The 60,948-nt window shown below is 40.7% G+C and overlaps 1 protein-coding gene across 3 annotated transcripts; it reads right to left on the reverse strand.

The window, feature by feature from the left end:
* Nucleotides 1-1,487: 1,487 nt before the first annotated feature.
* Nucleotides 1,488-58,640, reverse strand: LOC141106072 (hexokinase HKDC1-like). 3 transcript variants are annotated; one of them, XM_073596464.1, is made up of 18 exons: nt 57,966-58,640; nt 56,205-56,367; nt 55,686-55,834; nt 43,913-44,029; nt 42,042-42,137; nt 37,418-37,517; nt 34,802-34,985; nt 31,596-31,751; nt 30,831-31,064; nt 28,948-29,252; nt 26,265-26,413; nt 18,558-18,677; nt 14,935-15,030; nt 14,710-14,809; nt 13,796-13,979; nt 5,470-5,625; nt 3,960-4,193; nt 1,488-2,471 (listed from the first exon to the last, which is right to left on the reverse strand). In XM_073596464.1, exons 1-18 carry the CDS (start codon nt 58,026-58,028, stop codon nt 2,300-2,302), a joined length of 2,778 nt encoding a protein of 925 aa, XP_073452565.1. In that variant the 5' UTR covers nt 58,029-58,640; the 3' UTR covers nt 1,488-2,299. The 3 variants fall into 3 exon arrangements, with proteins under 3 accessions (XP_073452565.1, XP_073452566.1, XP_073452568.1); XM_073596465.1 differs by lacking the exons at nt 55,686-55,834; nt 56,205-56,367; nt 57,966-58,640 and adding an exon at nt 51,283-51,399; XM_073596467.1 differs by lacking the exons at nt 42,042-42,137; nt 43,913-44,029; nt 55,686-55,834; nt 56,205-56,367; nt 57,966-58,640 and having other exon boundaries at nt 37,422-37,512.
* Nucleotides 58,641-60,948: the final 2,308 nt, after the last annotated feature.

Below are 60,948 nucleotides of genomic sequence, written 5' to 3' on the forward strand. Positions count from 1 at the left end.
TAGTTGTATATAAAATGCACTACCTATTAAAAAGGGTTTTACATTGCTAAACCTTTCATCCTATTTCTAAATGGCTGCATTTGTAAATTTCACAAGCCAAAATAAAGGAATAGTAGAGATAAAACAAAGCACTTGTGGGTTTAACTTTTTTTTTTTTTACAATTCTCCTTTAAGGGGGGCATGGTAGGGGGTGTGTCCTATGCCTACATATTTTTGCTAATAGGTGTTTCCTCATTCCTATCTCAAAAAGTTGGGAGGTATGCATTGGTCTTTTTCCTGTATCCTTCCTCCAGCACCACACATTGGTCTTTTTTCCTGTATCTCTCCTGCAGCACACATCCTTCATTTTCTCCTCCTGACTCCTCAGTCTGCAGTCACACGCTCCCCCCACACAGATTGCATAATTAAGACTGCATATGTCCTCCCAAAAGACATTGCACACTTAGCAGTGAACGCAGATACAGTGTGGAGGTTCAGCACTCAGAACGAAGCCCACTTCAGCAGCAGTCTCTGCCTCCTCTGCAAACAAAATTTTTCATTACTTCTCAGTGTTATTCCAGGATTGTGTTTGTGTGTGCTATAGTCTATTAAATATGCTATTTCACCTATATTCTGTACTCAGCACACAAACATCACTCCCTAATATAGTATAGATTCTCCCTCTCTATGCTACAACTCTCAATGTCTCAGGGTGTCTTGGTAATTCCAGATTTGCAAAGATATTACTTTGCCTCTCAACTGGTGTATATGCTATGGTGGCATTGAACCTCTCTCAAATCTTATTCATAGACAAACCATGCACACCACTTCTACCTTGACTATGCCTCTTAAAAGTTTGAAAAAATATCACCAGTTACTTCCACAAAAACCAAAGCTTTATCTCCTAAAAACCCGATCTGGTATAAACCAAGGGTTCAATACTTTTTGACAGTTGTACAGATCTCAGTGGGTTAAAATAGGGCTCAGATATGTCCATCAGACTTATAGATCTTCTTGCCCACAGCAGTGACCAGTACGGATATCAATGTCCCATATGGTGATTCACTGTAACGGTGAATCCAAACTTCTGACTATCAAATTCAGACCATTGTATCGCCTCTGCCACTCATCTCCAGCAGGATGGTAAGTCTGAAATGCTCACAGCAGCCAATACGGGAAGACAGACTGTCCACTAACAGTGAGTGGAGCCTCCAAAACATTCACACACAGTTAATGGACAGGGCAAGGGAAAACAGTGTGTCCTACTTTGGGACTGCTGAACAATGCGCTGGTAGTGGCTGCTGTGCTTCAACTGGGCTGGGTTTCAGTGCTCTGTTATAGGGATGGCCCTGCAAACACCACTGGTTCTGGGGGGATGAGACTTAAATCTGGGGTGTGCAGCCTACCTCAGCACCACCCTAGATTTGGCGCTGAATAAAATACATTAAAATAGCATAAAATATACCATAAGACAGTAAACTACAGTAAATAAATGAAATGGATAAAAGTACTGTTTAATCTCATGTTTTATTATTTTCTATACTGTAAGTAAACTATATGTACAGAAAGTTACATGGCCATAACAAGAATATACTATTGGTATCTTCCCAAACAATTCCATATGCAAAAGGTAGTTTTGCCACCTTACATGTACAATACTTGATGGAAAAGAAACCAAGGCCCCATTCACACCTGCACATTCCAGCAATGAGTGACATGCTTGTGGTGCCATTAATTCTTACAGGCACCCCAATTCTTACTAATTGTACTTACTGCCACCCCAATCATGGCTAGCAAGCACTCATTTTCTTGAGCATCAGAACGCACTAAAACAAGCGAGGCTCGCAAAAAAACGTGCTGGAGCTACTTTGGCGTGTTTGTCACATAAAGGGAAGCACATTCAAATGAACGGGCTGCCCTATGCTGTTATGCAAAAAAAAAAAAGCACATAAGCTTGATGCACAGGTGTGAATGGGTCCTAAGGCAGTAGACAGTGGCATGTTCTTATTGCTATACTGCCGAAAAGAGCAAAAAGAAGTCTTGTTAGGCAGTTCCAGCAACCAATGACTGGAAAGAATAGAAAAAAGGGGGGGGGGTGGCGAGAGGGTGTTGATAAAGTTTGTGTATCTTCTTGTGTCATACTTGCAACTTCTATGTCTCGTTGGTACGCACTTATACCTTTCTCCAATAGTTGTAGAGCCACAGAAATTTGAAGGCAATTCTTGGGGATGGATGTAAAAGCCAACAAGTTCCCCAGACTGCTGTCATGTTCTGGCTTACAATAAATATCAGGGGCTTTTTTTTGGTTTTCAGTTATGTTTTACAAGTTTAGGCCAATAGAATTCTTATTCTCTTCTCCTTGACTGTGAAAACGTTTGGCCACCGCAGTAATCAGCGCTGCTCCCTTCCCACTCCCATCTTCAGATAGCAAGATGGTCACATCACATTCTGGTGACAATTTCTTCACGGTTTCCTGCAAAATCCTGGAAAAACTAAGAAGAGACAAGCATTTGTTAATACCTCCAGTATATAGACATATTCAATGCCTGTTTCTTAAATGATTTAGATGGCTTCTTATATATTAGACATGTGCAATTCGTTCAGTTCCGAATTCGTTTAACAAATTTCCAAGTTTTTCCATTTCCAAAAATTTCCGAAATCCGGAAATTGGAAAATTCGAAATCCGAAAATTTGAATTTTCGAATTTCCGAATTTCTGAAAAAAGCAAAAGAAGAACGAAAACTAAGGAAAACTAAGGAAAACGAACTTTGAAATTTCGCAAATTCGAAATTTCGCAAATTCAGAAATTTGAAGATGCGAAAATAAGAATGAAAATCTCAAAATTCAAAAGAATGAAAATCCGAAAACCTGAAAATCTGAAATAACTACTATTAAATTATAGGTATTGGAATTTCCTTTCAAATTTGGCTGTTAGTGAACGCAACGAGTACGAATTTATCCGAAGTTAAGAATTATCCGAAATAACAACTGCCACGAATGGAACGTAACGATCTAATAAAAATAAATAACAATAATAATAATAAAACCTTTTTTATTGTTATTATGTTCCATTCCATTTGTTTAGATGCGGCATCTGTTATTTTGGATAATTCGCAACTTCAGATAAATTTGTATTAGTTACATTCACAAACAGCCAAAGTTAAAAGGAAATTCCAACACTTATAATTTAATAGTTAGTTATCATTAGTTAGTTATTTCGAATTTTACTGATTTTCTTTCCTTTTTTAGATTTTCGAATTTCCGAAAATTCGGAAATTTGAAGATTCGGAAATATGAATTTTAGAAAATTAGAAAATTCGTAAATCCGAAATTCGGAAATGCGAATTTTCGGATTTCCAAATTTCTGAAAAAAGCAAAAAAACTAATGAAACCAAAACAAAAATTTTTGTCAGTGCACACCTATTAATTATCTGCTAGGCTGTAGTGAGATTACTGATGTACAAAAAACTTTGGAAATGTCAGCTTGCAGTGGTGGCAGTATGATGTGTCTTGCCATCAAGTCATGATATATTTAAAATCATCACTGACCAATACAATGAAACAGTCAGATTATCATTCTAACTGAAGATTTGGTGGTATTTTGGAGCCTTTGTTGGCTAACTATGCTGCATCATCTGTGGGAAGTAGAAGTAAAAATATTACACAAGGAAGTCGTATAAAAATTCTAAATTAGTCTTTTAAGGGATACCCATATATTTTATATAGTAATGGCTACCACTTTATGATTCATGTCATTTACTTTCTGATTAAAGGTAAATATACTGGAAATTCTCTGAAGTGCCATAAACCCCAACGGTGGCATAAAGTAGGCTATAATATGTTATATAGTACAGAACACAGAAAAATGTCAAACTTCATACATACCAATAATGCTTGCAACGCCTAACTTATACATTTTTTTATGAACATTTGTTTGCTGTTCTTTGCATATGCAATTGATTAAAATAATAATAACTTACTGTGGATGTAATTTGTATAAGGTCCCATCAACACCAACAGTAATTTTGAGATGGTCTAGGCCCCGGTTTTCTCTTATTTTATCTACAACAGCCGCCAACCCAGCCCCACATAACTTTGCTGCTCTTGTTGATACAGCTCCACAAACTTCCTTTACAATGATACTGTCATCACATGTACTGTCCAAACCCAGCTGCTGCAGGATCTTCCTGACTTGAAGGAGGGCTAGACGATCACTGGGTAAAAAAAATACATATAGGGTTTTGGTAAACTATACATACAAGGAGATGTAAACAGTATAGTCAAAGTATACAACTGAACAAAGCACAGACATGCCACCACAAACATATAACTTAAGCCCAATAGCTTAATTTGCCCACTATTACATTTTGTAACAGCATGTCTACTGGCTTGCGAAGAGAAGCAAAAAAGGAAACTTGACTTAGTTTCCTGATGCTTGATATGTGTTCTGAAGTGGTCAGGGTACAAAAACAGTGTTCAGCAAAAAGGCTTAATATATTAGTTGTTTAATTTTTTTCCACTGGGGCCACACATCCTCAGTAAACCATAACCAACCTCAATCCTCATGTCTTAAAAATTAATACTGGAAGTAAACATTCTGTGACTGAGAATAAACTGATCTTCTACAGTATGTACATTTATACTGGTTTATATCAACGAATCTGATTCCACATCCTGCTGTCCAATACATATAAAATTTTACATGGAGTACCGCAGTTCAGAGCACACAAAAATAATGTTAAATACCACAGTATAAATGCATATTCAGGTTTCAACTGTTGTTCTCCACCCGCTACACAGTCCTTACATATCTCCCTGTGCTGTGATGCATCTTCCTGCATTGTGAAGGACAGAAACTGAAGGAGATTTACCATTTTACAGCTTTAGGGAAACCTCCTAATGGAGATCTATCAATTTTCTCTGGGACTGGAAAACAAAGACACTAGGGATGAAAATATGGGCCAACTTTTAAACAAACACTGTCCATTGCTTTATATAAGGGGGGCCCAGAGAGAAGAAGATGACAAAAAAGATGGAATGGAACAAGAGGCCAGATAGAAGTATAGATGAAAAGGGACAAAAGGGTACACAAGTTAACACATCTGATAATTTGTTTTCTTCAGACCTCCCGCTTGACTCCTGTCCTAAGGATCCCAGACTTCCCATCAGGAATTTTTATGGTCTATGGGGACACGAGTGGATACAAAAAAATAAAAAAAAAAACAGGCCAGAAAAAGATAGGGACTTCACTACCTGTAGTGTGCTAGTTAGGAGCTGTAATAATACAACTGCACTGCTAAGATACAAAGTCAAAAGAATTCTTTATTTTTATTAGGGAAACATAAAACCTTAACAGGAGTTCTAATGCTTCCCCACTCTATTTTAAACCAGAAAAAAAAGATGTTTTGCCTGAATGTACATGTTATACCGTATGTTTAATCAATTAAGCATTTGAAAATTAGTAAAAAGATACTTGATAATGATAATAACCTTTCAATTTGAGACAAAAATTTTGTTTCAAATATGCCTTTTGTCCTTAGCCTTTCAGATATCTGACCACGAAATAAGAGACCTTTTTTAGTTAGGTCAATTAAAATTTGTCTCACAATTTCTCCGAGGTACATGCCACTGGTCATCTTTTCATATCTGTATAGAGCGGAAACATATATATTAAATTAAATGTCTGTATGGCAAATATAACAGTTTTATAAGAGAATAAACCTGACTACAGGTACTCTTCAATTAACGACCAGGTTCCGTTCCAATGACCAGGTCATTAAACGAATTGGTTGTTAAACGAGGAGCCACAAGTAATCAATATTTTAAGCATTCTTAACTACTCTATTGTATTGTGAAAAGAGGTCTAAATACAAATCTCCAGCTCAATAACTTTGTTTTAATTTGCATAAGTACAGAATACAAATGAAAATTTGGTACTGTACTGTACAATACAATGATGTACAGCCTGTCGTTCGTGTAGGGAGAGCTGGTCGTAAGTCCGAGTGGTCGTTAAACAGGTAAGTCGTTAAACGAGGAGTAATCTGTACATGGAACTTGTATACTTATCTTCATTAACACTAATGTTTTTCACATTTGTATAACTGTTACAGCCTCCATAATATATTGAAGTAATAATATATTGAAGATCAACCAGCGCTAATCATATATGATTTAACAATAAGCAGCTATGGTACTGAGGGTAAAATTTATCAAATCTCTAAACAAAAATATTCACAAAAAAGCAGTACAGCGCATAAACACTACTTAAGGGGGCAGGAGGCGGAGCCTAGCGGAGCAGACATGCATTGTTAGAGCTCCACACCGCTGAGGAGAGAAGAGAAGGACAAAGCGGAGCCTGCAGGCTCAAAAGGTATCCATTTGAACCTTTTTGCCCCAGGGAACAAACTGTGAAAGTTTGGGCAGGAAATATGGTACTGGGAGGAAACCGTGGCAGAAATAAAAATCACCTCACAAAGAGCTCACAGGCACTCACTGCAGCTGAAGCAGCTCCAGTCACCTCACAAGATACAGCATCAGGGCGCTCTCACAGACAGAAAATGTCACAGCAAGACTCTCCATTTGAGTCAGATACAGAACAAATCCTCTCACAAACTTCTCCACAAGCCTCCTCAGTATCCCCAGTAATATTATTACAATTTGAAAAGATGCTTCATAAGGCTTTAAAACAAACCTCAGACCAAATAACAAACAGCCTAACCAAAGAAATAAGAGATCTGGGAAACCGCACCGCAGCCTTAGAAATAAAAATGGATGAAATTGAAATTACAACCCAAGAAAATATAACAGAATTGGAACAATTAAAAAAAGAGAATTTAATACTTCAAACTAAGCTCGAAGATTACGAAAATAGAGCCAGACGTTCAAACTTGCGCATAAGGGTAATACCTGAAACTGTGACAGACCTGCAATCTACTATTACTGCTCTATTACAAGAACTAAAGCCAGATATCCCTATTGAACGTTTAGAACTGGACAGAGTACACAGAGCCCTCACAGCCAAAAAGAAAGATGGACCCACACGTGATATAATCACAAAATTTCATTATTACAGAACGAAAGAACAAATACTAATTGCTGCAAGAGAAAAAAAGGAACTTAATTTTCAAGGACACAATTATCAAATTTTTGCTGACCTATCCCAACTTACTATTACTAAAAGACGATCCATGAAACCCCAACTAATGGAACTGCAACGCCACAACATTATGTATCAATGGGGCTTCCCCTTTTCAGTCAGATTTAACTACCAAGGTACAATTTACAGAAGCAGATGAGCAGATGAACTACAACAAACCCTTTTAAAATTTAATCTGACAGAACCCACAAGCAGCAACACTCCCACATGCAGAAGAATGGCATCATCTTCACCTTCAGGCAGCACCCAGAAAATTCCAGAACAAAATGGGAATCATCATTCTCACAAAAGAGGCCGTTATGCCACATCATCCATGGACCAAGAAGATTCAATGGACTGACATCCTAATTCCTGATATCTCTTCATTTTTTATACTAAGAGATGGTTCTCTATAAAAAACCTATATTTATAACTGAATGTAACTGCATTCTGATAGTCACACACTGTGTGGGATCATGTTACATTCCAGTTATATTTCTTATTACTTCTGATTCATATAGCCTTAGAATATATAAGTGAAATAAGGAAATTCTTGTTCAGTTATATATTATCAGGTAATAACAATAGATTTATTACTTTTTAGGACAAATATGTTCAATAATCCAGAAGTAATGGAAGCTTTTTTTTTTTTTTTCTTTCTTTTCTTAAAACAAATATATTATTACCCAACTAGTTCCTAGAATTATGTTTTTGTTTATTCTAATCTGAAGCAATACAACCTCAATTTTATGAATTAACATATCTAAACAGTTACATATGAATAAAATATGTAATTGTTTACTCTAAAAGGGTTAAAATCCCAAAATAATTCAAACTATCTTCATCAATACCAAAGTTATTAACAGTACCTTTCTAACTGAATTATTTAGCCTAGGGCAAGACTAACCATATACAACCACCCTGGAATAAATAATTTCAACAAAAACTATATTCTGCACTCCAACTAATGAAACATCATTTTGATGTCTTTTGACATAGCACTTCTCTCCTGTAAGCGGAAGATCCGTGTACCCCCATTAGCCCTCCTCATTCTCCCAACCATATTATGTGGGAGTGTGACGAAGGCACTTATTCCCCTGAGAGAGATATTTATTCTCTTTCACGGGTAAATTGTGATTACTTGCAAAAAATAATTTATACAATGTATCATCTAATCTCATATGTTTTTTGTTTACTCTTTACTCCAGAATTCACTGGTTTCTTTTCTATCTATTCATCTCTTCAGTCCACACAGGTTGATCTGCGCAGTCAGCTCTGCATAACAAAAAGTAAGTCAAAACTATTTGATCTATTGCCATGGCACCACTGAATATACTTTCCCTGAATGTTCAGGGAATAAATGTCCCTCAAAAAAGGACCAAAGCCTTCCGTACTTTCCATAACAAGAAGGCTCACATAGTATGCCTCCAAGAAACACACTTCACCAAAGATTCTACTCCAAAATATATTTCTCCTTTTTATCAACAAATTTACACGGCTTCTGCCTGTACCAAGCAAAGGGGAACTCTAATTGCATTTCACCGATCCACACCATTCACCTTATCATCAGAAATTAAAGACCCAGAAGGTAGATACCTGATACTCATGGGTTATATAATGGATACAGCAATCACGGTGATTTCCTACTACGCTCCTAACAAACAACCTACACCATTCCTCTCACATATATTACAAGTGATTAATACACACAAAATAGGAACAGTGATAATGTGTGGGGATTCGAACCAGGTCCTCCTCCCATTTCTAGATAAATCACCTTTTACACCATATAAAAATAACCTCTAGATTACCTTTTTCTCAACTTCTTTCCAAATACAATCTGGTAGATTCATGGAGAGAAAGTAACCCAATGAAAAAGAAATTCACTTATTTCTCGCACCCTCATCAAACCTTCACCAGAATAGATCATATTTTTCTAACAATAGGAATGATACCAGAAATTATTGTATCAGATATAATTCCGATTCCGTGGTCTGATCATAATGCAGTATACACTACTATAGCCTCAGCCATACCAAAAGCGCATGACCCAACGTGGTACTTACCGGACATAATGCTCAAACACCCACTACATCAGATGGCCATTGAACAAGCTTTAAAGGAATACATATCAATTAATAATACAACAGACATCTCCCCAATAACACTGTGGGAAGCTCATAAGCCTGTCTTGCGTGGTACAATACAAAGACAAATGGCACTATTTAAACGGGAACGCAAAAATCTAGCAAAAAAACTAGAACTCAATTTTAATGCAGCCTACATATCATTTCAAGATAATCCATCTCAGAGTACAAAATCTCATCTGGAAAAATCTAGATTGGAATACGATCTATTTCTCACTGAGTCAGTTGATAAATCCCTCAAATGCTCCAAACACAATTTCTACATGAATACAAACAAACCAGGTACATATTTGGCTCGGGCATTAAATTCAACTAACAAATCTTTCAAACCAATACGTTTGAAATTATCAAAAAATGTTTACACTTGTAATCCAGTTAAAATAGTCCATAAATTTCACTCACATCTCGCAACTTTATACAAGACAAACAATGAATTTAATCCTACAGAGGCTGAATCCTTCTTCTCAAAAATAACCTTACCTGAGTTATCTCAGAATCAAAAAAGCAGTTTGGATGAGCCTATAACTATAGATGAAGTTGCTAACGCCATAAAAGACCTAAAACTTAACAAAAGACCAGGCCCAGACGGCTACTCGGCTTTATACTATAAAACATTCTCAGAAATACTCTCCCCCATTCTCACTGAAACTTTTAACAAACTTCTAGATGGACATTCTTTTCGGCAAGAAACACTAATGGCAATTGTTTGTATGATCCCAAAACCCCTTTCTGATGATACTTCCTGTGTGAATTATCGGCCTATCTCTCTGTTAAACCTCGATATTAAATTATTAGCAAAAATAATAGCAAAACGCCTCAATAGCATTATAGGAAAATTAATACATAGAGATCAAGTAGGCTTCATGCCAAATAGACAGGCAGGCGATAATATACGCAGGGCAGTGTTATTGGCACATATTGCTAAAAAACGGAAAATCCCTTTATGTTTTCTATCTCTCGATATTAAGAGGGCATTTGACACAGTATCCTGGCAATATATGCAATATTCATTACAAAAATGGGGTTTTGGACCCCACTTTTTAACATGGATCAAAGCATTATATAATAAACCCAAAGCCTATATAAAATATGCTGGATACAAATCTGAAGCCTTTAATATCGAAAGAGGTACCCGACAGGGTTGCCCATTATCTCCCTTATTATTTGCCCTTATACTCGAACCCATGGCCCAATATATCAGAACAAACCAAACTATAACTGGCATTGAAGTAGGAGGTATTACACACAAATTATGTATATTTGCAGACGATATATTACTTTTTCTATCATCACCACAGGTCTCTGGTCCTAACTTAATACCAGCTCTTGATGGATTTGCAGCCCTATCCGGCCTTATGATTAATCCTAAGAAATGCCTAGTGCTTAATATTTCACTCACAAACATGGAATTGATCCCGGCTAGGGCTGCACTCCCATTCACATGGGCAGAAAAATCAATCCCATATCTTGGAATTCATTTAACAGCCTCTCATTCTGACTTATTCTCAACCAATTATCCTCCTGTATTAAGACAGATCACAAATCTAATAAAACAATGGTCGCAACTTCCTTTATCCTGGATGGGGAAGATTAATGCAATCAAAATGACTATTCTACCCAAATTGCTTTATCTATTCAGAGTCCTCCCTATTCCAATTCCTTCCTATTTTTTGAGAATAGTACAAAAAAGAGCAACTTCGTTTATATGGGGCTCTTCTAAACCACGTATACCTATACACACACTACATCTTCCCAAAAATAAAGGAGGCCTGGGATACCCTAATTTTACTAACTACTACAGAGCGGCACATTTGGCCAGTCTGTCCAAATACCATGCAAAACAGGAAATCCCATTATGGGTATTTATAGAGGCTTCAGAAAATGACCCTCTATTAATATCAAATTTATTATGGCTTGATCCTAAAGACCGCTTTAAAATTCATAATCCCATAACTAAACACTTCTTATCTCTCTGGGATAAACTAAAAACCAAATATCAGTTACAATCTCCACACAATCCTCTCCTTTCTTTTATCAGAAATCCGGCCTTTTATCCGGCATGGATCTACCCAAATTCTTTTAAAGCTTGGACAACATCAGGCATTCAGACACTAAATGACTTCATAGCATCTAAATCATTCCTTTCATTCCCATCGCTTAGAGAAAAATATGATCTACCAAACTCTGAGATATTTAGATATCTCCAAATCAAAAATTTCTATACACCATTCCTAAAGGGGGATACGCCATTATCCCAATTATCCATTTTTGAATCAATCTGTACAAAAGATCCATTTGCTAAAGGTACAATTTCATCACTTTATAATCAATTATATGGAGTACCAAATCTTAATAGACCCTCTTACGTTCAGAGGTGGGAGGAGGACCTGGGACGAACTTTAGAAGACACGGACTGGTCTAACATATGGCTCACATCTAAGTCATCTTCACCCAACATCTTAGCACTGGAGACAAATTATAAAGTCCTAACTCGCTGGTACCTTGTACCCGCTAGAGTGGCAAAATATTCACCTAATACCTCAGCTCTTTGTTTTCGAGGATGCCCAGAAATAGGCACATATTTACACATATGGTGGACGTGCCCAGTAATCCAAACCTTCTGGAAGGAAGTCTTCGTGATTGCATCTAAAATATTTAAAAAAATAATACAACCAGATCCATATTTAACTTTACTTAATCTAAAACCGGAATGGTTAACACTCTCTCAATTCAAACTTATGATCCAACTAATAACGGCTGCAAAACAAACAGTGGCCAAGGCATGGAAATCTCCTACATTGGTACTAGCAGAAACAATTCACAGAATGAATAATACAATGTCCCATGCTAAGATGGTAGCCATCGATCAAAATCAAATTCCAAAATTTGAAATACTTTGGCATCCTTGGATAAAACAACAGTTCCTGTCAAACTTCAATGACTCTGTCCTGTTGCCATGGTAACAGATTAAATGACTTACAGAGACACCCATTCTAAGGCTTCAAAGAGAACTAAAAAGAATAATAAACTGATGAGCGGGACAACCTTGTGGACCATACCTCTACCTTTCAACCCTTTTTCTTCTTTCTCTTTCCTTTTCTCCACCTTACGATTAAAGCTCATTATCAGAATTTATTTGACCTATATACACTCTACTTGTAAACAATATGTATAGTAGGTATAAATCATTTAAATACCTACAAAAGTAACTAAGGAAATTATATATATCTTTAATTTAGGTTTACGTGAACCCAATGTTTAATATTTGAAATTTCATGATATTTACCTATATAAACCCTACTGTAAAACAATGAGCTTACTTTATAGATCCTTGTAAACTTACTTTATGTATCTTTATAACATTGTATACTCAATAAACTTCTTTTGACAAGGAAAACACTACTTAAAAATCGACTAAAAAGTCCATAGTAAAGAATTTCCAACAAATGATCCAGTGGCACGAGTGACGTCCACACAAGATGAGTGACTGTTGTGAAACAAAACCTCCACCAACGGTGATACAAGCCGCTCACCTCAGCTGATGGACCCCTGAGTTAAATCAGTCAGGTCAAAGACAGCATTTCCCTCACAGGGATGTTAAACAGGAGCAGGTAGATTAGTTGCCGGTCAAATACCCAAAAGCTTGTAAAACTCGCAGTAGTCACATGGAATAAAAATAAAGAACATCTCTTCTAGGTGAGTTGTTTTTGGTTTTTTTCTACAATATGTTTATGTTCCAAAAGATTTTTAGGTCGACCCGAGCCTAGAGAAACTAGAAAAAAAATCTGCAACAAGTGAACACAATGACAGCAGAGGCTTTCTCCCGGGTGATGAAAATAAAGGCTTTTTAATCGTGCTCCCCCACTTCTCCGATTGAAATGCTGTCTTTGACCTGACTGATTTAACTCAGGGGTCCATCAGCTGAGGTGAGCGGCTTGTATCACCGTTGGTGGAGGTTTTGTTTCACAACAGTCACTCATCTTGTGTGGACGTCACTCGTGCCACTGGATCTTTTGTTGGAAATTCTTTACTGTGGACTTTTTAGTCGATTTTTAAGTAGTGTTTTCATGTGAATCTTAAAATGTAATTTTATGCGCTGTACTGCTTTTTGTGAATACATTTGTAAGTAATAGCACGTCTATTTGTGTTTTGTTTGTGAAATGCTATATGAACCATTTTGAGGGATCTGAAATAAAACCTTTGAATTTACAGTTGTATTTATTGCTTTTCACATGCATCCCATCAAAATAGCAGCTAAATCTCATACAGGACATAGAAAGCACAGTTTCTTAATATCATAAAGGACAGAGTATTTATGCAAAGAATTAATACATTTAATGTACCTTTTTGCTTCCCTCTAATGAGATAACATCCACTTGAACACAAGTATTTTTTTAATTACTTTTCTAAACTGGTTCCTCACTTTGATCAAACATCTGCAGTACATTAGTGTGGGCTTGCTTATTCATGACCTTTAATGTTGGTAACAGTATACCAATGCAATATTACAATGAGAACACCACATTCATGTTACCTTTGTTTTCCTGGATTCAGTGACTTCTCGTCCACATGTCTGTCATACTGGGTTTGGATGTCAGCCAGGCAATCATTGTCTCCAAAACCTCCCCATTCTGTGTTTATACACATTCTCCCTTCATCTCCTTCCAAAAACTCAATGTTCTTCATCTCTTCCATGTAACACAAATTGCTACCAGTACCTGAGGAAGACACATTACTTTTAGGTTAAACAGTACAACACAACATATTCCAGTGAATTACCAATGTACAGTAATTGGACAGTTCAACTCTGTTGGTATTGTTAGAGTGAAATGAGATGATGGCCACATGTTGGGCTGTCTCTGACATTTAAGCTAAACAGATATCCAATTGAATATCTAACTGTGTGGATGGAAGATGCAATAATTGGTGGGCTACATTAACATGTGTGTGAGTCTTTCAAACTATTACTACCAATGTCTCCAGGACTATATAAGCAGGCAACACCTGACCATACCTCCTATATATGCCAGATTTGACCATCAACACACCATGTTTGCAGATTGGACCACAGGAAGGAGACAGAAGTCTTAGTCTAGGCTGCATGATAACCTTACCATGTCCCTAGAAGGTTTGGATCTCTGATATAGCTTTCACATAGTATTCAGCACCTAAATTCCCTGTTTGTGTGGTATGCATGGTCACTGGACCTTCTCAACTATTGGATACTAAAATAAAAAGACACTTCTGAGGTATGTCTAATAGAAAAAAACAACCATAAACATTACTTCTGATATGGACCACCAGCTTTCTTAAGTACATTTTTAATGGTCAAAAAAAGTTAATAGTTTTATTTTAGCGATTTGTCCTGTATGATTAATAGCTATTTCCAGATAGATAATAACAGCACATTCTTAATTGTAGGAACTTATTGATGATCAGTGTAATTACCTGCAATGAGTCCAATCTCACAATTTGGGTCTTCATACCCACAGGTCATCATTGTCCCAACTGTGTCATTGACAATGGCCACAATGTCTAAGTCAAACTCCTTCAAAACAGAAAGGAACATGGGAGTGTGCTGCATGCTCCTTGTGCATTGTAAAATTACTGTCCAGTGATAAGCTTTTATCTTTATTTGTTATCAAATAGGTTTACAAAACTGAGATCACTTACATTTCTCCTCTTAATGGCTTCTCGCAACATATCTACTACGTCTTGCCCTTCACAATCTGTGGCCTTGAAACCTTTTGTCCATCCCACCAACGTTCCCTAAAGCAGATATAAATGGACTATCAGAATGGAACGATATTTTTAAAACAATTTAGTAGATTATTAGATAAGGAGGAGTTGGGCAGTCATAATTAGCAGGTATTTTGTATGAACTTGTTTCAGTTATGAGATGTGCTTCTTTATTCGGCTTGATTAATTTATTGCCAAATGAAAAAACTCAACTCATTTTCTAGGTTACTCAATAACATAAAAAAAAAAAAAAGACTAAACTCAGCTTGGCTGTCCGAACACCTGTCTGTGTCGGAGGTTAAATCTCAAATGCAATGGATACTGCTAAACGAGAAGTTAACAGCAAGACTTCAGGGCTACATGCCAACTTTTTATTGAGTCTGGAAACTGTGGATCTCCCACTACCTACTATGAAATGTTGATTGCCGTATACTGGAATTGTGATGGTTTCTACCCTCATATCTCATGGCAATTGTGGTCTGTGAATTCTCTCTGACCAAATCCCCTTCCACTCCTCCTACCACTGAGCCTCTATTTTCTATCTTTCTAATCTCCCTTCTTCGTTCCCTTCGCTCACTCTTCTGAACTATCTACTTCCCATCTTTTTCCTTCGTAATAATATTTGTAATGGTTGTTTCCAATAATTGAATATTACCACAAATCATTTATTATTTTTAATCTACAGTTTTTGTGTTCATGTTGGTTGCACGCATATACAATATATACTATATACTACTCCTAATAAAATAAAAAGCTTGAATAAGGAAAAAATACAAAATTCGTTAAGCAATAACTCATGTTATTTGCCACAATGATTATTTTTATCCATGTAATTGTAGCCAGGTGCTGGGCTACAGCAATATGGAGAAGGAAGCATTGCCTTATTCTTCTCCCCCTCAACTGAGATATTGATGTTATGCTGCACCACTCTCCTCTGGCCAGCAGGGGGAGAGCAAAAGCCAAGCAAGCCTATAGAATCCTAAGTGGAGCTCTGAAAATTTGAAACGGCAGCCATATAATGGCTACACTATAATGGTTGCACCAAGGACCCCATTATGCACTGTGCAGTAGGAGTCTTGGAGAGAGGATTTTTTTTTTAAACTGTTAGGGAAAGTTCTTCCTCTTAGCACCGAGGGAGTGCAGCTCTGTCTGGATATTTGTCTGTCAACTGGAGACCAAATTAGCAGAGATCTGAGCCTGAGACCGGGAGTGAGGATACCTGGGGACAGCACAGCACCGCCTACATCACAGCACCTGCACCACTTCAGCAGGGAGACTGGAGCATGCACTCAACAGAGAAAAATAGCATACACTAGCTCAACTGCTTAATCAGAGTTTAGAAGCTGGTGTGCAGGCTGGGAAATTCCATCCCCCAATATAGTATATTCACAATCAAGAAGCTGGCAGCTCAGTGAACTCTTTGTTGCTGAATCTTTACTGGCTACATATCACCCTCCGCTTTCCACCGCTGATTGCCAGAGGGTTTAAGGGAGAGACCGAGGGGCCCCCCTTCTATAGCAAGAGGTCACTGTAGCATCCTGGGGACTGGTTAGAGGGCTATTTGCCCATTGTTGATACTGCTAGCAGGTACAGAGCCACTGAGAGCAGGACACCAAGTGTACACAATCCTTACCAAACCCATACTGCACTCCATACTCTATTTCAAACCTAGACTGGACCTATACCAACCCTAAACTGTATTAAACCAAAACTTTACAGCATCTGAATCACATCTACCTTGCACCTATGCTGATACTTTACCATACCTTTATTGTACCTATACTGCTTGCAAGTTAACTGGGACTGTCGTTAAGTGCACCAACGATAGCCTTCAGAAGAACATTTCAAAAGACTGCCCCTCCCTTGATAATTATTCTGCAAGTCCCCTTTGCTACCATCTTCCTTTTTTTTTTTTGGACTGTGCATACCCAGTTGGTCTAGGACTAGCATCACCAACATAAATGCGCTCTAGCAGTATAGTTCCAGCACTCGGTAGATTAAGCTTTACTACTACTCACTGCTACACTTGTGGTGGCCTTGCTACTGTTTATGCTGATCTGGATGGCAAATGTTATTTTATGCCTAGACCATATTGTTATTCACTGTGTATGCTAAATTGTGTTATTATCCATTGTTAATCTATCTTATGTTTGCCTAGTTACCAACCTGGTTTGGTGTTTTCTTTGATGTATAACTACTATTGGGTATTAAAGTATTACTTTTGGTGATTATTGTATGTTTGTAGACTCAACCTGGTGTGTCAGAGGGGCTGAGGTTCTTGAAAAGGTTGAGAGAAAGAACAGAGGACCCACTCTATTCAGCGGCTCCTATGTGGGTAGCGCTTCAAAATTATTTTCAGCTCTCGTGGCTCAAAAACAGCAAATAGCGATTGTTATAGCTTAGTGTACTGAGATTTGTAAAATTCTGAGAGGAAGAATATAAAAAAATGCAGTCTTACATATTTAGAGCATATTTAAACCCAACAACAAAAAATAAATACACTGAGACTTGCCAGGCAGGCCTTAGATGTGGTGACTGTGAAAGTTTTTTTCACTTTATTTTCCCCTGGTGAATCTGCTAGTAACACACTTGCTAACCTAGGATGACAATACTCACTGTACAGAACAACAGAACCCCACCTCTTTGCTCTTTTCCATAACATGGAGAGGTGTGGTTCTGAAAGTTAAAGTGTAAGTCCAGGCAAAAATGAACTAACTCTAAACCTGCTCTCTGCCACATTCTAAAGCTAATCTATCTAACCCTGTAAAGCAAAAATCGCTGTACTTACCTATTCTGCAGCTGATCCAGTTTCCAGTGGCAGAAGCTGTGTGCAAGAGAGGATTGACAACAGCTGTGAAATGGATGAGAAGTGACGTCCCCCATAGACTTACTATGGGGCTTCTGTTGTCGGCTGCCTCTCCTGCACACGCCTACACACTGAAGCCACCGCTGACAGCTGATGCTGGGAGCAGATCGGCTCCAGAATAGGCAAGTATAGGGATTTTTGCTTTACAGGGTTAGATAGATTAGGTTTAAAATGTTGCAGAGATCTAGCAAGATCAATAGTTTTTTTTTCACTTTTCCAACAGATATAAAATATTTAACTCACTAAAAGGAATCAAAGCGAAGTTAATTGTGAAGTGTTTACATACTCTTTAATGTCATAATTATTCTTTATATATGCAGAAAACAGTCATCATACTTTCTTAGATATGCCATTTCTATAGTGAGGAAAGTTTGTATTTCTATTCTAGTGTGCTCATTAGGGAGATTTTCCCCATTTCATGTCCCAGGTGGCACCAGTTGCTAGGACAGAAAGTTACGAGAAACCTCTCCACAGGAGCAAAGACAGCGATAAAATCCTCCCATCCCTACTTAAAAAAAAGTGTTTTTGATTTATTTGCCTTTTTCCTGTTGATAACATTTACCCTTGCTTTCGATTCCAGGTAGAATCAGACACCAGGAGTAGAAGTGGAAGAGAAATCTTGTGCACTAGTAGCCCTTCCCCACTCTAAAATCGAAAAATGAAAAATTATGTTTTTTACAGTGAGACTCACCTTGTCAATCCGATCTTGTTTACATGGAAAGGAAAAAGTAAATCCCAATGGCAATGGAGCACCTTTAATTCCCATATAATCTAAGAATTCTGCAATGCATTCCACAATATGATCAAATAGCTAGAAAATAAATAATAAAAATGGATTACTACTAAATATATACAAGCCATTGTTATTAACATCCTGCCACCAAAGCATCCAGCTACTCATTGCTAGTTGTTACAAGCTTAAAATGGATTCATCAAGGTAGACAATGGGGTTGATTTGCTAAAGGTAAACAGGCTCTTCACTTTGCAAGGGTATTTCCCCCCTAGCTTAGTGTAGCACTGCCCCTTTGGGGGTTGCTTAGAATTGCATGTTCATGCGCCACCTTGACCCTGTGAACTTTCCTGCCCTCCTGACACTCTAGGTTCAGACATGTTGTGTATACCTTTAAATAACACACTGACACAATGCAGATTAATTAGCTCTCTCTGGTTTTACTTATTCAAGAGAAGAGTCTTGTAACAGGGTATTAATCAGCTAAAGTCCTGGATAAACATTCAAGACTCCGTTGAAAAGGACCCCTAAGGCAATTAAAAAAGGATTTTTTCAGCATACTTACCTGTAAAATCCTTTTCTTTGCATACATCATGACACAGAGAGTTAGGTTAATATTCATTACCTACTGGGTTATACGCCGTGTCTAGGTGAATGGACACTGGTAGACAAAGTCTTAGACAGGAAGTGATCTCCTATATAAACCCTCCCATACAGGAAGTACATCAGTTTTGTAGCAAGCACTGGATCCTCGAAAAAGAGGGGAGGCATCTCTGTGTCCCTAATGTACTCAAAGAAAAGTATTTTACAAGTAAGTATGACGAATAAATCCTATATTCATACATCATGGAAAACAGAGTTAGGCTAATATTCATTACCAACTGGGATGTCCCAGAGATATAGCCTTGAGGGGAGGGAGACACTCTGTCAAACAATAGCCATCAGACCTTATACGGCAACACGCAGTACACGGCAGCCGAAAGCCAAATCTTTGGCTGCTCGAACATCCACTTGATAAAATGTTGTGAACGTATGCACTGAAGACCAGGTGGCAGCCTTAAAAATCTGAGCCACGGATACCTGATGGCGAAAAGCCCAGGAGGTTCCTAGACCCCTGGTAGAATGAGCTCTCAGCATAAAGGGAGAAGCTTTATGTTTCAGACCATAGGCCTGAATAACCAATTGACGGACCCAATTGGCAATAAAAGCTTTGGAAGCTGTCTGCCTCTTCTTGGGTCCTTTTGGTAAAACAAAAAAGGAGTCTGATCCTCGTATCGCCGCAGATCTAGACAAATAAACCTTGACTGCCCGGACAACGTCCAAGGAATGCAGTCGTCTCTCTTCCCTTGAACGAGGCTGAGAGAAAAAAGGCAGCAAAATAATGTCCTGATTCAAATGAAAGGCTGACACCACTTTTGGCAAAAAAGGATGGAACAGGTCGTAACACGACCCTGTCATGGTGAATGATCAAGTATGGTTCCCTGCATAAAAGGGCCAACTCCGACACCCTTCTAGCCGAGGTGATGGCCATCAGGAAGGTTAGCCTGCATGACAGCATCTAATGGAATTTCCTTGATAGGCTCAAATAGTTGTTTCTGTAACACAGACAGCACCAAGTTCAAGTCCCAAGGACACATAGGTGACCTAATGGGGGGAAGCAAACGAGTTGCCCCCTGCATAAAAGGTTCGGACCAGTGAATGGGAGGCTAAAGGTCTTTGGAAGAATACTGACAGGGCCGAAATCTGAGCTCTGATTGTACTCAAAGCCAATTTGATTTCCACAGCTGACTGTAGAAAAGAGAAAATTCTCCCAATACTGTATTTCCAAGGATGCCAATTTCTGGCTTCACACCAAGCAATATAAGTCTTCCAGACATTATGATAGATTTTCCTAGTGACAGCTTTTCTAGCACTCACTAGGCTAGACACCACTGGTCCCGAGATGCCACGGCCCTTCAACACCCTGGCTTTAATAGCCATGCCGTCAAATTTAGAGACTGTAAATTGGGGTGGAATATAGGCCCTTGAGATAGTAGATCAGGGCGGCGTGGAAGCGTCCAAGGCCCGTTTATTGCCAATCTCACAATCATTGGGAACCAGGGCCTTCTAGGCCAGGCTGGTGCCACCAGAATGACTGGAACCCCCTCTCTCCGAATCCTGCACAACAAATGTGGAAGGAGAGGGACCGGGGGGGAAGCATAAACCAGGGAGTACTGGGCTCCATGGGACTACCAGAGCATCTGCTCTGATTGCCAGATGATCCGTTGTTCGGGACACAAACTGCTGTATCTTGTTGTTGAACCTGGATGCCAATTGGTCGATCTCTGGCCATCCCCAACGCTGGCAAATTTCCTGGAACACCCCTGGGTGTAGGGACCATTCCCCCGGGCAGATCTGCTGGCGGCTGAGATAATCTGCCTTCCAGTTCTCTACTCCTAGGATATGGACTGCCGATAGAATCGGTACATGTCCCTCTGCCCAGGCTAGTATGTGATTCACCTCCTTCAGAGCTGAACAACTCCTGGTACTGCCTTGGTGGTTTATATAGGCCACTGCAGTGGCATCGTCGGACTGAACCTTGATAGGGCAGTCCTGACACTCCACTGTCCAGGACCATAGGGCCAGACGTACTGCCCGTAACTCCAGGATGTTGATGGGCAGGTTCTGTTCTGTCCCTGACCATCTCCCCTGAGCTGTGAGCCCCTCTGGGGTCACTCCCCAGCCTGAGAGAATGGCATCTGTGGTCAGTACTCTCCATGTTACTGGGAGGAAAGATCTTCCCTTTCGCAGGTTCTGATCCTGCAACCACCAGCTTAGGCTTAAGCGCGCCTGAGGAGATAAGAACATTGGATAATCCAGGGCTTGTCTTCTCTTGTTCCAAACCAACAAGATGTCTTGTTGTATAGGCCTGGAATGGAACTGGGCATAGGGCACTGCCTCGAAGGAGGACATCCTTCCTGGAATACTCATACAGAGCCAATTGGAGGGTTGTCTGGTACCCCTTATCTGACGCACCTGATCCTTCAGGGCACAGATCCTTACAGGTGGCAAAAATACCCTTGCTTGGACCGCATCTAGGATCAGACCTAAATACTTCAGACTTTTAGCTGGTCTCAAGGCTGACTTTTTGGTATTTATGACCCAACCTATGCTTTCCAAATACCACACTGTGCGGGTTATGCCCTGTTCTAAAGCCTGTAGTGAGTGATCTCTGAGCAGGAGGTCGTCCAGATACCCAAGCACCAAGATCCCTTGGGACCTTAAAAGACCCAGAACTGGTGCTAGGACCTTTGTGAATACCTGGGGAGCTGTGGCAAGCCCAAAGGGTAGAGCCACAAACTGAAAATGACGTTCCTCTACTGCAAATTGCAGGAACCTCTGATGAGGCTGAAAGATAGGTACGTGTAAATATGCATCCTTTATATCAATAGAGGCTAGAAAGTCTCCCATCTGGAGCGAGGCTACAACTAAGCGGACAGACTCCATTCGAAAGGACTGGATTAATAGATACTGGTTCAGGGATCTTAGATCCAAAATGGGCCTTGTGTCCCTGTTTGGTTTTTGAACCGTAAACAGGTTCGAATAAAACCTTGCATCCCTTTCGGATACAGGAACCTGTACAATCACTCCTTGATGCACTAAATGATGTAGTGCCTGAAACAGTAGGTTTCTTTTTGGAGGATCCGAGGGAACACTGGATCTTAGAAATCTCTGGGGGGGAACCCCCCTTAACTTCAGCTTGTAACCGCGGGATATAGTTGAGGTGACCCACTTGTCCTGAACCACTGTTGTCCAAATGTCCGCAAAGTGCAGCAGCTTTCCCCCCACCCGATAGAGTGGGGGCGTCCCCTCAAAAGGAGGGCTTGGTGCCGGGTTTAGAATAGCTTTGGACCCACAGGTTTTTCTGGCCCTGGCCTTGCGGCTTGCCCCTGGCTCTAGCGCCCTATTGGTGGCAGAACTGCCTTGGCGCTGAGGCACCTGAGGAAGTAGTCCCTGAGGTTTTAAATGGGGGACGCCTGGTGCTTCTCTTTACAGGAAGTAGAGAGCTCTTTCCTCCGGAAATCATTTGGATATATTTGTCCAAATCATCACCAAACGTTCTCCATGAAAGAGGAAACTTGCCAATAACTTCTTACAAGGAAGCTCGGCTGACCAGTTCTTAAGCCACAAAAGTCTGCGCATATGTACAGACAAGAGGGACAAACGAGAACCCTACTGTATTGAATCCTTTAAGGCATCAACAGCAAAACACAGTGTTCGAGGAATATCTGTCTTATTTTCAGCAAGATCATTCTCCTGTCAGGCCGTCTGACCTGATCCTTTACGGACTGGCAGATACCAATTGCTGCAACAGCTGGCTGAATAGCTGAACTGGCCAAAGAAAAGGAAGCCTTTAATCATGACTCCAGTTTCTTGTCAACAAGCCCTGTGCATTATCTACTGGACAAGTTAAGTTCTTTTTTAAGGAAGAGACTGCTGAATCTACGGCTTGCATGCTCCACTTCTTAATGAACTTTTCATTCATGGGATATAAAAGGGAAAACCTCTTAGGAGGAACAAAAATTCTGTCAGGATGTTCCCAATCAGCATACACTGCCTATTCCAACAATGAGTGTAAGGGGAAAGCCTGCGCAGCCTGAAGAGGCCTCAGGGACCCCAAAGAGGACCAGGGGGGCTCAGTAACCTTTGCAAGTTAAAGGCAGAACGAACCATCTCAGTAAGAGTCTGAATCAAAAGCCTCTGTGACAGAGGCAGGCACCAACTGGATATCTTCTTGTCCAGATTGCTCAGAAGTAGACTCATCCGCCAGGCCCTCCACAGAATCCTGAGCTTTTAGCTCTTGCCCATCCTCAACCCATTCCTGCTCCAAACTAGGAGGCTCAGGGGAGGGGGATTCTTGCCACCCTGCGGGATGGAGGCAATCGTAGATAGATCGTAGATAGATATATATAGATAGATATATATACATAAATATATAATATGTTAAATTACAATGTTGCAACGCATTTTGTATGAATCAATGTGTATTGTAGTCATCCGTGTATTCGACAAGGATTTGGCACCAGTCTGTTATGGTTAAAAGGTGATGTTGTTTAATTCTGTAAATCTGTCAATCTCCATATATTTGGTTAGGTAGAGACTTCTTATAGCCAGCAAGGTACACAATATGGGAACAGAAAAACATGATTAAAACACATTTCATAATAACACTAGACATCATATTCTGATTACACCTTTACCATGATCACAGGTGGGCGGGTGAGAATGAGGACAGCCCAATCATGAGATGGTAAACATTAGGTGGGAAGGCACCAATTCAACAATTGGACTGCACCCAATAAAAAGAGAAACACATATGATTAAAAAGGGGAAGAGGACCACAGACCCACACGCCGGATACACTACCTAGACGAACAAGGAGCCTGCTGACAGATGACCACTCCGCATCTCGCTGGACTTTGCTACTGGAACTAATCGAAATACTTGTAATTTGTCGGATATCTTCCCCTTTTAAACTGTGGTAAGATACAGACCATACTGATATTAATTAAGCTTTTCCTCTCAAAATTGTAGGGATTGTATTTTACAGTTTATGTTTTAAACCTTATCATGTACAGTGTGCAGGGTAGTTTTATAACTAATCATTTTCCCACAATAATTGTATAGGCTGTGTGTGTTGAAGCCGTGCCTGGGTGAATTTAGGTATAGACTTGTATTACAACAAACTTGGCCACTGTGGTCCCAGGGAAAGTATTTATCGTTCCATTCAATCTAGCAGTTCTGTTAAATTAATATTTCCTTCAAATTGACAATATCTATCTGTTGACTCCACGAGACATACTTTGTATTCCTTCCGGCCGGAGAAATTCAGAGGACTGTTTCCCCGAGCGACAAGGGATACTGTGTTTTTGAACGTAAGGCACGATTACCACAAATTTTTTTTTAACATAGCCATTTGGGCTCCCCCTGAGTTATTTGTAAAATATTAGGAAAATAGTTGTATTGCCGTGTTGATGTTTTTGATAGGGTGTATGAAATATTAATCACCAGAAATCCCAGTTCTGTATGAAATTGAGTAATTATACTTGTAAATTAATAAAATCAAATTATTTACTTATTAATTTCATTGGGAGATATTTATACATCGGTAAGAATTCTTCATAGATTAACGAACTCAGGAAATTATTGTGGTATGTTACTGATTATCTGAACAAAGTTCACAATTTTACCGTGAGGTTGGAGGCACTGAAAAAAAACAACACTGAGATCTTAATTTAACCACTTGCCGCCCGCCGGCTGTCATATAGAGGGCGTCATATGACGCCCTCGCCTTCCCTACCCACCAGGGGGCGCACCGTCGAAGGAAATCGTGCGCGCCTGCCGTGTCACTGGGCACCCGATACGCGTGCCCGGCAGCCACGATGTCCGCCGGGCACACGCGATTGCCCGGTAACGCGGCAGGACGTGGATCTGTGTGTGTAAACACACAGATCCACATCCTGTCAGAGAGGAGAGGAGACCGATCTGTGTTCTCAGTACAGAGCAACACAGATCGGTCTCCTCCCCTTGTGAGTCCCCTCCCCCTTCAGTTAGAAACATTCCCTAGGAACACATTTAACCCCTCGATCACCCCCTAGTGGTAACCCCTTCCCTGCCAGTCACATTTATACAGTAATCGATGCAATTTTATAGCACTGATCGCTGTATAAATGTGAATGGTCCCAAAAATGTTTCAAAAGTGTCCGATGTGTCTGCCACAATATCGCAGTCACAATAAAAAAAATAAAAAAAAATCGCAGATCGCCGCCATGACTAGTAAAAAAAAATAAATAAAATAATAATAAAAATGCTATAAATCTATCCCCTATTTTGTAGACGCTATAACTTTTGCACAAACCAATCAATATGCGCTTATTGCGATTTTTTTACCATAAATATGTAGAAGAATAAGTATCGGCCTAAACTGAGGAAAACATTTGTTTAAAAAAAAAAAAAATGGATATTTATTATAACAAAAATTAAAAAATATTGTGTTTTTTTTCAAACTTGTCCCTCTTCTTTTGTTTATAGCGCAAAAAATAAAAACTGCAGATGTGATCAAATACCACCAAAATAATGCTCTATTTGTGGGTAAAAAATAATAAAAATGTCATTTGGGTACAGTGTTGTATGACCGCGCAATTGTCATTCAAAGTGTGACAGCGCTGAAAGCTGAAAAATGGCTTGGGCAGGAAGGGGGTTAAAATGCACTGTATTGAGATGGTTAAATTCCCCATATGTATTATTGAGATTCCATTCCACACTCACAACAAGTTCTCACAATGCCCTCTGCTTGGCTCAGGAAGATGATGCATGTAATCCAAGCCCAGCACTAGAGGAACACAGAGACAGTCCAAGAAAGGAGAGGGTAGGTCTGCAGTGCCAGATAACTGTAGTCCGCTGTCAGCTACAAAGGCGAATGTGGTAAAAATTAAATTTGCAAAGAATGCCCAACCACATGACTGGATGATGAAAGTCAACAGAGCCTCACCTCAAACTATGCTAAGGGAAAAATACCATGCAAAGTGAACAGCCTATTTGCCTTTAGTAAATCAACCTCGATGTGTCACTTATCTTGTAGCTTCACAATAAGACTGGTTGTAACATGCAGGCAGTTTTTACAATTACCTCTTCTCCAGTTCCTTGCATTATCTCTAGAGGAATGGCAAAGATCTTATTATACATTTTCACATAGCGCCTTCTTCCACTGCGGATCTTCACTAGCAATACTCGGAAGTTTGTTCCTCCAAGATCCAAAGCCAGAAAATTTCCTTTCTCTGTAATATATTTTGTACCCATTACTGACTTGTACAATAATGTTATTGTAATCAGATTCAGCAGTGCTAAATTAATTAAATCTGTTTATTATATTGATGTTCTGCAGGCTGGTTTGAGCATTTCTTACATTTTGGACTCCCAAAATTGTGCAAAATTGAATCTTTAGGTCCCAGAAAAATGGAACACCAATATTTTGGATGCTACCCTAAAATATTGAGAACAAAAAATGAGAATTTGAACAGAATTGTAATATTAAACTTATAAGAAGTGATGTCACCTCAACAAGCTCCCTCAATGGAGTTTTTAATTATACAGTAGTTTTTAACGTGGATTGATCATTCAGAGTAGAAGATATTCAGAACATCATGAATAAACTTATCCCCTTCCCGCCGACTGTACGCAGATATGAGTACTCGGCTTTCCGGGGTTATACCGGGATGATGCCCGCAGCTGCAGGCATCATCCCGGTACCGTTGTTTACAGCGGGCGATCGGCTACCCGAGTATAACAACCGATGCGGCTAAAAGCCGCTCAGTTGTTATACCGGAGGAGCGGGAGGGGACACCCCCCCTCCCGCCGCCTCCCGCCGCTGTTACCGGGCCTCCCGTGCGATCGGGAGGCCCGGTGTCTGATCGTGTGCCTTCGGCGGCTGGGGGCGGGCTGGAACGAAGCTGTGGGTGGCTTCGTTCCAGCCTTCTCATTGTAAATGCGGAAGCGACGTCATGACGTCACTTCCCGTTTACTCGGCTGCCAATGGCGGCGAATTTAAAAAAATACACAGTATTCAGAATCGCCGTTTTCGGTGATCTGAATACTTTGAGGTGCAGAGGAGGGATCGGGGGTCTTTTAGACCCCCGAACCCTCCATAAAGAGTACCTGTCACCAACTATTACTGTCACAAGGGATGTTTACATTCCTTGTGACAGCAATAAAAGTAAAAAAAAAAAATTTTTTTTAAAACACAATTTATAAAGTAAAAAAAAAATAAAATAAATAAAAAAAAAAATTTTTTTAAAGTGCCCCTGTCCCCGCGAGCTCGCGCAGCAAAGAAAACGCATACGGAAATCGCGCCCGCATAAGTAAACGGTGTTCAAATCACACATGTGAGGTATCGCCGCGATCGTCAGAGCGAGAGCAATAATTCTAGCCCTAAACCTCCTCTGTAACTCAAACCTGGTAACCGTAAAAAATTTTTAAAGCGTCGCTTATGGAAATTCATAGGTACCGTAGTTTGTCGCCATTCCACGAGTGCGTGCAATTATAAAGGGTGACATGTTTGGTATCTATTTACTTGGCGTAACATCATCTTTCACATTATACAAAAAAATTGGGGTAACTTTACTGTTTGGATTTTTTAAAATTCATGAAAGTGTCCCTTTTCCAAAAATTTGCGTTTAAAACACCGCTGCACAAATACCGTGTGATAAAAAATATTGCAACAATCGCCATTTTATTCTCTAGATTCTCTGCTAAAAAAATATATATAATGTTTGGGAACTCTAAGTAATTTTCTAGCAAAAAATACGGATTTTAACTTGTAAACACCAAATTTCAAAAATAGGCTTAGTCATGAAAGGGTTAAACATGCTAATTACTTTACCTTATAGCAAGGTTTCTCAACTCGAATATTTAATCATACCCACAACAGTAAATGTTTTCAGGATCTCTCTAACTTTGGTGGCTTAAAGGGTAAGTTCACCTTTACAAAAAAAAAAAAAATAATAATAAATACATCTTTTTAACATTAAAAATGTATGCATTTATTATTTTTTTAGGGGCCTGTAAAGCATATTGTGGGCTTAATGCCATGGTCCTGCAGACTGTCTGTATAGCTGTCTGCCCATACCTCCAATACGGGCAGGCAGTTAATCAATGACAGGAAGCTAGATGAACTACCTAGAGTAGTCGCAATGACATGGCTGTGTGGGCAGAGCCCCACAGGGGACATACAGGAAAAGTTGAATGTAGTAACCGGGGGAAACTATGAAAGCTGTAAGGTTTAACTGTATGTTTTGTATCTGAGAAATGAATGAAGAATACTTAAATTAAAAAAAATTAAAAAAAAAAAAAAAAAAAGGTTGATAAAGGCTGCCCGACGCATTAGAACCAATAGAAGACAGTACTAAGAGTCAATCAGGTATGCTACATGTGCATCAGCTGACAAGGAACATGTTAACATAAGGAGAGCAACAGAATGAGCAAGAGACGTTTTTTGCCCAATCACAAGCTGTGGAGGGTGAGTGGGGTGGTGACATAGCTGTATTGTATAACTGCAGTAAAAATAAATCAGGTCACCAACCCATACGTGCTGTCTAAAAGGGATATAAGGGTTGTTGTTTTTTTTCGACTGTATATTTAGCTGTTTGCCTGGGGGTTAGCTTTTTTTTTTTTTTTTTTTGTCCTTGAAACAGCAGAGGGAAATGCTGATCTTTTGGGAATTATGGGGGACTGGAAATTAGAAAAAGAAAAACCCAGAGAAATACACCTATGTGGAATTTCATACATCATGGACAGTAGTAGAATACGTACGTACCTGTCCCATCAGGTGTTCCATAAACATATGTTGGTAACATTTTCACTGTAGCTTTGTCATGAGTTTCTTTCTGAAGTCCACATTTTAGTTCAGTCAACATTCTCTGCTTAATATCTGCAAGTTTCTCATCACTGACACGGAACATGTCTAGTACTTCATCAATCTCCTTGCGTTGGGTCATAAGTCTACAAGCCACTGCTGTAACCATAGCTGCCCCTCTCCCGCTGCCACATTCTGAAAGCAGGAAGCGTACATCACAATTGGGGACCAGTCTCCTGACCACCTTGTGGAGCCGTTTAGCATATCTGAAAAAACAAACCACCGAGTAGGTTACATGGGTAGCATAATTTTTTTGTATAACCCCAAATGCTACATTTTGAAAGTAATCACCTAGGATTATCTGGTAGCATGTGACTGGACATACACCAGTTAAGCACCTTGGTACATTACTTAGACCTTGACAACTAGGGAGCAGGTACATAATAATCAATGCAGTTATTAAATACAACTTATACAAGGAGTGTGAGCAACAGAGTAACCTGTAATTGGGGAACCCTAATTTAGCTCCAGCAACCTACAAGGAGTTGGTTGTCATTGCTCATATAAATGTACCACAACAGTCTATTCATCGGCTCAAAGCCCTTTTCACAACATTTCAGTAAAAAATTTCTTTTAAGTAAGCCTCCTAAGATTTAAAGCAGGCAGAATGGGATGTGCACGACATGACAGGCACAAATCTCTTGATAGCAGGGATCATATCCCATTCTATTGGTATACTCCTTTTACACATTTTTTTTCTCCTGCATTGTTGGTTTTGTCACTAAACATTTGTAGTAAATATGCAGTCTGTAGTAAAAAAAATGCATCTCATTTAAATATGTCTTGTGAAGTTCAAGTGATTATCAAGGTGTGTAGGGTTGATGAGCAATGGTGTGAAAAAGACAGACTTTAATGTTTGATAATGTGATCTAAAAGAGCCCAGGTGGTAATGGTTCTTTTTTTACATTGAGAAAAAAAATATATATATCAGGATTGTCACCAGGCATGATTCCTGTCATTGTCTATGTCAGGGAGAAGAAAGTGGCAGCTGATCCCAGCACTCTGGAAATATAACAGGAGATAACTTGATGTCTTATAACATTTTGCTCTTGTTGAGATGACTGCACATAGTGTATATGGTAAAACTAAAGCTGCACACATATATTAACTATTCAGCTGCTTAATCATGCATGATTTGGCCAATATAAAAGCTTTTTGCACAGGAAGAATAGTGAAGAATAGTCAAGGAATAGTGAAGGAAAATAGTTGATATCCCCAAAGCTAGCCTCTCTGGGTGGAAAGATGTGATTGGCTGAATGGTGCTACACGGCAAACTGATCCTACCTCCGGAGAAAGCACGAGTAGGACGATGTTTAGAACATTCGCTCATTTAATTACGGTAATCACGTTTATTCTCCTTTCACACTACCAATAGTGTTTATCACCCAATATTGTCGCCTCATGATGCCTTTATTTTTTAAATTTTTTTTATTTTTGCTGGAAAGCAATTTTGCATTGTGGGAAAGCACCACAACTGCGAACAAAGCATTAAGCTTGTGGCTGCGGCATGGCCACTGTTCACTTACATGTTAGAGATACACTGGCAGTGCTGCCTGTCAAACTCATGAATCGTTAAAATTGCCAATGTGTATGTACCAGATGAGCACCATGCTGCGGTCAGTAAAAATGGATCAACCACCTGTTTTTACCACCATCTTCCCCCCCTCCTGGCCACCTGTGTGAACGGAGCCTTAGTCACATCAAGATTAAAGGTTTTAGAACAACCTCAGTAGGAAGGAAAACATATGTATCATTTAATATTGAATATACAATGTATTACTCACTGAGGGTGAGTTTTATAGACTGTACCATCCATTCCAACAGTGGTCCTCATCCGGTCTAACTTCTTGTTTTGCCGAAGCCGGGTAAGTATTGCAGCCAGAGCAGCTGCACACAGATTGGCCGATCTAAATGTCACAATGGTGGCAACATGCTGCACAGCAATGCAATCATCTTCTGATGGCTCCAGTCCGAGGTCAAGCAATACTTGCTTGGTGTTATACAGCCCCTCATTGTATCTGTAATAGTGAAAAGTTATTCATATACCATATTTGGAGGGAACAACAATGAAGCATCACAAAGAGGAGTGTGTTTTTTCTTCTTCTCTAGATATCCTTAGTAATCTTAGATCACTATGACCTTTCCTATTTATTCCTGATAATAGAAATGATAAGACTTACATTAATTTTCATTATAAATGTACAGTACTTGCTAAACACACAATAAAGGCATATATTTCCCATTAGGGGTACATAGGTGTAGGTTGATCTTCAGAAAACCCAACCACTGATAAATGCAAGTACCTGAAAAACTTGTGTGTTTCCCTTTTACCCGATTGGTTGGCCAAGTACGTACAGATTACATAGTGAGTGCAAAGTGTCATAATCACTTCACCAGACTGTCTTATGTCTATGTGCACTTGAGACTGTAAAAAGTAGAGCTCATCTAATCAATTTTAATAACGTTTTTTGATGTAAACTATTGGTAATCTCCTTAGACACTGCTTAACATTACCACTGAAAAAAGAAGTTGTTAATAAACGTGCTTACGTCTCCATGGATGCCACATGGCTGGTTTCTATCGCGCCCTTGGTACGAAGAGCCGTTGAGATCTTTCCACCAAATAGAAGACCTTTCTTTGCCATCTCCAGCAGAATAAGTCGGACAAGTTCTCCCATGTACAGACCACTGATCATCTTCTCAAATCTGCCATTCAACAGACAATAGAATACATCCCTCAAAACATAATAAAGACAGACAGTGATCTGGCAGGGAGCTAGATCTGTATGGCACATGGATGTACAAAACCCTTACATCAGCATAAAGTCATTTACTAAAAATTTGACTTTTTTACGCATAAGCAAGTGCAGTATTCATAAAACTATGTAATTAGCAAGTAAGCATTAGTATGAGAAATGTTACAAACACAAAATCGCCTGCGCTTGGGAGTGGGCCCAGAGATATCAAAACACTATAATTCCATCCTGGCTTTCATGGATAAGTCTCGCCTTGCTGCCCTCATAAGACTGGGGAGTCTGGAACCACTGAAACCACAAAACAAAACAGAGGGCGCACCAACCTAGTGCATTATCCTAAAGACGTAACTTTATTAATATAAAAGGTGGTAAGTATTATACTCACAAAATGACAGTTATATTAAAGCTCATCACTAAGAACAGCACCATCCAGTCCACAGTACATCATAACGTGTGGCAAGCTTTTATACTTGCAAAATGACAATTGTCATTTTGCGAGTATATTACTACCTTTTATATTAATAAAGTTATGGTTTTAGGATAATGCACTAGGTTGGTGCGCCCTCTGTTTTGTTTTGTGGTTTCATTAGTATGAGAAATACATCTATTCTCAGATACACATACAAGGTCATATGTACAAAGGTGTTCATATGGTGATCTGTGTCTACCATATTATATTTGTATCCGTAATGCCCCGTAAACACGATCGGACATTCCGACAACAAAATCCATGGATTTTTCCGACGGATGTTGGCTCAAACTTGTCTTGTATGCACACGGTCACACAAATCTTGTTGGAAATTCTGAACGTCAAGAACGCGGTGACGTACAACGCGTACGACGAGCCGAGAAAAATGAAGTCCAATAGCCAGTGCGGCTCTTCTGCTTGATTCCAAGCATGCGTGGAATTTTGTGCGTCAGAATTGTGTACACAGGATCGGAATTTACGACAACGGATTTTGTTGTCGGAAAAGTTGAGATCCAGATCTCAAATTTTGTTTGTCGGAAATTCCGATATAAAATGTCCGATGGAGCCTACACACGGTCCATCAACAAGTTCCCATAGAACATTTCCCGTCGTGTGTATGGGGCATAAGACAGAGCAATGTTTTTGGCTGTATGTTTTTAATGCTGTTGCTAGAGTTTTTTCGCATGTGCACTGAAAAATTTGGAATGGGTGCCTGTATCTAATAAACATTCCATATATCTAAATTTGTCTGAGCCCTGTTTCACACTTGTGCGGTGCGAATTGAAGCTCAGGTTTCACTGGTGAGATAAAAATCTCCTGTTCAAAGGATTCATTGCGTTTTTGCTCAGGATTAGAGAGCAGGGAGAGGGGGAGGGAGGAGGGGGGGAGAGGGGGAGGTGTAGTGAGGAGAAGTAGAAATTCCTTGTTCAGAACGCAATGCATCTGCGAATCAGATGCATTCCCATAGGAGATAATAGGCTTGTAGTTCACACCGCAATGCCCAAAAAACGCACACGTTTTTTGTGCAATGCGCAGTGCGAATGCAACGCACATATGTGAACCAGATGCATTCATATGAATGTATTTTAAAATGTCCTGCAAATTAGATGCGGTGTAAGCCGCATCTAATTCGCATAGGTGTGAACCCGGGCTGATTCAGAGTCATTGGACAATGAACAGTAACATCTACCAGCTACCTAGGAGATTGATTTTTCAATACTTTGTTCCTACTGCCACGTAAATAAATAACAGTGTCAAGAAAAAACAAAATAAGGTTGATCTGTCACAAATCTGGGCAATGAGGACTAAGCATATATAGCCTGACTGGTGGCACCTTTAATTCACCCTCTGTATTATTACAATTTGCATGGTGAATCTCCTGCCCTGCCCGGTCTTGAAGGACAGGTGCCAGGAGAGGGGTGGAGAGGAATTGGGTTGTCAGGATCTTGCTGACTGGACTTTGGCCCCACCCATGGGTGCTAGAGGACAGAGAGAAATATCCCCAGTACAGAAGATATGACAGACATCTTTTTTGGGAGCCTGACTCTAGACTTTAGTCTTTTTAACCCCACTTATGGGCTAACGAAGTCAGTGCTGAGATGAGAGAGGAGGGCATGAAGCTGTGGTGGTGGGTGCTGGGAGAAGAAACTTTGTTGTGAGCTGTGCTGCACAGAGGATTATACTATGACATGCTGAGCGGGGTGGAGTGTTGTGTGCACAGAGCTGCAGAGTGGTGGACTGAGCAGCAGAATGAGAGCTGCTGTACTCCTGTGCTGAGAGATGCGCTGCTGACCCCTGTGAAGAGGAGGACTGATCTGCATTTCAATCACTTGCCCCTGATGGACAAAGACCATAGACAGAGTTTCAATTTACTATGCTGTCGAGAGGATTGAAAAAAAACTTGCTTGTGAAGGGATCCCTATTGTATGTGGCATAACCCCTCGTCTGACCCTTAGAGCACGGACTTGTACATGCACTTGTTGCAAGAGTCCTTTTAGCCACCAGAATTTACAGTGTTTTGATGCCTGTTTCTGAGAGATTTAGTTGCCTTTGTCTATTCTTTGCCACCACTCAGAAAGAGCCTTCCAATGGGAGTTCACAGACGCCAACATTAGCAGACTGCTTGAACATGCCAGTAGCCATCGGCATAGTTAGGGGGCCTTGGGATCTCAGTAAAGCTACATATATAAAGAACACCTTTTCACAGTATAAGCAAATGGCATGTTAAAACAATCAGTCCATTTTTTCTATGATTGAATTGTCCAGATCTGTGACAGGTTCACTTTAAGCTCTATTCAAAATAATGGTACAATGTAAACATATGCACATGATGATAGGTGCTATGAATTTTGAAAACCTACTATATGTGGCTATGTGCGTAATTAAATGTTACAAAAATTGAGTACATATGTCTTTTGAATACTGCAAAACCAGACAAGGGAAAGCAGGATTAACAGAAAACTGGTTGGTCTAGTGCAGTATACCAATTTTGATGTAACTGTGTTGAATGGAAATAATTATGGCCTACTTACAGCTGTTTTCCAGGGTCAACAGATCCTAAATCTATTTCTTTATCAAACTCGGTTCTAATATCTTCCAGTGATCCATCGTCTCCAAATGCTCCCCATTCAGTGTTAATGCACATCCTCCCTTCATCACCTTCAACAAGGTCAATGCTACTCAGGTTTTCCATGTAGCAAGCATTGGTACCAGTCCCTGCAGAGCAATAAAGGAGAAATTTCACAAAGACACCAACCTCTATTCCAAAAATGATATGTTATATGAGATCTGAGAAGTGCTAAAAGCAAACACATTCTCATACTGTGAATCACCAGATTTCAGTGCGGAGATCTACGCATTGTAGTAATATCTTGATAAAGGATCAGGTGCCTTTAGCCTGGACAGCTCCAGCACCTGATAAGGTAAATACATTACATAGGAATTAAGTTAAGGTCAGTGTTTGGGTTAATAGTTAAAAGTTTATGGTTAACCACTTAAAGACCAGGCCTCTTTTTCAGACTCGGTGTTTACAAGTTAAAAACAAGTTTTTTTGCTAGAAAATTACTTAGAACCCCCAAACATTATACACTTTTTTTTCTAACACACTAGAGAATAACATGGCAGTCATTGCAATACTTTTTGTCACACCGTATTTGTGCAGCGGTCTTACAAGCACACTTTTTTTGGAAAAAAAATCACTTTTTTGAATTAAAAAATAAGACAACAGTAAAGTTAGCCCAATTTTTTTTTTTTTATATTGTGAAAGATAACGTTACTCTGAGTAAATTGATACCCAACAGATGTCACGCTTCAAAATTGCTCCTGCTCGTGAAATGGCATCAAACTTTTACCCTTAAAAATCTCCATAGGCGACGTTTAAAAAATTCTACAGATTGCATGTTTTGAGTTACAAAGGAGGTCTAGGGCTAGAATTATTGCTTTCACTCTAATGATTGCGGCGATACCTCACATGTATGGTTTGACCACCGTTTTCATATGCGGGCACTACTCATATATGCGTTCGCTTCTGCGTGCGAGCTCGTCGGGACGGGGCACTTTAAAAAAAAAAGTTTTTTTTTCTTATTTATTTTACTTGATTTTATAAATTTTTACACTGTTTAAAAAAAAAAAATGGGTCACTTTTATTCCTATTACAAGGAATGTAAACATCCCTTGTAATAGAAAAAAGCATGACAGGACCTCTTAAATATGAGATCTGGGGTCAAAAAGTCCTCAGATATCATATTTGGACATAAATACAATATTAAAAAAAAAAAAAAAAATTTGGTCATTTTGGTCATTTGAAAAAATGACAACAAAAAAAAGGCCCTTTAAGACGTATGGGCGGAGCTGACGTTTTGGACGTTGCTTCCGCCCTGCTATAGTATGGAGACGGGTAGGGGCCATCTTCCCCTCACTCGTATCCATACACAGCCACGGGCAGGTCCCGATCGCCTCCGCCGCTGCCGTCGGCTCCGGCACGGGGGGGGGCCCTCTCCCGCCACCGATAACATTGATCTTGCGGTGAATCCTATGGCCCATCCTAGCCTGCCCCCCCCCATTTAGGACCCATTGGATGGACTTCATCTTAATTCCTGTCAATTCCTGTGTGTCCCCAGTGCAGCCCTGCCTGTGTCTCCCCAGTGCAGCCCTGCCTGTGTCTCCCCAGTGCAGCCCTGCCTGTGTCTCCCCAGTGCAGCCCTGCCTGTGTCTCCCCAGTGCAGCCCTGCCTGTGTCTCCCCAGTGCAGCCCTGCCTGCGTCTCCCCAGTGCAGCCTTGCCTGCGTCTCCCCAGTGCAGCCTTGCCTGCGTGTCCCCAGTGCAGCCTTGCCTGCGTGTCCCCAGTGCAGCCTTGCCTGCGTGTCCCCAGTGCAGCCTTGCCTGCGTGTCCCCAGTGCAGCCTTGCCTGCGTGTCCCCAGTGCAACCTACCTGTGTGTCCCCAGTGCAGCCTGCCTGTGCAGGGGAAGAGAAAGGAGAGCTGCCGCCAGGTTGATTAGAGTGCCGGGAACATCACAGCTTTCATTTCAATACCTGTGTGTTCCCCGCTGCGCGCCGTCACATACAGCCCCTCCCCCTTGTCCATGGAATTTTGATAGACAGATCACCCGTCCCAGGATTGGACAGGTGATCTGTTTATCAAAGTGCCCGGACAAGGGGGAGGGGCTGTATGTGACAGCGCGTGGCGGGGAACACAGCTATTGAAATGAAAGCTGTGATGTTCCCGGCGCTTTAATCAACCAGGCGGAGGCTCTCCTCTCTTCTGCGCTATACGACACCACCGTAACAGGCGGCACCAGGGGCGGGGGCAGAGCACCATCCCCGCCCAGGCCCCGTCCCATTTTCGGCTCCATTATCAGCCTTTTTTCTCTTTCGGCAAAGTGCCGAAAAGGTCATTTTCGGCCGATATGTTTCGGCGGCCGAAATTTCGGTGCATCCCTTGTAGTCATACTAATTATATTAGAACATGCAGTCTCCTGTCCTACCTATTCAATATTAAATTGGATTTTGATCAGGCTGAGAAAACTACCTCACCATCTACATGGATGTATTATAATTGAACTAGCCTGTCCAATTGACCTATGTATGGGTATCATAATTACATTAAATAACTGTAGCCTTGTCACAATTTGAACATCAATGTTAATTACCTACAATGACTCCAACTTCGCACAGCTGGTCATCAAATCCACATGTCATCATTGTTCCCACTGTGTCATTGACTATGGCCATGACTTCCACATTTGGAATCTAGAACAAAAAAATGTAGAATACATGTTAAAATCAGAAGCACATATGGCTCTGTCTGTGAATTTTGGTTTTGGGACAACCAACACTTATGGATAGGTCATTATTCTGGAATATGAAATTGTTTTCATCTTGGAATTGCTGGAGCTTAAAATATTAGAGGTGATTTGCACTCAGCCTGAACAAATATCCTGATATGTCCAATTGTTCGACTATGCTGGCCAGAAAAAAAAAAAATTCCTCCCTTCTGTCTTTCACGTCACAGAGTAATTAAGCTCTAAACATGTGCAAAAAGGATTTGATTTCTGATTCCGGGCTAGCAGGACTGTGGAGGCTGTGTAAAGCTGGCCATAGACTGGCCATAGTTTGAATCTCGGCTGGTTCAGCAGGGATCAGCCAAGTTTCCAACCATGTATGAGCAGGCTGAATGTACCCAAGTTGATCTAGGTAAATATATTTCTAAAGGTGCTATTGACATGAAATTTTCCCCACATGTTGGTAACAACCCATGCAATCCATACATATAAAGAAACCAAAACTAATAGGTTCAGTAATTAAGTTACGTGTAATAAAATGGAATGACACAGGGTAAAAGTATTGAACACATGAAGAAAGGGAGGTGCAAAAAGGCATGGAAAGCCAAGACACCAGCTATCAGTCTATCAGGAATTAGAAAGCAATCCTGCCCCTTGTCAGTGCAAATTAACCACTTTAACAAATTAACAGCCCCGGAGGATTTTAGCCCCTTCCTGACCAGAGCACTTTTTGTGATTCGGCACTGCGTCGCTTTAACTGCCAATTGCGCGGTCGTGCGACATTGTAGCCAAACAAAATTGACGTCCTTTTTTTCCCCACAAATAGAGCTTTCTTTTGGTGGTATTTGATCGCCTCTGCGGTTTTTATTTTTTGCGCTATAAACAATAAAATAGCGACAATTTTGAAAAAAAAACACAATATTTTTTACTTTTTTTGCTATAATAAATAGACATGTGCACACTGAAATATTTCGTTTCGGAATTTCGTTTTCGTCCGAAAAATAAATGTATTTAGTTACTCCCGAAATTCGTTTTTATTTATCTCGCTTTTCGTTAAAAATTGCATTTGTCCGAAAATCCAAATTAAGGTTGAATCTGTCATTGAAGGCTTATGGTGTCTGTCGAATGTGCAAAGAAGATTCGACGGAGCAGCCAAACTGTACAACGCCGTATAGTTTACTTGCTCCGTCGAATCTTCTTAGAACTTTCAACAGACACCATAAGCCAAAGTACAGGTGTACTTAGTTCTAGCTATTTTACGGCTCCTCCTCTTTGGTTACAATCAGCCAATAACATTCATCATCATTTTTATTTATCTTTTCTCCCCTACGTCGAATCTTTTCTCCCCTACGTCGAATCTTTCCTCCCCTACGTCGAATCTTTTCTCTCTATGTCGAATCTTTTCTCTCTATGTAGAATAATCTTGGACTAATAGAGCTAAGCTTAGGCACATTCGACCACAGGTTTGATGGACACAGACTGTTATTGTCATCATCATGTCGAATCTCCTATCTATATCGAACTGTTGTAGCAACAAAAACGAAAATAAAGCATTTGTCTATGTCGGATCTTTCGTTTTTCGGACTCTGCACTTTCGTTATCGTTTGTTAAAACGATAACGAAAATACCTGAAATTTGGACGAAAATGCATTCGGACGAAAACGAATGCACATGTCTAATAATAAATATCCCCCAAAAATATATAAAAACATTTTTTTTTTCCTCAGTTTAGGCCGATATGTATTCTTCTACATATTTTTGGTAAAAAAAAAAAAAAAAAAAATAGCAATAAGCGTATATTGATTGGTTTGCGCAAAATTTATAGTGTGTACAAAATATTGGATAGTTTTATGGCATTTTTAGTTTAAAAAAATGTTTTATTAGTAATGGCAGCGATCTGCAGTTTTTAACGGGACTGCGACATTATGCCAGACAGATTGGACATTTTTGACACTATTTTGGCACCATTGTCATTTATACAGCGATCAGTGCTATAAAAATGCATTTATTACTGTGTAAATGACACTGGTAGTGAAGGTATTAACCACTAGGGGGGCGGTGAAGGGGTTAAGTGTGTCCTAGGGAGTGATTCTAACTGTGAGGGGGCTGGGCTTCAACACATAGGACAGTGAAAACTGCTCTCGATGACAGAGGGCAGTGATCTCAGTCCTGTCACTAGGCAGAAAGGGGAAATGCTTTGTTTACAAAAGCATCTCCCCGTTCTTCCTCTCTATGATTGCGGGCACCTGGCGGACAAAGAGTCCGCGGAACCCACGGTCCGCGACACCGCTTCTTAAAGGGAACGTACCTGTACGCCCTTTTGCCTACCAGTGCCATTCTTCCGACGTAAATTGGTGTGCACTGGTCGTCAAGCGGTTAATATCAGCTGGTTCAGTCTCAACTGACCACCTATAAAAAGGCATCTCGTTACCAAGGTGTCGCACAAGAAGCATGATGGGTAAAAGCAAAGAGCTCTCTCAAGACCTTCACAACCTTATTGTTGCAAAACATACTGATGGCATTGGTAACAGAAGGATTTATAAAAACTTCTGAATGTACCAATGAACACTGTTAGGGCCATAATCTGGAAGTGGAAAGAACATAATTTCACCATAAACTGGCCAAGACTAGGTGCTCCTCTCAAAACTTCTGACAGAGGAGTGAAAAGAATTATCAGAAGAGTCCAAAACGACCACTTGTGGGGAGCTACAGAAAGACCTGGAATTAGCAGGTACAATTGTTTCAAAGAAAACAACAATTAATGCACTCAAACGCCATAGCCTGTATGCACACTCACCATGCAAGACTCCACTGCTGAAGAAAAAGCATGTTGAAGCTCGTTTAAAGTTTGCTGCACAACATTTAGACAAGCCTGTGAAATCCTGGGAGAATATAGTCTGGTCAGATGAGACCAAAATTGAACTCAATGGATGCCATGGTTTCAAAGAAAGAAAATAAAGCTGCTAGAAAGTCCCAGCCAATCACCTGACTTGAATCCAATAGAAAATCTATGGAAAGAACTAAAGATCAGAGTTCATAGAAGAGGCCCTAGGAACCTTCAAGATTTGAAGACTGTGTGGAAGAATGGGCCAAAATCACACCTGAGCAATGCATGCGACTAGTTTCTCTATACAGGAGGCATCTTGGAGTTTTAATTACTAACAAAGGATTTTGTAAGAAGTATTAAATACATTTCAGTTAGCGTGCTCAATTCTTTCCCCGTGTCATTCTATTTTATTAGACTTAACTTAATTTCTGAACTTATTTGGTTTCTTTGTGTGTATGAATTGCATGGGTTGCATTATGTATGAAATACATGTGAAAATTTCATGTCAATAGTACCTTTAGAAATATATTTACCTAGAAAAATGGTGACCTGTTCAATACTTATTTTACGTGCGACAACACTGAAGAAATTACACTTTGCTACAATGTAAAGTATTGATTGTACAGCTTGTATAACAGTGTAACTCAACACACAGCCATTAATGTCTAAATCACTGGCAACAAAAGTGAGTACACCCCTAAGTGAAAATGTCCACATTGGGCCCAAATTAGCTATTTTCCCTCCCCAATGTCATGTGACTCATTAGTGTTACAAGGTCTCAGGTGCGAATTGGGAGCAGGTGTGGTAAATTTGGTGTTATCGCTCTCTTTCATACTGGTCACTAAAAGTTCAACATGGTACTTCATGGCAAAAAACTCTGAGGATCAGAAAAAAAGAATTGTTGCTCTACATAAAGATGGCTTAGACTATAAGAAGATTCCCAAGACCCTGAAACTGAGCTGCAGCCAGGTGACCAAGACTATACATCAGTTTAACAGGACAGGTTCCACTTAGAACAGGCCTCGCCATGGTCAACCAAAGAAGTTGAGTGCACGTGCTCAGCGTCATATCCAGAGCTTGTCTTTGGGAACTAACTAGACATACGAGTGCTGCCAGCATTGCTGCACAGGTTGAAGGGGTGGGGGGTCAGCCTGTCAGTGCTCAGACCATACGCCGCACACTACATCAAATTGGTCTACATGGCTGTCATCCCAGAAGGAAGCCTCTTTTTAAAGATGATGCACAAGAAAGCCGGCAAACAGTTTGCTGAAGACAAGCAGACTAAGGACATGAATTACTTGAAACAATGTCCTGTGGTCCGATAAGACAGAAATGAACTTATTTGCTTTGACCTTATTTGACCTTGCTTTGTGCACTGGTCCAAATCATTTGGTGGAGGGGGGGTTATGATGTGGGGTTGTTTTTCAAGGGGTTGGACTTGGCCCCTTAGAGATCATGACAGTAAGGGGTATTCAGAAAATTTGGTACATAATTCTAAACAGTGACATAATAAAATAGCCAAAAGTATGTGACTGTGCATGAATTTGGTTAATACCACTTCAGAAAATGAAGAAGAGCCTCATTTTCAGCCTGCATTGCTTATAATGTATAATGACATATCCTAGCAATAATTATATCAAGAACCATGCTGGATGATCACTGTACCTTCTTTTTCTTCAGTGTTTTGCGTAATGTCTTCACCACATCCATTCCCTGCATCCCTTTCACTTTAAATTCCTTTGTCCAGTTAATCAAGACCCCCTAAATAAACCACAGAGATTACAGATCAATAATACAAAGCAAGTTAAAGACATTGTACACCTTACCTTGGGCTCATATATTGTGGCCGCAGTAGTGTCATGGCTGGTCGATTCTCCTATGTCCATGTATTCATTTACCTAGCTTGTCCCTGTACGTTAAAAGGGACAAGACAACTTCCAGTTCTGAGTCGCAACCCATGTCTCACCATTTCGTCTGTGTTGCATTACAAATGTGGGAGAGGTCATGTAATGAAAGACTGCATGGTGAGTTCTCTTGTTATTGACTGCCTGCTTGTGTCTGTGTCAGATCAAAATACTATGTAGCTCCCACCTGAACAGCACGAGACTCGGAGAGGGATTGTAGAAAATGTAGTTTCTTCACAGGAAGTGTCAGTTCTTGCAATAAATTGTGCAGGGCCAGGCAGCATGTTTCAGGTTAACATGCAAGCAGAAAATGCTAACAGAGGAATGTGCAGATTTACTCTACTATAGACTGAGTGTACAGACCAGTAAATTACACCATTAAACGACAATGCACATCTTATGAAGATGAAAAAAAGGTGCAGGTAGGAAGGTTTATAACACGTTTAAGCATTGTTCTGTTAAGTATATGATCTGAAACGGACACACAACTTTATTACCATTTGAAATCTAGAAAGAAGCATTTATGATAAAAGTAGAGAATATTCCATTATACAGTATATTTGGTAGCTTAAATGGAATGGATTACTTGCTATAGATAGATGTATCCTGGGATCGATCATTATGTATGTATTTGCTGTAGTTATTCTTGTGGTTCCGTAACATTGTAATAAAGTTTATACTTTGTTGCCAATTAGTATCTCCAGTCTACTGATCGTTATTTACTCCAGTAATTCCTAATATTTGATAGATCGCATGTGCATTTTAATGATCTTAAGCCCCATTCACACTAAATGCGGCTTTGAAATCACACTACTTCAGCACGATTTCAAAGCAGCAGGACAGTGCGATTTCATCTGCAGCTTGCCGACATCTGTGTGAATTCATTCACAGATATCAATGCAAGTCGCACATGAAATCGTGAATAATAGTGCAGGAACTATTTTTCAAATCCTGCTACTTAAAAAAGCACCTATTAAGATGGTGCCATAGGAAGACATCAGATGAGACTTCAGTTGCGATTTGTAAATCACATGTCGCACCGGTGTGAACGGGGCTAATAGTGGGATGTGACGCAGGTTAACTAGCACAGGTGTCGACCTATAAAATGCTACTTTTGATTTTTTTATATCTTTGTTTTAATCCCCAGAAGGTCCAAATGCATTATTCTGATTGAAAATGTTTACTTTGCATATCTGCTGCTGTGATGCTTTTAACATACCAGAATAAAAATATTGCTTTTATAGCAACATTCATAATGCTGATTATTATGAATGTATCGCTTTACAACATGCAGCTACACAGGCTATTCCTATACATATACTGGAGAGAGCACATTCAGGTGATCTGACTTTAAATTGTGTTGAATTGACACAAATTTAACACCATCTGAATATTTTAGAAAAACTACAACTAATATAAGAAGAGAAGATAAACGTGTTGATCATGAATATATGATTTTAAAAGCTTGTTTTAAAATATTAACTACAATTAATTGGATGGCAGTTTTATAAAGCAAATCCATCACCTGGGAAGTGAAAAAAAAATGTAATGCTCACATATAAATCTGGAAAGGCCCACTATTGCATTAGGAATTGTGTATATATAGCTGTTAAATGTTGGCAAATACTCTACCTCATCTAGTTTGGTCTGCTGGCATGGAAATGAGAAGGTGAATCCAAGTGGAAGCGTCTCTGTTATTTGTCTCTTCTTTATGAAATCGCCAAGGCAGTCAACAACATATTCAAAAAGCTGTAATCAATAATAATAAAACATTTAGAAAGGGTACTATATTAGAGTCAAAGCACCCTCCATTGGGGAACTGACACTAAATGCAATGCAATCTTTACTGTATGTCCACTACATGATCTCATCCAATGTCTATGACCTCTCTCCCTCTCTTCTTTTTTTTTTTTTTTATTTTCTTCTCTTTACACAACCTGTATATAAATACAAAAAGTTATATAAATGTTGTTGTTAATTAATGCTTACATTTTAATTTCTTTTATCCGTGTTCTCTTTTTGGGTAGCCTCTCTTACACCTCTAGTCCAAGCACGTTTTAGTGATAAAATAGGTGGCACAAATGTAATGGAGTGGCATGCATACTTGTGGTATTTTACAAGGTTTATTGACACTTATGATCGCTTGTGTTTCTATGGACAAGAACACAAAAGTAGTGGAAACCAGTGGATGGCAGACCACGAAGCAGAAGCATGGTCAGAACACAGGCCAGGGTTGGCAACAGATAAGCAGCTGGGTATCAGTGGCATAAAAACAAACAAAGGCGCCTCTAAGTGCAGAAGATAAACAATTTTAATACCCCAACTGGGTTAAAAACACTTACAAAATAGGAGTAGAAAACAGGCACATCATGGGTAAGGCTGCATTGGAAGGGGTCACGATCAAGGAAGCCTTCAGGAGGATGGATGTAGTCACTGTCAGCAGCGGTGTAAAACACAGGGAACAGCTGTGAAGCCGGCGTCGTCAGCGTGTGAGGGCTGCGAACCCGGAAGTGATGTCATTCGATGAGCGGCTCTGTGAGCAGCCTGAACCGCAAACGAAAGGCCAGAGAAGGGATGTGATGTCATCAATGAGGGACGCGTTTCGGAACCGTCATTCGTTCCTTTCTCAACCTCGGATTACACTGATGGCTCTCCATGTGTTCAGCTTTAGCTAATCAGTGGCAGCTGGTGCTCAACATTTTTTGGGGGGTGCAAACAAACTCAAAAATCCTGAAAAATGCTGTAAAATAAAAAACCATCAATTGCAGCCACTGCGCCCCAACAAATGCAGCGACTGCGCCCCATCAAATGCAGCCACGGCGCCCCACCATATGCAAATGCAGCCACTGCGCCCCATCAAATGCAGCCACTGCGCCCATCGTATGTAGCCACTGCGCCCATCAAATGCAGCCTCACTGTGACCCCCCCACCTACCGTCTGACCAGGACTTACCCCATCTTGGTGGCGGGTCAGGCAGCAGGTGATGGCGGCGAGCTGTGGGATGGGCAGCGGGTCAGGCAACAGCTCCTGTGTCCTACATGCTTCCCATGCGTCTCTTTTTCCCTTCTGCTAGACGTTCAATAGGATCACCTGTGCCTTCAGCCAATCAGGTGACGGGTATTAGACACACGCTTTCTGATTGGCGGAGAGGCGATTCATAGTTACATAGTAGGTGAGGTTGAAAAAAAGACACAAGTCCATCAAGTCCAACCTATGTGTGTGATTATATGTCAGTATTACATTGTATATCCCTGTATGTTGCGGTCATTCAGGTGCTTATCTAATAGTTTCTTGAAACGATCGATGCCCCCCCGCTGAGACCACCACCTGTGGAAGGGAATTCCACATCCTTGCCGCTCTTACAGTAAAGAATCCTCTACGTAGTTTAATGTTAAACCTCTTTCTTTTTTTAATGAGTGACTAATTTTAATGAGTGGCCACGAGTCTTGTTAAACTCCCTTCCGCGAAAAAGTTTTATCCCTATTGTGGGATCACCAGTATGGTATTTGTATATTGAAATCATATACCCTCTCAAGCGTCTCTTCTCCAGAGAGAATAAGTTCAGTGCTCGCAACCTCTCCTCATAACTACCGTATTTATCGGCGTATAACACGAGCCGGCGTATAACACGAACCCCAAGTTTAGGAGCGAATTTTAAGGAAAAAAAACTTTTAGGAGGGAAGTTTAAGGAAAAAAAACTTACATTAAAATGCCCATCAATGCAGCCTTATCTGTCCATCTGCAGCCTTTTCAGTGTCAGTGCGGCCTTGCCCCAGTGCAGTCTTGTCAGTGCAGCCTTGTCAGTGCAGACTTGTCAGTGCAGCTTTGCCCCTGTGCAGGTGCAGCCTTGCCCCAGTGCAGCTTTGTTAGTGCAGGTTTGCCCCAGTCCAGCCATGTCAGTGCAGCTTTGTGCACTCGGTGTAGATTTAAATATGGCGCAGAGACTGCAGGGAGCCGAGATACACATACCCAAGTGTTCTCGGCTTTTTTCGGTGCCACCGTCACGCCCAGTCCCGCCCCTGGACCTGTGTTATATCCATCATAGGGCGGGACTGGGCGTGATTGTGAGCGGCGCCGAACAAAGCCGAGAACACTCGGGTATGTGTATCTCGGCAATTACTTGACTGAGTTCTCTAAGTACCCTCGGGTGCAAGCCATCTGGTCCTGGTGATTTATTAATGTTAAGTTTCCCAAGTCTAATTGTAATTTTGTCCTCTGTTAACCATGGAGGTGCTTTCTGTGATGTGTCATGAGGATAAACACTGCAGTTTTGGTTACTGAAGCCCCTCGATTCCCTCATGAAGACTGAGGCGAAGAATAAATTCAATACCTTCGCCATCTCCCCATCCTTTGTAACCAGATGTCCTTCCTCATTCTTTATGGGGCCAATATGGTCTGTCCTCCCTTTTTTTACCGTTTACATACTTAAAGAATTTATTGGGATTTTTTTTTGCTCTCCTCCGCTATGTGTCTTTCATGTTCTATCTTAGCCATCCTTATTGCACCCTTTAATTTCTTGTTGCATTCTTTATAAAGTCTGAATGCTGATAACGATCCCTCAACCTTGTATTTTTTGAAGGCCTTCTCCTTTGTTTGTATATGCATTTTTACAATGGAGTTAAGCCATCCAGGACTTTTGTTTGCTCTTTTAAATGTATTACCCAATGGGATGCATTGGCTAATGCCCTTATTTAATATGCTCTTAAAGCAAACCCATCTCTCCTCCGTGTTCTTTGTTCCTAAGATTTTATCCCAATGTATGGCTTCTAGCAAGGTTTGTAGTTTAGGGAATTTGGCTCTTTTGAAATTTAGTGTCTTTGTATTCCCCTTATGTTTCCTATTTGTGTGATTTATACTGAAGTCAATTGACCTGTGATCTCTGTTACCTAAATTGCCCCCTATTTACACATCCGTGATCAGTTATGTATTGTTGGTAATCAGTAGATCCAGCAACGCTTTATTTCTAGTTGGCGTGTCTACCATCTGACCCATAAAATTGTCCTGCAAGACATTTAGGAACTGGCAAGCCTTAGATGAATGCGTGGTTCCCTCCACCCAGTCTATGTCTGGATAATTAAAGATAACACTTCCCATCCTTGCTGCTAATCCAAATTGTGATAGGAGATCTGTCTCCCCTTCATCCCTCGGGTTAGGGGGCCTATAGCATACTCCCAGTATTATTTTCCCCTTAGCTTCATCCCTTTGGAGCTCTACCCATAAGGATTCCACCTCCTCCCTAGCTCCCATAGTGATGTCATCTCTCACATTTACAGGCGGTCCCCTACTTACAAACATCTGACTTACAAACTACTCCTACTTACAAACGGACGGAGACAACAGGAAGTGAGAAGAAACCTACCCCTAGGAAGGGAAATTCTCTCCTGTAAGAGTTAATATGGGAAAAAGGTGTCTCCACTGATGGTTTATCACCAATCCTTGTTTCCCTAATAACCCAAAATTTTCTAAATCCAAATTGTCATTGGGATAGAAAGTGAGATGAAATCTTCTGAACAGGGGCACAGACAGCAAAACAAATGTTACAGGGGTTATAACCCTTCCTTCTGTTATCCAAAAAGCTTAAAAATAGATTTTTTGGCTGGAGCTACACTTAAAAAATGCACCTGTTCCAACTTACAAAACAGATTCAACTTAAGAACAAGCCTACAGTCCCTATCTTGTTTGTAACCCGGGGCCCACCTGTACTTGTACATTCTTGAAATATAGGCATACCCCTCCCCCTTTTGTACCCTCTCTATCCTTGCGATAAAGGGTATCGCAAGGATTGGCTGGCAACCCTTGAATGGTTGCCAGCCAATCATGAAAGCTGTTGAACCAGGTCTCTGAAATTCCCACAAAATCCAAATCCTCCTCGTACAACAATATCTCTAGTTCACCCATCTTGTCCACCAGGCTCCTGGCATTGGTGAACATGCCACGTAGTTTAGACCGGTCGCATATTATCCTCTTATTTGGTGTTCCGAGATTGCAACTAGGACTTGCTACTATACTTACCTTGGGTTTATGTGCTTTGGTCAACCTACCACTAATGCTCCCAATACTACCCTCTGGAATATGTTCCGCGCTGACTATCTCTACCTTTGGACCCTCCCCCCCATCGCCTAGTTTAAAAACCCCTCTAAAGTTTTGGCTACCTTCATTCCCAGCTGATCTGTACCCTCCTCATTTAGGTGCAGGCCATCCCTTCTATAGTACTGGTTATCGACTGAGAAGTCGGCCCAGTCCCCCAGGAACCCAAACCCCTCCTTACTGTTATTCATTTGCTTTTCTAACACACCTGGGTGGGCTCCGAGCTCAATGCTCTGCACCACTAGTCCACCTTTTTTGAAGTTTATTAGAGCCTATGGCTCTAATCAGGTGCTTCAAAAAACACCCCCCGCCACTGTAATTCAGGGTCCTGGCGTCCAAAAAGGAGCCAGACGCCTGAATAGGGGGTGGCCATGGATAGATTCATACTATGCATGATTCTATCCATTTTACATATGGGGGGTGGCGTGATAGAGGGGGCGGCGCCTGTGCGCCCTTAATGGACGGGTCTCCCCTGGTATCAATCACAGGACAGGGACAGCAACATGCAGGCCATTAAATACAAAGTCAGCAAACAGAGCCATAGGATCAGGCTGGGGTTGGGAATAAATGCTCAGACGAGGTCAGAAGCTGAGAATCCAAAAAAATAGTCACAGGACAAGCTGGATAGGCAAAGGGAGGTTTAGTCACATACTGGTAAAGACCAATCAGCGCTGATTGCAGGCAAGGCTGACCCCTGAAAAGCCCATTTGGTGCAAATGCCAATGCTGGGCATGCATTGCCATAAATGTACATGGTGTGAAGCATGTAAATGTATGTCCATCAGGGGCCTTGCTAGGTTCCCAATAGGACCAGGGACTGAAATGTTGCAGGCCTTATAGCATACCATGGCAGTAGTGAATCTATATTATCTCCCATATCAACTTTTTTTTCTAATTTCTATCTTCAGTTGGGCTATTTTCTCTTTTTACTAGGCTGTCCTGCCATTAATTCTCCGGCCCTCGGCTTTCAGGAATTTCAAACCAAAGAAACTGGACCCCCAAAAGGCCTTTCAAAAAGTTAATCTCAATGCATAGTTTCCACCAGATCTTATCTTGAGCACCCTAAATAAGCTGCATAGTAGCATGCTGATACTTGGGATTGTCTTTCATTGGCATTAAAAACCTCTGTGGATGAGATTTCATACAATAAAATCTATTTTACCAAAAAGGACCTATTATGTTGCTTTGAGAAAGGGACTCTCACAAGTCCCTGCACAAGTGTGCACAATCAATCTCATTGTGATTATACACAACGGGAGCTGATCAGTGGGTGCCATGGGCTCCATGTCCGCCGGCACTCGCCGATCCTTCAATAAAGAGGGATAGAATGGCTGTCTGCCTATGTAAACAAGGCAGATCCCCGTTCTGTCAGTACAGAAGGCATGGATGCTGTGTTCATGAAAAGCAAGGACATAGATCCATGCCTTCCCCTAGTACAAGCACCTCCCCCACAGTAAGAAAACACCAGCTATGCACACAGTTAACCCTTTGATTGCCCATGATGTTAAGCCCTTCCCAGCCAGTTAAAGGAGTCATTAAAGGAGAAGTCCAGCCTAAGCTCGTTTGGATGGGCTTGTCCTATGGATCACAGGGTGCAATTCATCTTGCACTCCTGTGACCCATTTTAAGCAGAAGTCTGCTCTCTGCTGACGTCACAGAAATCAGTCAGCAGCTCTCTGCTTGGAGAGCTGTGAGAACCGAGCCATCGGCGATGTTCGATGGCTCGGTTCTCAGTGTAGAGGTGCCTGGGGACCGATGCTGCATCCAAACCCATACTTCTCTTTTAAAGTCAATTCACTAAAGAACACACACATTTGTTATTTATCACCTGCCAGTAGGCAGGCGGTATTTTAGCAATGTACAAAACAACAATGATGGAACTCTGCACTGGCCAGTAAGTTAAAAGGATACAAAGTGTCAGTGTGCAAATATTCTGCTTTGAGTTTAGAAATTAATATACATTTTAACATTTCACCAGAGGGAAATTGTTCTGTGAAAGAAAGCACACCTAGAATATTTTCACAGTTTCATAAGATTTCTGTGTACATTTATTATTATTATCTTAGGACCCTTTCACACAGGTGGACTGATAGGGTCCGCCTGTCAGTTTTTTGCTTGTCATGCATAGGACAGCCCAGTCATTTTAGCTGAGATGCTACCAAACTTTTTTTTTTTTGAGCGGAGGCATGGTGCGTTTTTTTTTTTTAACGTGCTTTTTGCTGTATTTGCAGCGCGGTTCTGAAATGCACGGAACATCATACATTTTCTGAGCAGTTTGCCATGCGTTCAGAAACACACACATGTGAATGGAGCCTTATTGTTCTTGTGTTAAGAAACCACTTTCAGGCCACATTCACACCTAGCATAGTGGGACTGTACATTTCTTTGCTCATTTTTCCCCACAAAACGCATAGGGCAACCCATTTAGCTCAATGGACTGCGCTACACGTGGCAAAGCAGCTTATGGGACATTTTGACGTGGGCTGCATGTTTTTTTAAATATGCATTTTGCTTTGTTTGTCGCTTGTTTTTTTCACATGGCAAAATGTGTGTTATCCTATGCGTTTGGTGTGCCCTTAAATCAGCGTTTCACCAATTTTTGTGTTTATTAAAAGTCAGCAACTACAAAAAGTGTAGGTGGAACAAATGGGAACTGGAGCGCTGACAGGTGCTACTATTGAAATGAAAAATGGGACAATGGTGTGGATCAGGAAGTGTGGTGTTTGCAAGAGGCAAACTGTTGAGGTGGTCGTTGAACCTACAGTACTGGGTTCAGATGGATTGAGTAGGCGGCAGCCAGCTTCTCAGAGCAGAAGTGACTCTCTGGGTTAATGCAAGCAGAAAAAAAGAGCATCGCCGCTCTAAGGGTAGTAGTGTGTATAAAAGACTTTAATAATGTTTAAAATATGCACTCACATTTAGGCTGATAAAAACAGGAATGTAATGTTACTCTTTAACATCATGAGATCACATCCGATGGCCTGCTGGGCTGTGGAGGAGTCATTTCCCGGCCGCTTCCGGTGGTGTCCGAAGCTCCGAGGTATGTAGTCCCCGTCAGACAGTGTGTCAGCTGGTCCGTGGGTGGAGATGACAGATGCTGCAGAGTCGGGGGGCGTGGACGTAGCGCTCGCGTTCGGAGCATGCGTGCTCCTTCATCAAGCGTGTGTGACGGCCATGACAAGTCCTGATTATATAGGGAAAAGGGGAGGGGGAAGGGGCGGGGTGCAGAGTAGGATTGATCTGTCAAGCAGTGTTGGTGTGTGTCAGACACACGCAGGCTGGTGCAATCATAGGGAGTGTAAAAGCGGATTGTATGGCAGGGTGGGAAAAAAAGAAGTGAAGGGGGGGGGGTGAGAATGGAAAAAATAAGAATGGAAAAAATAAGAATGAAAGGAAGAAAAGTAATGCGGGAAAGTACGTGAGAAAACTGGAGGATAAGGGATGGTTGTGCAGATAAATAAAAAATAAAAAATTCTGACAAAAATATATAAAAATAAATAAGAAAACATTTTTATTAAAAAATATATTAGAATATCTGAAAAAATATATAGAAAAAAAAAATTATATATATATATATATATATATATATATATATATATATATATATAAAAAAGGTGTAAAAAATGTTAAAAAATGTTTTATGTGCAGTGGGAGATAATGGGAAAAATGAAATAGTTAATAGACTATAGGTGACAGATGGGTGAAAAATATGAATGACTGGATAGAATAAATGATGCAGGGAATATTATGGGGAAATAAATATGGTAAGGGAAATAAATGGCAAGGATGATGAGAATGAAGTGAGAAATGGGGAGGGGTATAAAGCATGTGGGAACGCATGCAGCAAGCGTCACAAACGCATGAGTGCAAGCACATATGCAAGTGCACACGCATGCAGCAAGCGTCAAAAATGCATGAGTGCAAGCACATATGCATGTGCACACGCATGCATGCACATATGCAACTGATTAATTATAGAGTATAGTGAAGAAGTACGGGGCAGGTGGTAATTAGACTATGATATAGTCGGAGGGCAATGTTAAGGGTGGGGTAACTGGGGAAAGAAGGTTGTGTGTATGGTGTTTACAACGGGGGTGGGGTGGGGGGTGTTAAAGGGGATATGGCCGTGGGAGAATGCGGATGATACGGAAGTGTTTAGGGAGGTTATAGAATGGAATGGGTTTCGATCTATTCATTAAGGCCTCCTGGCTTTAGGTAGTCTAGGGTGTATATCCAGAAGGTCTCCCTCTTGCACAGACGTTTGATGCGTTCAGCTCGAGGGAGACTGTTCGGGATGGCTTCTATAATACAGACCCGCAGCCCATTGGTGGAGCCTTGGTGGAACTCTGGGGAAAATGTTTGGGGATCGTTAAGTTCTTGTTATCTTCAATGGATCGTCTGTGTTCTCCAAATCTCTTGCGTAATGTCCTGGTGGTGCGGCCTACATAAAGTAGGTTGCATGGGCACGAGAGGCAGTATACCACGAATTCAGTGGAACAGTTGAAGAATTGGCCAAGTTGAAATGTTTTATCCTTAGTAGTGAAATGTTTTTGTTTGTGCTGTACGAATTTGCAGGTTAGGCAGTTGCACCCTGCAAATTCGTACAGCACAAACAAAAACATTGTTGTAAACACCATACACACAACCTTCTTTCCCCACAGTTACCCCACCCTTAACATTACCGTCCGACTATATCATAGTCTAATTACCACCTGCCCCCGTACTTCTTCACTATACTCTATAATTAATCCGCTGAATATGTGCATGCATGCGTGTGCACATGCATATGTGCTTGCACTCATGCGTTTTTGAAGCTTGCTGCATGCGTGTGCACTTGAATATGTGCTTGCACTCATGCGTTTGACGCTTGCTGCATGCGTTCCCACATGCTTTATACCCCTCCCCATTTCTCACTTCATTCTCATCATCCTTTCCATTTATATTCCTTACTATATTTATTTCCCCATAATATTCCTTCCATGCATTTATAATTTATTCCTTCCACTCATTCATATTTTTCACCCATCTGTCACCTATAATCTATTAACTATTTATTTTTGCATTTTTTACTTAATACTTTTTTAATCCTATTTTTTCTATATATTTTTTCATATATTCTAATATATTTTTTAATAAAAAAATGTTTCTTATTTATTTTTTATATCTTTTATATATTTTTGTCACAATTTTTTATTTTTTATTTATCTGCACAACCATCCCTTATCCTCCAGTTTTCTCACGTACTTTCCTGCATTACTTTTCTTTCTTTCATTAATATTTTTTTCCATTCTTTTTTTTTCCATTCTCATCATTACTTTCTCCCCCCTCCCCCTTCACCTCTTTTTTTCCCACCCTGCCATACAATCTGCTTTTACACTCCCTTGCGAGACACATGATCATTCCATTTGTCTACCTCTTTACAACTTCCTTTGCCTTACTACGATTGCACCAGCCTGCGTGTGTCTGACACACACCAACGCTGCTTGACAGATCAATCCTACTCTGCACCCCGTCCCTTCCCCCTCTCCTTTTCCCTATATAATCAGGATTTGTCATGGCCGTCACACATGCCTGATGAAGGAGCACGCATGCTCCGAACGCGAGCACTACGGCCATGCCCCCCGGCTCTCCAGCATCTGTCATCTCCACCCACGGACCAGCTGACACACTAATGGAACTACATACCTCGGAGCTTCGGATGCCACCGGAAGCAGCCGGGGAATGACTCCTCCACAGCCCAGCGGTCCACCAGATGTGATCTCGTGATGTTAAAGAGTAACACTACATGCCTGTTTTTATCAGCCTAAATGTGAGTGCATATTTTAAACATTATTAAAGTCTTTTATACACACTACTACCCTTAGAGCGGCGCTGCTCTTTTTTTCTACAAAAAGTGTAGCTGTTGACTTTTAAGAAACACCTACTCACCTGTCCCTTCTGGGACCTGTGACATGTCCTAGAAGATTGCTGGGAAGGAGGGGCCGCCTTGGGGGAGAGGAGTCGCCGCCTAGGTGGCCCGGAGCGGAAGTGGGAGCAGGTACCTGTGAAAACTAGGTACCTGCTCCCCCCTCCACCCCAAAAAATGACATGCCAAATGTGGCATGTCAGGGGGTCAGGATGCCTTAAAGCGGAAGTTCCACTTTTGGGTGGAACTCCGCTTTAACAAATAATGGCATTGAAACCGCAACTAGTTAATTTTTTGATCCACATGGGCTGTTATCTGATTGTTCAGCTCCTGCACACGATGAACTATCTGTTCAAGATGCAAGGCAAGGTTAAAAAAAAAAAAAAAGATCACTGTGTATTAGATCTAGATTCACACTTCTGCGTGTGGCTGCGGGTTTTACAGCAATTCCCACACCCGCAACCACCCACAGTGAACACTGCTCTGTGAAAGCGCACAGGGATGCTATTCATTCTGAATGGCATCCCCACGCTTGTAAAAGTGAAGTGCGTGTTGCCTGCGGTCACGATTTTGAAAAGGTGCATGCACTTTTTTTTGTGGAAACACAGGCATGGCATGCAAAAACGCATAGATGTGAACCTAACAGAGGCAATGGTGATCGCTGATTGCACTGAAAAACCATGCATCTGCAGAGGTGGGTGGGTGCCATCTCCTGGAACAGGGTGTGTTAATGAGGTCAGCGGGTAAACTCGTTCCTGTGTTTTAAAGAGTTGAGGGGTTTTTCTTTAAGTCCTACTTGCCTAGTTGGATGCAGCATCACTTCAATGCTGCATCTGTCCCCCTCTGATCACTCAGTTCTCAGTGATCTGTGAGCAGAGAGCTGGTGACCATAAGTCAACCCTGTTTGCTCTGCCCCCCCCCCCCCCCCCCCACACACACACACCTTTGGGAGCAGCTGGCTCAGACTTTCAGCAGCTGGCTGAGAGGGCGAGCCAGGTGCCGGTTCAGCCTCCTGGGCAGATCCCAACTATACGATCGTGATCTTACCCCAGACTGGACCAGCTCTGTGACGTCAGCCGACAATGGGCTTCGGCCCTCTGTCTGCTGAAAATGGGTCACAGAAAAGCAGATGGAACTGCACTCCTGTGACCCACAGGAGAAGTACAGCCAAACGAGCTTTGGGTGTACTTTTCCTTTAATAGCCATCATGTCCTAAAGTCTGTCCAGGGAGTAATAAAGAAGTTTTTCTTTACAAAAAGTATTGACATTGAGGTAATGGCTGCTGTAGGACAAATAGAAAGCTTTTTCTTTTCTGCAAAGGAAGTAAATTAATGCTATATTGGTACAGAGGGGAACTGGAATTTAAAAAAAATAAAGAACTTAGCCTTTAAGTGCGACTCCTAGGTCAACTTACTTCTGTTTTATTTCCGGTGGTAATATCACTGGGAGTTGGATAAAACTGACTGTCCATGTGTACATTCTGCTTTCCATCTTCAGACACATTTACTTTCAAAACTCTGAACATGGAGCCACCCAGATCAAGAGCAAGGAAATCTCCCCTTTCTGTAATACACAGGTAACAAACAATATACGTTTACACAAACAGAGATGGTCGAAACAAGACCCACAAGATATGTACAGTATACAGTGCATCAGCTTTGCATAATATAAAGGCTTCTATCTTCAATAAAATTGTTGTAATAGTGTAACTAGCCCTCCAGTGGTTCCTCTATAGAAATATTTGGAGAAACATTTAGAGGGCAGGAACCAAAATATACAGCCCACAGCAGATCCATGGCTCTCACAGTTGTGTGTGCAGAAAACTAACCTTCTTGCCATGGTCAGAGACCACAATCAATCCCAGCAGCAGAAATAAAATCCACTTCCAGGAGTTAAAATATAATTGGCAAGTGTCTTTATTTTAACCACCTACCTGAACCATCAGGAGTTGACCTGACATAAGTGGGCAACATTTTCAATGATGCTGTTGGGTTTGTGTCCTTCTTCAGACCTTTCTCTATCTCAACTTGAAAACGAGCCATAATATCCAGTAAGGTGTCATCTGTCAGACGCATATGGTACAGAAATCGGTCAACCTGTAGGAAATAGTTAATCAAGACTTTACAGTAAATAATCAGTTACTTTTATATAAATCAAGTGACAATTTAATTGATGCAATTTCAAGGATTCACTTTATTTTTGCTCAACGTTGCTTAATAATATAACAGTAAAAAGGTAATCCGGGACAGGTGTGTTTTAAATATCAAGGATGATTGTGGTGGAAAATAAACAGGACAAACATAATACCAATAACTAGCATAGTGTGTTTCTAGTATCTGTATATAGGACAGGTGTGGGCTGCAGTACATCCTCCAACCTTAAGGAGGCACTGTGCTATTTGGGGATTGCAATGTGACCCAAGCAATAACAAAGCTCCAGCTAAGGGAAGTGCTACTCTCCCATTCAATGGCCTGTAAGTGCCTGATATATCACTATTAGAAAGTGCCTTGTGGATAAACAGTGCCCTCTTCTGCCTGAAGTGTATGACCTGTAACATATGTAGTGCTATTGTAGTATTGTGCTCATTCAATTTCTACAATATGAACAAAGTTTAAGTATGCACACGTGTTTACTCAATTCTTGGGCACGATTTTTAGTCTACATGTACAACAATTTTACATAATGTAAGAAATTGCAAGATTATGTCAAGTGCTGAAATAAGTGGCTGGAGGCTTTTTAACGTAATGCTTTCCCTGCATTAAGGTAAAAAACCTTCAGAGTGCAGCCCCCCCCTCCTTTTACCTGTACTACACGAGCTCGATCTTGATCCAGAGCTGTACACAAGAGCAGCGGCTGTCCCCCTCACAGGCTCAGGGTCAATGGCTCCCGCTGACGTCAATCACAGCCAGTAAGGAGGAAGTCGGGAGTGGGGCTGAGCTGCACTCTGTGTGTCTATAGACACACAGAGCCAGCTAGGGAGTAGGCCTGCACAAGTGTCCTCCCTCCTGTTGAGTGCCCCCACAGCTTGCTATGGGGGCACCCAAGCCGAGGCTTCCCGTGTCCATCAGACACGGAGACGCAGCCCGGCCCGGCCCCGCCCCCCCCTCTCTCCCCACATTGGATCACTGATTTTGATCGACAGCAGCGGGAGCCAATTGCACCACGCTGCTGTTTCAGGCAATGAGAAGGGAAGTCCCAGATTTTTTTTTCTTTTTTTTATTATTAAAATAATTAGTGTCATCATCCACATACAGAAAGACAAGGGACAATGTAAATTAAACAGTGTTTGTTTAGTATCACTTTAAGCCATGTAATACTTGGTACATACTGGGGAGTATTCCCAAGAGGGTAAGAGCATGTTCACATTGTACAGTAAATATTCATTTAGTTTAGTGAACGAATGAAGCTGTGACAACTTGCATGTTCTTGCATTTTCTTCACAAAGCTAAGTGAACCGCCTCTGTGCCACTAGTTTCTCAATGCCATTGACTTTCTTCTAAGTGAATGTAATTTCATCAAATTTAGAAACATTGCCCTAAAGACAGTGATGAGTGTGTCCGTTTACATTAATACAGCATGCTCCATTCAGATTATTAACAAACATGCAACTGTTTTTTTCCCCCTATCACACACACACACTACATATGCATGCCATAAATAGATAAACTGGTAAGTGTTAGATTAAAATCCTTACCTTTTTTAATTGATCCTCTTTAAGCTTTGTGAGCCAAAATGATACCAAATGTACAGCAAACATTTTTGCAAAATAAAATCTTTCCAATAAGTAGAAAGACTAGTTAGGTCTGTTGAAGTCTGTAGGCTGGGAGTGACTACAACCAACTCTGCTACCAATACTGCTACAATGACAAAAAAAAAGTGGAGGCAAAGGCTACAATGATTCACTGTGGCTCAATCATTAACACTTTGTTCCTGGGTAGGGTTTATTGCTTGGGATCTAGATATTGATTAAGCTGTAGTAGGTGTTACAACATTTGCCTATGCTACATTTAGAACATTTTATTTTATTTATTTATTTCAGGTACTTATATAGCGCTGTCAATTTACGCAGCGCTTTACATATACATTGTACATTCACATCAGTCCCTACCCTCAAGGAGCTTACAATCTAAGGTCCCTAACTCACATTCATACATACTAGGGACAATTTAGACAGGATCCAATTAACCTACCAGCATGTCTTTTGGAGTGTGGGAGGAAACCGGAGTACCCGGAGGAAACCCACGCAGGCACAGGGAGAACATGCAAACTCCAGGCAGGTAGTGTCGTGGTTGGGATTCGAACCAGCGACCCTTCTTACTGCTAGGCGAGAGTGCTACCACTACACCACTGTGCCGCCCACATCTTCATAATCTTTGCAGGAGATAAAATTTTTACTGCATCAGACATTAGGATGTGACACTACAGGAGTATTTATGACTGCCGCGAAAATGTGTTACGTGCAATGTGTTAGTGTAATGCATGCACCCCAATGCACTGTAACGCACTACAGTGCATTGTGCATGCACCATTCTGTGGTACGTTAGACAGTTTATTCAAATGAATGGGCTGCCACAGTGCAACACATGTGCTTTACGTGAATAAATCAGTTACAAATAATCACACTGCCTCTGTTGCAGCCGCATGGGACCTGCAACACTGGTCAAGTGTGGTTCAATAGGTCCATCTGTAATTTTGAGCTGTGGATGCAATTACCAGATATACACATTTGGACACCTCTGGATGAGGGTATTCATACACATACTAGGGCCAATTTAGACTGGAGCCAGTTAACCTCCCTGGCGGTTTTCCGGAGTGTGGCTCGGGGTTAAATTTCTGCACCGTTAGCGGTAACCCCCAAGCCACACCCGGGATTGCATTGCAGGATACTGGTGCGGTCTACTTACCTTGTCCCCAGGATCCTGAGATGTCCCCCTGCTTGGTCCGTATGCTCTGTCCTCTGCCTGAAGCCTCTCTGTGCTGGGCTCCGTTCCATGCGAGCGCCGCGACGCACGGTGGTGGAGCCCGGGGGCAAATTCAAAAAAAGTGAAAAATCATAATACATACAGTACACTGTAATCTTACAGATTACATTGCTGTATGAAATTATTTCACATCCCTTTTGTCCCTGGTGCTTTTTGTCCAATGCCCTGCATGCAGTTTTATATTATATATACTGTTATTTCTGCCTGGAAACTTGAAATTGTCCATAGCAACCAAAAAGTGTCCCTTTACGTCAAAAGTGGTTTTAGACCAGCTAGAAAACAGCGATAGTAAATTAGAACACTTGGAAAATTGAGCAATATTGAATCGTGGGGAAATTCATTATATCATTATTATTTTTTATAATTATATTTATTTATTATAATTTATGATTTTGTGTTTCAAACTTCATCATACCCGGGATATCTACTAGACTCTTGTTTGTACAAATTTAAGTGTGTTATTGCTAAGAATTACAGGCCCACAATATAAAACGCCAAATTTCTATGCAAAATAATTGTACCGCTTTGAGATGCAAAAATCTGACATAATCATACCGCCAGGGAGGTTAACCTACCACTGTTTTTGGAGTGTGGGAGGAAACCCACACAGGCAAAACATGCAAACTCCAGGCATGTAGTGTCGTGGTTGGGATTCAAACCGTCAACCCTAGTACTGCCAGACGGAAGTGCTGACCACTTAGCTAGCATATTGAGTTTACTTTTGCAAACAGTTTGTATCTATTTGATTAAAAAAAAATGATACATAGCAGTCATTTTGATTTATAAATTAAAAAAAAAAACAATTTTTATTTACTACAACCATTTATCATATAACTGGATCCCTCAAATAGAACTGTTTTTATAACCTCTCTGTAATGCATCTTTGCATGAGAAACTCCACATGCCCTGGAGGATACACAGAAAGAACTGACCCAACGAGCAGAGCATGATAATGATCTGGAAATGCCGATATTAAAAAAGGTCATGGTCTTACCAGTTAGTCAGGGTTCCATCCCCCTTAAGTGTACTAGTGGCCAGTGCAATTGCGTGATATCAAACTAGTTTTTTTTTATTCTTTTTTTTCAGTTTGGTTTCACGCATCAACATCTGCATCTGCACTATTGAGTACTGTACGTGATAGTGCAAATAAATAATATTTAAAAAAAAAAGTATCACAGATAGTACTGAATATTGCAGCTGTATCAAGAACAATGGAGTATTGTCCATGATATTTTTTTTTATTTGCACGAACATTCAAATTTTCAGGACAAGATTTCAGGGTGTACCCCCTTCAAGGTTAGGTACTGCTTGGACCTTGATGAAGGGGGTACACCCAGAAGGTTTGTCCTGAAAATTTGCATGTTGATGCAAATAGAAAAAAAAAAAAAAAAAAACGCACACAAAATCACAGACAGTACTCAATTATTCTTGTTAATATTATTGAAATCTGAAAGGTTTACCTGTCACAAACATCTAAGCTTAGATGTGGCTGCCACGCTTATAAAGCAATCGTTGATACGATACCATGAGTGACTATATAAAGATGGATACCCACATCTTTATAAGTACAGTATTTACCATTGGGACATATTCCATATACGAAATATTGCAATAGAACATGCTTTGATAACATGTAGAGAAGCACTATACTCATCTGAAACTATAAAATCCATGACATCATCAAGGCAACATTCG

Source organism: Aquarana catesbeiana, linkage group LG08, assembly GCF_042186555.1.
Source record: "Aquarana catesbeiana isolate 2022-GZ linkage group LG08, ASM4218655v1, whole genome shotgun sequence".
NCBI classification, from domain to species: Eukaryota; Metazoa; Chordata; class Amphibia; order Anura; family Ranidae; genus Aquarana; species Aquarana catesbeiana.

Excerpts from the sequence above, each read along its gene's own strand:
- LOC141106072 (XM_073596464.1), bottom strand. The coding sequence starts at position 58,028 with ATGTTTGCTGTACATTTGGTATCATTTTGGCTCACAAAGCTTAAAGAG. Across the intron at positions 37,518-42,041 it reads AAACACTGAAGAAAAAGAAG|ATTCCAAATGTGGAAGTCAT; the intron begins GTACAGTGATCA and ends TTTTTGTTCTAG. Across the intron at positions 29,253-30,830 it reads GTCTATAAAACTCACCCTCA|ATATGCTAAACGGCTCCACA; the intron begins GTGAGTAATACA and ends TTGTTTTTTCAG.